This window comes from Euphorbia lathyris, chromosome 2, assembly GCF_963576675.1.
Source record: "Euphorbia lathyris chromosome 2, ddEupLath1.1, whole genome shotgun sequence".
NCBI classification, from domain to species: Eukaryota; Viridiplantae; Streptophyta; class Magnoliopsida; order Malpighiales; family Euphorbiaceae; genus Euphorbia; species Euphorbia lathyris.
This window is the reverse complement of record NC_088911.1, coordinates 36,211,320-36,283,408: the sequence shown is the minus strand read 5'-3', so window position 1 is coordinate 36,283,408 and position 72,089 is coordinate 36,211,320. Positions and strand designations below refer to the sequence as shown.

The 72,089-nt window shown below is 36.1% G+C and overlaps 2 protein-coding genes and 1 non-coding gene across 10 annotated transcripts; 1 reads left to right on the top strand and 2 right to left on the bottom strand.

Annotated features, from left to right (window-relative positions):
* The first annotated feature begins 27,282 nt into the window (after positions 1–27,282).
* On the top strand, positions 27,283–37,742 carry LOC136217782 (uncharacterized). 8 transcript variants are annotated; one of them, XR_010683540.1, is made up of 9 exons: positions 27,283–27,766; positions 28,458–28,487; positions 28,901–29,002; positions 30,845–30,952; positions 33,884–33,966; positions 34,042–34,095; positions 34,419–36,251; positions 36,806–36,860; positions 37,203–37,742. XR_010683540.1 is itself a non-coding variant. In XM_066004434.1 (6 exons), exons 1-6 carry the CDS (start codon positions 27,675–27,677, stop codon positions 37,269–37,271), a joined length of 456 nt encoding a protein of 151 aa, XP_065860506.1. In that variant the 5' UTR covers positions 27,283–27,674; the 3' UTR covers positions 37,272–37,742. The 8 variants fall into 8 exon arrangements, 3 of the variants coding, with proteins under 3 accessions (XP_065860506.1, XP_065860507.1, XP_065860505.1); XR_010683539.1 differs by having other exon boundaries at positions 33,884–34,095; XR_010683538.1 differs by having other exon boundaries at positions 33,884–34,095; positions 34,412–36,251.
* An 8,487-nt stretch (positions 37,743–46,229) lies between these two features.
* On the bottom strand, positions 46,230–50,082 carry LOC136217781 (protein argonaute 7). Its single transcript, XM_066004432.1, has 3 exons — positions 49,464–50,082; positions 48,017–49,250; positions 46,230–47,912 (listed from the first exon to the last, which is right to left on the bottom strand). The coding sequence occupies exons 1-3, from the start codon at positions 49,843–49,845 to the stop codon at positions 46,463–46,465; spliced, it is 3,066 nt and encodes a 1,021-aa protein (XP_065860504.1). The 5' UTR covers positions 49,846–50,082; the 3' UTR covers positions 46,230–46,462.
* A 14,062-nt stretch (positions 50,083–64,144) lies between these two features.
* On the bottom strand, positions 64,145–64,251 carry LOC136221066 (small nucleolar RNA R71). Its single transcript, XR_010684857.1, has one exon. It is a non-coding gene; the product is annotated as a small nucleolar RNA R71 (small nucleolar RNA).
* Positions 64,252–72,089: the final 7,838 nt, after the last annotated feature.

Below are 72,089 nucleotides of genomic sequence, written 5' to 3'. Positions count from 1 at the left end.
ACGCAGGATATGATCAGGGACCACTTTTGCTTGGGTCGGATCGACCTTCGTTTGATGCTTGGTGGGATACCGTTTTTCAGCAGTGTGTTCCACCCGTTGGTAAGCTCTTTTTATTTTGTTTGTATATTTTGTATACATATACATTTATTCATTTTGTTGTTTTCTCTTTTTTTTTTTAGATTCGAGCGGTAGCTCGGGGAAGGATAACAATCTGACTCTTCTGGTTCCGAATGCTCTTGAGACAAACGAAAAAGGCAAAGGCAAAGCAATCATGTTGGATGGGGAAGGGCAGGTACCTACCACGGCAGGCCCTTCGGTGAGACCAGGAGAGAGAATTGATTCTAACGAAGACCTGTACTTTGGTTTTGAGGATGGAGCGCTGGATCAACTGGATCAATTAGGGGCACGTTGGAACGTGACTTCCTTGATTAGAACCCTATCTCTTGATGATAGCTCAACTGAGGTGGACATAACTCCATTGCAACTTCCAGCACGAACACATCTTCCTTCTGCCTCTTCTTTAAACCGATTGATTGCTGCACCATTGTCTCAGGTGTGTATGATTTGTGAATTATGTTTGGGATGCTTGAGTCATATTGATTGATTGAAATGTCCTTTGTGAAAATGATAGGAATCAGCTCTAGTGCGCCCTCCATTAGTTCCTGTTGGCCTTAAGGCTGATAATCCTTTTGCTGGTTTGGATTTTTCGTTTTTGAAAGGACCGTCTAACACCGTAGCTAAGTCATCCCTGCCTATTGATGATTCTTTGAGTGATGCTCGTGCCAATCTTAGTAAGCTTGTCGCCTCTCCTCTTGACTCTTGGACTCCGACCCGCGTTGAAAGAGCTATGATTGATTTTGACCTCATAATGGGTGTGTGTGCTCATCCCTTCAAGACTGAGCCGTTAAAATCCACCAAGAACCACGTATTATTTTGCTATCAGTCCTATGTTACTGAGAAAAACGTGGCAGCAGGTCTCGCAGCTCGAGTTAGATCAAATATGGCAGAGTTAGAGGCCTACAACAAGAAGTTTAATGCTTTGGTTGATGCTGAAGAAGCGGATCGGCAACGGTTAGTCAAAATTGCAGCTGTAGAGGAGCGGCTTGCGACATTGGAGAAGGAGGTGGCTGAGGCTCGAGCGTTTAAGGAGGATATGGTTAGAGCTAGCTCCGGGTTTAGGGCTTGTTTCCCGCGGATGGAGGAAGAGCTGGGACGTGAGAAAGATCGATTGGCCAATCATTACGATGAAATGTTGGCATGGCACCGGCAGAGTGAGCAACACAAAGAGGCTGCCTCCAAACTTTGCGAATCTTGGGCGAAATACCTGAAACCTGACTTTTGTTTGTTTCCGTGAGGCATGTTCATGGGTTGCCCGTACTTTACCTCTTTGTTTTGATTCTTTCATTTATTTGTGTAGAACGAATGGGCATTGTTTTGTGAGTTGATTGCCATTTGAACATTTGCTAAGTCCTCTATATATTCTTTTTGGTTATGGCATATTTATTCTTTTATTGACGACCCTTTATAGTACTTGAAAAGACAATATGTGAATGCCCAGAATATTTGTAAATGCCCAGAAAAAGAGTGCTCACGCCCCGCGTATACCTGGTCATGCCCCACGTATTTGTGTCCCTGACCCTGAAGTGTATAGTCGTCGATGACTACGCGTGGCGTCTTTGGTGTTACGCCCCGCGTAGTCAAGCCTCTGGAGCGTATCTTCTATGTATGTCTTGGTACACGTCCTGCGTATTGGGTGAAGCGTCCTGCGTGTTTGGCATACGCTCCGCGTAATAGAATACACGCCTCGCGTGTTCGTGTTCCTGGGGTCTGTCTTTTACACACGTCTAGTACACGCCCCGCGTATGAGAATATACGCTCCGCGTGTTCATGCTCCTGGAGCGTTTCTTTTGTGCATGATTGGTTTACACCGCGCGTGAAGTAAGGACGCCCCGTGTATTTGTGTTCCTGATCCTGAGGCATCTTGTTGATGCGTTTCACGCGTGGCGTCTTTGGCATTACGCCTTACGCAGAGAGGTACGCCCCGTGTATTCACGAATACGCGCCGCGTGTTGTTGCTTCTGAACCTGAAATGCTTTATCGGTGTATTTCACGCGTGGCGTGTTTGGTGTCACGCCCCGCGTAGTCGAGCCTCTTCTATGTCTCGCGGGCTGGTTGCTACATCAATTGCGTCCTACATATTTTGGAAATATTTCTTCAAGTATTTACCGTTGATGTATCTCCTGTGTGGTTCTCCGCCTAAGCTCTTTAACCAATACGCGTTCCCGGGAAGCACTTTGTGGATTTGAAATGGTCCTTCCCAATTGGGCGACCACTTTCCAAACTCACGGTCTTTCGTCCCAATTGGTAGGATTAACTTCCACACTAGTTCGCCTTCTCTGAAGCTTTTCTTTTTGACTTTCCTGTTGTACACGTCTTCCACTTTCTTCTTTTGGATCATCATACGATCGAGCGCTTTTTGCCTTTCGTAGTCCAAATCTTCAAGTTCCATGGTCATGGCTTGTACGTAATTGTCTGGCTCCAAGTCATTCTGACGCATTACTCGTAATGAAGGCACAATGACTTCTAGTGGTATTACTGCATCATGACCAAATGTTAGAAAAAATGGACTGACTCCGGTCGCTCGTGTCTTAGACGTTCGTATGGCCCACAGTGTCTCTGAGAGAACTTTGTGCCATTCTCTAGGATTGTCTTCTAGCATCTTTTCCAAGATTTGGATCAAGATCTTGTTGGACGCCTCAGCTTGACCATTCGCTTGTGCATAAAATGGGGTAGAGTGAATCAACTTAATCTCGTACTCTTCTACGAACTCGTTCATATCTTCGCCCGTGAACATGGTCCCCTGATCTGTGGTGATGGATTTTGGGATTCCGAATCTATGAATCAAGTTCTCTTTGATGAACCGTATCACTTGTGTTTGGCCGACTTGTTTCATTGGTGCTGCTTCCACCCATTTGGAAAAGTAATCTGTGGCCACTATGATGAAACAATGACCTTTTGATGAAGCTGGGAATATTTTCCCTATTAGATCAATAGCCCATCCTCTAAATGGCCACGGCTTCACTACTGAGTGCAATTCTTCTGACGGGACTCGTTGGATTTGGCCATACATTTGACACTTTTGCAACCCTTCGCATATGCGATGCAATCGCGCAGGATCGTTGGCCAGAAGTATCCATGGCGATTGATAAGCCATCGCATTCTCCTTCCGGATTGGTGGGCTCCGCATATGCCTTCATGGACTTGCTTCATGACTTCCATTGCTTTTGGGAAGCCGAGACATTTGAGTAGCATTCCGTCGTAGCTCTTACGGTATAAATCACCTGCCATCAACATGTAATTTCGAGATTGAATGCTCAATGAATATTTTACTTTTTTGGATGGGTGATTGAGGTAGTCGGTAAAGGGTTTCCTCCAATCCTGGGCTAAGTTGATGTCGATGTCAAACAATTCAAACTGGACACCTTTGTCTGCCACAGATGGATGACCTTGTCTTCTAATGATGACGACCTTGTACGCCGTTTCTTTGGAGATCTTCATTCCAGAAGCGATTTGGGCTAACTCGTCAGCTTCCCAATTGTCATTTCTTGGAATATGCTCCAAACTAACCTCATCAAACATTTCCAGAAGTTGAATTGCAAACGCGAAATAAGGTAGCAAGGATAAACTTGAGCATTTATATTCTCCTGTTAGGTGTCGTATGACCAACTGTGAATCGCTGAAAATCTCGACCTCTTTCGCTCCTAGGTCTCTCAAGATCTCTAAGCCGATGATTAGAGCTTCATATTCAGCCTGGTTGTTTGTGCACTCAAAATCCAAGTTTACCGCTAATATTGTCTTAGTTCCGGATGGGGCTGTGATGATTACTCCTGCTCCGTTGGAACTGTCTGTGCTTGAACCATCGAACTTCAACTGCCATGGTTCTTTGTGCGTCAGATAAATTGGAAGTTCTGCTTCCTCGGGATATTGAAAGTTGGTTGGGTGGTCGGCCACAAAATTTGCGATTGCTTTTCCTTTTATCGAAGATTGCGGGAGATACACCAAAGTGAACTCGGCCAATGCTAGTGACCATTTTCCTATTCTTCCTGAGAGGATAGGCTGGTTTAGCATGTATTTGACCAAGTCGGTGCTAGCGATCACGTAAAATCTTGCTTTGAGTAAATAATGCCTCAACTTTGTGCAAGCGAAGTAAAGGGCCAAGCATGTCTTCTCGACTGGGCTGTATCTTGTCTCCGCCGATAGCAAGGTTCGACTTAGATAGTAGATGGCTTGTTCATGACGGTTTGCGTTGTCTTGGGCGAGCAAGCATCCAATTGACTCATCGGTCGCTGATATATAGAGCTTGAGTGGAGTATCCTCCCTTGGTGGCATCAACACAGGTGGATTACTCAAGTAGGTTTTGATCTCTTCGAATGCCGTTTGATGCTTGTCGTCCCACTTGAAGCTTTCTTCGTCTTTGAGTCTTAACAGATCTGAGAATGCTCTGGACTTTCCAGCCAAGTTTGATATGAATCGTCTCAAGTAGTTTACTTGGCCCAAGAACCGTTGCAACTCCTTCTTGTTCTTCGGAGGTTGAGCTTCTTTGATTGCTTTTGCCTTATTGTCGTCAATCTCGATCCCTCTTTGATGGACCAGAAATCCGAGGAAGTTTCCTGCTTTGACCCCGAAGGCGCACTTTAGAGGATTGAGTTTCAAATTGTATTTACGCATCCGCTCGAAACTCTTCCTCAAATGGCCGACGTGTTCTGCCTCTCGCTTGGATTTGATAACGATGTCGTCCACGTATACCTCCATAGAGGTGCCGAGTAAATCGTGAAAGATGGCATTCATTGCTCTTTGGTATGTGGCGCCAGCATTCTTTAATCCGAATGGCATGACGACCCATTCAAACGTGCCGATTGACCCTGGGCATCGAAACGCAGTTTTTGCAATGTCTTCTTCGGCGATGGGAATTTGGTTATACCCCGCATAACAATCGCAAAGAGATATTATTTCATTTTTAGACACAGCGTCTACTAGCATATCGGCGATAGGCATCACGTAGATGTCTTTTGGCGTAGCTAGATTTAGATCGCGGAAATCTGCGCATACGCGTAATTTACCGTTCTTCTTTACTACGGGTACGACGTTTGATAGCCATACCGCATACTTTGCTGGTCTGATGAATTTAGCTTTGAACAGTTTTTCTATTTCTTCCTTTACTTTGCCTTCAACCTCTTTGTTCATCCTTCTTGTTGGTTGCTTGAAGGGTTTGAACTCCGGTTTGATTGGCAACCTATGTTCCACCACATCTTTGCATAATCCGGGCATTTCGTTGTAATTCCACGCGAAACAGTCTTTGAACTCTCTTAGCAAAACGATGATAGCTTCCTTTTATGTTGGGCGTAGCAGGCTGCTGATAAATGTAACCCGTGGTTTCTCTTCTGTCCCTAGGTTCACTTCATCCAGAGGATCGACTGCCATGGAACCTTCATCTTCTAACTTCGGGTTCGCCCTTTTCAGATCTTGTAACTGGATTTCTTCTCCTTGAGGATCTAGTTCTGCTACTCCTTTGGGTACTTTGATTTCTGAGACCTTCATGTCGTTCTCCTGGTATAGTTTCTCCGTTAGTTGTTGTGCATTCAGTTTTGATATAGCGGCTGAAGCCACCGTTTCTTTTTCGGATGTTGTCTTGATCATGGAATTTCTTCAATTAGTGGTTCATCACGGAATGGCCTTCGGCGGGGCACGATTGCCGTTGGCCTTAGGATGTTCTTGATTTCTTCGCCACATGATTGCTCTTTGTACTTGGATCCTACTCGGATTGGGCCTACAGATTCCTCGTATAGTCTCGCCTCGACCACATCTGAGTAGGTTTCGAATGGTTTCTCGTTTGCCCGGATGACTTCCACCTTGTCACCCTTCCAAAACAGAAGAAGTTGGTGCAAAGACGACGGGATGCATGAGTTGGAGTGAATCCAATCTCTCCCTAACAGCGCCTGATAACTCGCGGTTGAATTTACCACGAAGAAAGCGGCCATGGCGGTATGAGAGCCCACGGTGAGTTCCAATGGTAGGACGCCGTATGTCTTTGCAATTTCTCCCGTGAAGGCTGAAACTGATACCTCTGATGAGATTATATCTTCCTCTGATTTCCCTAAGGCTAGGACCATCTTCATTGGCATGATGTTAACGGCTGATCCATTGTCGATGAGCACCCTGGAAATTGGTTTGCCATCTACATGGGCCTTGACGTATAGAGGTTTGATATGGCGAGTCATCCTCGGAGTGGGTTTGTCAAAGTAAACCCTCTTCATGCCCTCTTCGCCTGATTCCTTCGGTGTTGCGTCTTCTTGCTCCTTGTACTTGTATTTGGGGATTTCCTTCCTAATGTCGTCGCTTCTAAAGTCTGAAGGTAAGATTAAAGAGGTAGCTGCACAGTTTATCCGTATGATGAAATCTCCAACCCGGATCTGGAGGTTCTTCTCTTGGTTTCTTCCTCCTCTTTTTACATCGTTGGAGTTGACGCTGGATGACTCCTTTTGACTATTTCTCTTTTCTGCCTCTCTTTTCTGCCTCTCTTTTCCTTAATCTTCTTTTTGCATTCCTGGAGAGAGGCCTTGGGAATTTCTTGTGGCAATTTAATTGCCATTGATTTAGGGGTGACGTGCTTGAGGGTGTCACGAAACGTGGCCGTTGTTGTTGCACGTCTCTTTTCTTTGCGTTTTGTGACTGCTTTGAGCTGTTCTCCGACTTAGATGGCGTCGCTTTTGGTACCCATATTTGTCGAGTTTTTACGTCGCCCTGTTGCTTTCCCTTGCCCCCCCACACTAGTGAAGTGGCATTGACCATGTTGGCTACTGGGAATGGGTCCTCGTCGATTAGCATGCTTTCCTTCTTTTCCGGGAACTGGAGTATCCCGCGGTTGATCCTATCCTGCACGACATTTCTAAAACCAAAACATGCTTGAGTGTTGTGGCTCCAGTTGTCATGATACTTACAGTAGTCTCGTCCGCGTATTTCCTCTTTGGGTGGGATCACATGTCTAGGAGGCAATGTAATGAACTGCTCCTTTAACAGATAGTCGAAGATCTCTTCCGTCTTCGAGACGTCAAACGTATATTGGGTGGTTGGGATCCTCTTCACTACTTCCGGTGCTTTGGGATTTTTTAACAACACGGGACATGTTCGAGATCCGGTGTTCGTTAGGTCGGTGATGGCTACCTCATGCGTTTGTACCTCCCCTTGGTAGCTTCCCACAGAGTTATTCTTGCGTCAATGATCTTCCCTCATCAACTCCTTGTACTCGGAAACCTTGGCCACCAACTCGTAGTAATCGCGGAAATCTATCCCCTGAAACTTCTTCCGGTTTTCGAATTCCAACCCACGTTGGGCAATCTTCACGAACTCGACCTCGGGGATGTTGATTCGACAACGATGTCGCATCTTTTTGAATCGATTGATAAAATTTTCAACCGGCTCTCCATGCCTCTGTGTCATTCGGGACAGCTCCGCAACACAAACCTCGGGCTCTGTCCGATAAAACTGGTTGTGGAACAGTCTTTCCATTTGCTCCCACCCAAGAATGGATCCGGATGGTAAGGTGGTGTACCAAGAGAAAGCTGGTCCCGTTAGTGAACCTGGGAATAACCGCAAGCGTAACATGTTGAAGTTCGTGTCCATGCTTAAACCACTGCACTGAAAGGTGAAGCGTGCCACATGCTCCATAGTGGATTGCCCTTCTTCCCCTGAAAATAAAGTGAAATCAGGCACTCTAAAATTGTGGGGAAATGGGTATAACTGATCATAGTGTCGTGGATAGGTTTCTGGAATTCGGGTCGGTGTACTTCCCTCACGGCTGGCCCATAGATCTCTTGGACGATGTTTCTTATGCGTTGGGCCTCTCCCAAGTTGTTGGCGGTGGTGGGCTCCATGCGTGTATTCGTCGTCCGTTGTGGGTGAAAGTTGGCTTGTCTCGCATTGCCTCCCACATTACGAGCATAGCTTTCCTCGTAATGTTCGGCATGGTTGCTAGGTCCTGTATGAGACCTAAATTGTTGTTGAGGTGGCGGGACTTGAGTAGGTTCTGGGCTGATCCTGTCACCGCGCTCATTGAACCTGAGATTCTCTTCTCGAGCTGGTGGCGGGGTATACCTTTCCCCAGCTCCTGATGTCAGTGTTTTCTTCCCGCAATCTGCCGGTCCTTGAGATGTCGACCTTTGTGTGAACAACTCGGCGCACTTTTCTGGGATTTTACTAATCTCTCCGGTTAAATCAACGATCCTTTCCTCGAGAGCCGATCCCTTATTGGAATTGTTTGCCACCTCGTTGTTGGCTTGCATTGCCTTGCATATGTCCTCATGACTCTCCTTCATGGATTGTGAAAATCCGCGTAGGAATTGGTCGATTTGGTTTTCTAGTTTCGTAAAAAAGGGTGTTAGGTCGAATGAGGGTGAGCCTTGAGGTGGTTGTTGGTTTGCACCTCCGCTATTGTTCGCGGTTTCCACCACACAACCTTCAGGCATGGCGGGTTCGTTGCTCTGGTCCCGGTTCTGATTTTGACTCTCTTCGGAGTCCGATGGGATGGGATCTTTCCCCGTGTTCTTCCTAGGAGGCATTCTTCGTGAATACTTATAGGAAAAAATGATGAAATCAAATTAGATCTAATATTGAACCAAGAAAGAACAAGAAAATAATTAAATAGTTATTAATGGGATAAAAGCAAAGCATGAAAAATAAGCGATAAAAAAATGAGCGTGAAGAATATATACGTGGTATAAAAAACAAGTCTTAAAATTTTTTTTGGCAAAGCTTAAAACAAAGGTCCCACTGGGCGTGCCAAAAATTGTTAGCTTTAGCTAATAAATTTTGGTAAAGTGGAAGTGGGATAATGAAAAATAAATGTGATATAAAAAAATTACGGAAAAATAGGCACAAAAACGGGTTCTAAATTTTTGGCAAAACTTAAAACAAAGGTCCCACTGGGCGTGCCAAAAATTGTTAGCGATATTTTGCGAATATGCTAATTTCAACCTTATCACGTGTGGTTAGGGTGCGGGCGTGCCAGAGAAATTATTTCTCAAAATATTAAAGACGGTTAAGTTTATGTAATTGCGCGCCAAAACTTGAAATCTTAAACAAAGCGATTGGCGAGGGACGCAAGGATTGAAAAAGTCCCTCTTGGGTCTCTAGCGCCGTTATAGAAACTTTGCTAGATAAATTGTTTTATTTAAGCTAATGCGGGTAAATTGAAGACGAGAAAATAAAGGAATTTAAAGTGCGAAATTGACACAAGATTTAGTGAAAAATTGGTATTTTATTGATTGAATAAGCGTTTGAAACATGAAATTGGAAATGAATTACAATTGAAGAACTTCTATACTAAACATATAGCTAATTCAATTGAAATGGAATAACAAATCAAATACGAGGAATTGAAATGCAATTAAATAAAACTTGGAATTCAACAACAAACTCGGAGCCACAATAGCTATCTCGGATTGATGTTGAATTTTGGCATCGGCGTGAGGTCCTTGGAGAGCTGCAATCGGTCGGGCCCGTACGGTATGTGCTTGGTGCAATGGCAAAACGTTGGTAGGCAAATGGGGCAGATTTAAACCTTAACTTCGGGAGCTTGGTTTGAGTGCTTAAGAATGCGGAATTGGGCTTGTAAGTAGTGTAAATTGAACTTCAGAATGTCAGGAACAACTTTGTATAAGGGCTCGAAAGCTAAAACGAATTGGAAATGGACGAAATTGAGAGTTGAAAATGACTGGACGAATCTGGAAAAATCTGGGCAGAGTAACTAAAAGAATTTGAGCTGGAAAGATCAGCGTGTAACTATAGTTTCTGTGCACGGAATTGGGAAATTAAAAACACTAGATTGAAATTCAAGACGTCAGGAACAACTTTGTCGAAGGGATCGAAGGCAAAAAATGATTTAAAATGGACGGAATCGGGCTTTGAAAACGATTGGACGAATCTGGAAAATTGATTTGGAAATGAAATTCTAATTTAAAATTGAGCAGAGTAACAGCTTAGGAATGCTAAATTGAATTGAGAAACTTGAAAGAAAGACTATTGGAACTTGAATTAGAACTAAAGAAAGCTTAAAAGAGAATCGAAGCTAAGAAAAACTGAAGAACAAAAGGAAAAACTTGAAGAACTTAAAGAACTTAGGAGCTAAGAAACTAAGAACTTGAAAACTAAGAACTAGAAAAGAGAGAGCATTGAAAGGGACCTTTAGGAAGGAGATTGTGTTTGTGTTGAGTGTGTCAAATAAGGAAGGGGAGGGGGTCTATTTATAGTTTTTTAGAGTGGCATTTTGGTAAATAATGAGTGGTATTTTGGTAAATAATGAGTGGTATTTTGGTAAATAATCACCAACTAACTTAACCAAACCCACCTAACTCTAATTAACTAACTTAACCTCCTCAAACTGCCATTAACTGCCTCTGGACGAGACGACACGCCCCGCGTATGCTCTGCGACGCCCTGCGTGTTGGCGGACATAGGGCCTAGTGCGTTTCGTTGATGGTCTTCACGCGTGGCGTCTCTGGTGTCGCGTCCCGCGTGTTGGATTACGCCCCGCGTCTTGTAGATACGCCCCGTGTCTTGGGGTCTCTGATCTTGGCATGCTCCGTGAATGCCTCTTACGCACGGCGTATTGGCAAATACGTTCTGCGTGAGAGGTTACGCCCCGCGTCTTGGTGGGTACGCCCCGCGTGTTTGCGTTTTGACGTTGATTTCTCCGGACGCCTTGTTTACGCGCTGCGTACTTGAAGACACGCCCCGCGTGGTGCCGGATTTTCCACGGGTCGAAGCTTAGTTTATACGTATATTATTTCCAGAAAATATAAACTATATCTTAAAAACATAACCTAAGCTTTTATATACATAAAAATAATTATTTTATTTTTCTGGGCTAACAGTAACTAATATGTTATTCACATTAATCTCAACCATATTGCCCATTAGTTTATGACAACATGAGTTTGCTCATCCAATTATCATAATCTAATTTAAGTATTACCCCATATTCATGAAAGAATGACTTTCGATAATTCAGGTGTTACCATAAGACCCCGAGCTTGAGTTTGCTCAACAACCCAAAGGCCCCCAGTACTGCCGGCTGAATTATAATATTAGGGAGGGGCAACCGATTTTAATAACTTGCTTATTTACTTAACTTTTTAACGAGGGATTTTATTTAAGTCTCATAATCTAACCTAGTCTTGATTTGCTTTAGCATACATCAGACATACATACATTCACATACATTGGCGTTATGGACACATCATCTAAATTATTCCGTCGAGCCAGAGACGGAATAAAAGGCCAAACCTAAGGAAATACTAACTATTACATATTTCTCTTTAGGTCCTCCGTCTTCTCCATGGCGCCTTGAAATTACATATTAATTTCTATACTACTATAAGAAAACTTCAATTGAATTGAAGGGAATCAGATGAGAGGAGAAATTACAATAGATAGTAGAAAGGCAGGACGCGCAGGCCCTATTTCAAAAATACCAAAAGACTAAAAGAGGGTCCAAATATGTCCATAACTCCAAACATGCATAGACTCAATTAAATAAATTTAATTGGTTGATTACATAACCGGCTTATGTAATATTTAGGTTAATCACATTAACTCGTCAAATTAACTTTCATCCAATTTTACTTCTAATCGTTTTGTATCTTTATATTAATCCTTAGATTAATATAACCATATAAAACGTTGATTATGCACGTCCCAATTATTTTGATTTCAATTCATTTAACACTTTGATTTACATATTGGTAAAAACAAACATTTAAACGAATTTTTCCTTCGATAATCAAAACAGAAAACTATTAATTTCTGAAACATATATATACATTTAATACAAAACGATTTTAAACCATTTAAAATCAAGTGGGTATCGGGCCGGGCCCGAGAGCGGGCTGCTGCCGATTGGCAGCAGCCCTTAGGGCACGCGGGACGCCGCTGCCTTGCGGCAGCGGCGCCCCTGCGCCGCACGCGGCTGCTGCCGCGAGGCAGCAGCCGCGCGACAGCGGCCAGTCGCACCGTCAGGCGCGACTCGGGCTGCTGTCGTTATTATTATTTTTTTATTAAATATATATATATATATATATATATATATGTATATGTATATACATCAGTTCTAAAACAATTTTAAAACGATTTTCAGAAATAGGAAAAACTACAATAGATTTCCGTTTTATCATTTAGAATTAATAAAACTAATTTTATCAACCTAACTATAAAATTAATAGATTTTGTTATAATGATTATCAACCGAAATAATTAGGAACATAAGCATAATCAGTTTTAATTAACAATTAATCAAAACTCTATTTATCTTTAGAATTAATTAATCAAAACTATTTGTCAATTAATCCTAACCATAAATATTTATTCAATCCTATTGAAAACTTCTATATTTTCATATATGAAATAACGGATTTAACGATGGCTCTGATACCACTGAAGGAAATTAGGGCTAAAGTATAGCAGCGGAAATATAAAAATTTTAGCCTATTTCCTTTTAACCATAGGATCCGTTAATCGTTATTTCATATAAAGAGGGATAAGAAGGAATACCTTTCGATGAACAATCTACCGTTGTTAAAGAAGCGCCCGCAATTCTTCTCCGAGATTCCAACCACAAAGTTTAACACGGAGAGGTTAAGATGAAATCAACCCTTATGAGATGCAACCAAAATAGATTGCCTCTAATTAACCAACACAAGATCAAAGAGAAAGAGGGATGAATAAGATTAATCAATCGATGGAATGCCGTATGAATTCTTGTCCACGAACTAGGGGATGGGAATTCTTTTTCTCTCTCTAATTAGTAATTTCGAAAATCACTATAGGGGGAGGTTAGAGGCTTAGTCGAAATTCACATGGGAGGGGGTATATATAGTTGCTTGAATCTAAACCCTAGTTAGATAGGGATAGGTTACTTAATAGGAATCCAATTCGGAAAAGGATTCCTAATTATTATCTCACTATATATCTAATATATTTAGGATAATAATAAATAACCTAATTGGATAATAATAGGAGTATATTAATCCAATTAAAACTCCTAATTTAATTATCTCTTAATTAATTTAATTCATAATCCTAATCAAATTAGGATTAATGGAATAAAATCAATTCCTTATCTCTATATACAAATTTCGCCCCCCTCCATATATTTTGGCCTTACTGGGCTCAATTGGGCTTCCATCTATTAATCATATCCATCTCTCTTTTGGTTCCAAGTCTTATGTGTGATCCATTAGGTTCTTACTACTTCTGGCCGTATGCAACTATTAAATTAATTTCTTCAAGAATTATATTTAATCCTTGCATAACGGAATGATGTACTGAGTATGTTATTGGCAAGTCTGTAATCATTCCCCCAGAGTCCGTTAAGAAGACAGGTTGATTCTGTCATTAACCCTTCCGTATTAGTTACGGTATAATACGATCCTTTATCAACTACATCCTTGAACTGAATCTTATGACTATGGGTAATGTCAAGTCACATATAGCGAGACGTTCGTTTTACTTGTTCTTGGCCGAGTCAACTCAAAAAGATAGGTTAAGTGAAATCTGTATTTCTACTCTTAAGCTATCACCTTGCAAGGGTTTAGAGTCGAGTCTTCCACAAGCGATCCTTGGATGTATCTCCCATTAATCGGGAGTGATAAATGCTCAATCCAATGTATAACTACCCTGACATTACTTCCTGTGACACCCAACCTTTGCAGTTCACACCACAGAGTCATCTCTGTTAAGGATCGTGGGACCACAGGATCAAAGTCTCACATTCAGTAATTCAGGATGACCAATTAACATTCTTTTGAGTCCGAGGATTAGTTATACCTAGTAATACCAATGAGATGAACAGTTGACAAGGATGAATCTACCCATCCTGTTATCTCAAATCGGATCCCCAATCCTAATGAACAACGTTTCACCGGATCTATGTAACTGTCCAGATATCTATATATATGAAGCTTGTGAGATCAGCTTTCTGTCGGACAGAAGACATTGTTACATACAAGTCTCAACCGTGATATATCAATCCTAAACATATCACTTGACTTGGGGTGGTTTTAAGTTTATTAGTTTATTATAAAGTTTTGTCTCACTTCATGCTTGTATGAACACTTTATAATCACTTTAAACAAACTTACGGATTTCCTTTTATTAGACTTTATTCAGTGCTTAAAAGGGATTGCCTTTATATAGTTATAAAACATATATCTCATTAAAACAAATGATATAAAGAACAATTCATTTACAATAAGTTTGTATCCCACAACAATTGATTATAGGACACTAAACCCCAACATCAGGATATAAAATTGTATAAGCTGACACTGAGTAATCTTGGTGCTGAGTTGGAAGCTGACCTCAAGTATTGATTCTTAACTCACAAGTAAAACAGCTATAGTCAGCCTCTGACTAAAGCTGGGTTACATCTCTCGGCCATGCTGACCTGAACTAAGTTAAGTAATTCAAAGAATTCATTTAGTCAGCATAATTAAGCGAAAAAGTTACATTAGTTCCTAACCCCCCCCCCCTTGGAACTAATTACACGGGACCAACATGATTGGGTCTCTACTCTACTTGACTGCTAGTAGGCCGGACATTCAGTTCTCAGTATGTTATTGTGCTATATATCAATCTAACACTAAGGAATCTCATTACATAGCTGTAAAAAGAATCCTTAGATATTTGCAAGGCTCAGTGAATGCAGGTTTATGGTATCCCAATACTTATGATTTCACACTCATTGGATACACTGATGCTGACTACGGACGAGACAAGCTTGAGCGAAAAAACACCTCAAGAGGATGTCATTTCCTTGGAAGCTGTCTTGTGTCTTGGTTTAGTAAGAAACAGTCGTCAGTAGCCTTGTCAACTACTGAAGCTGAGTACATTGCTGCTGGAAGCTGTGTTGCTCAAGTCCTCTGGATCAAGCAACAACTAGAAGATTATGGTGTTCAGACTAAAACAATTGAAGTCAAATGTGACAACAAGAGTGTCATTGACCTATCAAAGAACCCAATCCAGCACAGTAGGATGAAGCATGTCAGCATAAGACATCACTTCATCAGAGACCATGTACTCAAGGGAGAGATCAAGCTGACCTACGTCCCAACGGATGAGCAGCTTGCTGATATCTTCACAAAGCCACTGGCACGTGAACAATTCAACATACTTAGAGAAGCCATTGGTATGTTTAATCCTCTTCAATAAATTCCATGTATAACATATGCTGAGTGATTAATGCATGCTGAGTTGTTTGCTATGCTGAGTGAATATATATATGCTGAGTACTTAGTAAATGTTGAGTTACTCCACATGATAAGAATCCCTTTGCACTTAACTCAAATCATCAAACGCTTAATATTCTAGATACTGAGTAAAATCATTTGCCCATTTAATGCTAGCACGCATAGTTAAGTAGATACCTAGGATGACGTAGGCATAATGATTAAGAAACCATGCGCGTGCCGAACCTGTCATTGATGTCAGAATTAAATGACGTTGATTGGTTCAAGAACCTACCGCCATTCTGACCTATTAGATCAACACGCACCGGCTATAAATAGTGGACGAATTCCCACTAACTTCTCTTTACGGTTGAAACATTCCGCACTCTATCTTCCTCTCTAAAATCCCTAATCTTCTAACTCTCTCAAAAATCCTCAAAAACATCATGTCGGACGATTCCCAAAATGTCTCCAAAGATCAATATGAGGACAACGAGTCCGATATCAATCCCTCTTCTCAATCTGAGCAAGAGCAGGAAGAAACATTTGCTTCTGAGTCTCAGCAACCGATTCATGGTCAGCATGACCAAATTATGCCAGAGGTCAGCATCTTGGGTGAAAACCCCCACACTGAGCACTCAACTCCTTCAAAGAAGAAGCCAAAGGAGAAAAAGCCAAAGGAAGTAAGGTTCTTTCCGGTCTACAAAAGTGTCAAGAACTATAAAATCTTTCATTCACGATGGTTCTCCAAGAGCTTCGTAGAAGAAGAAAAACCATTCTGTGACTGGATCTCAAAGAATGGGTGGACTACTCTCTTCTCTCTCACAGGAACCACTTACCCAGAGCTGGTAAGGGAGTTTTATGCAAACCTGATGGTTGCTGAGAACAACCAGGACCATTTGATTACCAAAGTCAAAGGCAAAGACATCATCATAACCCCCTATTACCTTGCGACCTTATTAAAGCTTAAGGCAAAAGGATCTGAACTGCGCACCACAAACGACTACAAACGGGTTCATTACAAACCTGAGTTCTGTAAACCCGCAAATTGGAAAGGAGAGATTGCCAGTACAAATATGGGTCAGCCTAAAAAACAAGCTCATTACATACTGACCAACTTTCTCTTTCCTAAGGTCAACGCCTCCTCCTCATCATCAAATTTCGAGCAGTGCTTTATTTGGCACATGCTGAACTACAAACCACTCAATATGCCCGTCTTCCTTATTGGAGCCTTCCAACGAACCTCAGGGACTCTTCGTATGGGATCTCTGATCACCAAGATACTTCAGGACCACAAGGTCAGTCCGAAAGGAGAAATTGACGCAGAAGGCACTGAAATCACTGTAGGCATTCTGTTCGGTTTAGCCCACAGTGTCCCTTTCAAACCTAAGAAAGGCAAGGATGTTGAGACTGAAGAAAACCCTGGGGAAGATATAAAAGGGAATAATGCGATTGAAGAAGCACAGACTGAACTGTCCAGAAAAGGAAAGAAAGTTCTGGTTGAAGAAGAACCAACTGAAGAAGCAACTGCTGGGAAAATCCTGAAAGGGAAAAAGGTTGTAGAAGTACCTGTTGACCAACGCAAGAAAGAAAAGAAGAGGAAAGCTGATTCAGTCAAAGATATAAATACAGCTGTGAAAAAGATCAGACTGGCAGTAAAAGAGAAGAAAGCTGCACATGCTGAGTCAACTCATCAGACTCTTGAGTCAGCTTTCAAAAAGAAGAAGAGATCTGAAGTTGAGGATGAAAGTGAGGGGACTCCTGAGCAACCCCTAAAGAGGAAGAAATCATCTGAGTTGACACCATTGGATGCTCCTGCACTCAACGTGGTTGTTACTGAGGATGCACACTTCCTGCGAGCTCAGGAGATTGACCTGGAAAAGCCAGCTTGTGGAGAGGAAGCAGAAAAAGAACAAGTTGAAACTCAGGGACAGTCTGAAGCTGATCAGATTGGTTCTACTGAGCCGAGTAATACAGCTGCTGCTGAGCAAGTAGATGAACAAGCTGCTAAGCAAGCTGATGAGCAAGCTGATAAGCAAACTGATGAGCCAGCTGCTGACGAGCAAGCTCAGTCTCCAGTGATGGCCAAGGTTTTAGAAGATTTTGTCACTAAGCTTAAAACTTCACTAGAATCAATAGCTGCTGACTCACCTCCTCAAACCTAAACTATCAAGAACAGTACTGAAAAGAGATACAAAAGAAAAGCCAAGAAGCCTTATGTCATCGACATCTTGGATGAGTCTCCACTGAGGGACCCCATTACTAATCTGACAAATCCTGACTTCAAGTTCTTCACTAAACCCTCTACTGATCAACCCAAAGAAAAACAAGCCTCTGTTTCTTGAATTAAGGAACAAGCCGACTCAGAAATTCCCAAGGGTCTAGTCTCTGCTGACACTTCTGCTCCATCCCAATCTGAGCAAGTGCTCGAGGTTCCTGCTACTCAACCCACTGAGTTAGCCAAGGAAAATCCACCTGCTAAAGACAGCTCTGAGTTGCCTCAAACTCAACCTTCAGCTCAACTCCAGACTGACACTGAGCAGGTCCAAACCATTGCTGAGCAACTACTTCCATCTTCTACTGAGCAATTGCAAATTCAGTCAGCTCCTGCTGCTGATCTCAATCCAAGTGCAGCTGCTAACCAGGATGGCACCTCTACTTCTGGGCAGCATCAAACTTCTTCACCTGCTGCTAACTAGAAAATGGCCACTGAGACTAATCCTGATGATACTTATACGTATCTGGATGCCTCTGAGTCAGGAAGAAAGATCATCCAGTCAGCTCAAAATTTGAGCTGCATCAGTCTCATGCCAATGATGCTGGGTCCACTCCTGTTGAGCCAACTCAATTCTCCTCAGTCACGCAACTTCTGACCGAACTCAAAGGTCTTAAGGAGCTGATGAGTGTAATGACTTCCTTGGTCTCTCAGTAGCCCAAGCAAGTGTTTTTGGTCAAGCTGGCTGAACTTCAACTGACAATGGTGAATCACATGAACTCCATTGAAGGGAAAATCAATGCCCTATCTACTGTGAATTCATCATCTGCAACTTCTGCTGAGGTTACTCAACATTTCACCAAGCTGACCAATGAGCTAACTGGTGCTCATGACCCTATAGCATCCACTTCTCAATGCTCTATCGAACAGATAGGTGAATCAATTCGCCTACTCAACTTGAGCAAAGAGGAAATGGACACTGACCAGCTCAAGACCAATGACATTCTCCGCTGCAGTCAGTCCACACTTGCACATGTTCGCCACATCAATGTTCAACGTCATTCGTATGATGCTGCCTTCCTCAAGATGTATCATCAATCTTATTCACGAATGACAGATTCTTTTACTTGGATTGGGAAATATCTTGAGTTCTTACTCAGTATGCTCAGCGCGCACATTAAAATCCCAGCTTCAAGTATGAACGATGGCCTATAAGTGTTTAAGGGTCTTCGAGAAAGCACGAAGAATATGCAACACTATTCCTCAATCCTAACTTGTGCTGTTCAGGAAGGAGCATTTTTTGCTCCTCCCCTACCAACTGATGCTGGCAAAACGGGGGAGAAAAATAAGCATCCGGCAGAAGGAACAGGAACTCAACTGAAGAAGAAAAATTCAGGGTCAACTTCTGCTGTCCAGCCCCAACCATCTACTCAGCAACCAGGAACCACAAAGCCTACTCAGCCCAAACAGAAAACAAACCCAATTCAATTTAACATTAGAAAGTAGATTTCTTTTGTGTTTGCTAATGCCATGCTGTGTAGTCTTGCTGAGTTTATGAATTGGTATCTTCTTATCAATCCACTGTGTCATTTACTTATGCTTATCTTCCATGATTGATTGAATTCTGATTTCTCTTAAGATAACCATTGAACAAAGTAAACTTACACTTGGAAACATTAAAAATTAATACAATCATTTGGTTTTGAGTAGACCTACTCAGCCCCAAACTAACACTACTCGGTATGCTCAATTAGATAACTGAACTTAACCTTCTGGTTGACTAAGTATTAAAACTGAGTATTGATAGAATGTTCCAAGACTGACCTTACTCCAAAGCTAGTTTTAGACTCACTTCATTAAACCTTAAAATGTTTAAAGCAGAGACTAAGTCAGTAGCTCAACCCTTACGGGGGAGTATCTCTATAAATATAAGGTCAGCTATCATGGGGGAGCTCAACGCTGAGTTCCTTACTGAATATTTTTGCCAACATCAAAATGGGGGAGTTTGTTGAATAACCTTTCCACATGATTTTGATTTGACAAAATTATTTAAGTAAAATTAAATTCTCATGATAAAAATATTCCAACGCATTAAATTTAAATGCTTTGAATTTATTTGTACTAATGTGTTTGTTTAATGTTGAGTTAATTTAATTACAAGATCAAAGACATAAATATGTAAGGCCCAAAAGCCCATAAGAGAAAGTCAAGCCCAAAGTCAACACAAGATAGACACACGGCCCAAGCAGAATCAAAACGCAGCCTCAGCAAAATGAAACGCAAGCCCAACATGAAGAAGGATCGAGAAGACTTCAAGGCAAAGGCTTCGTGATGAAGCCGCTGAGTTGTACGACAATGGAAGCAGGTCAGCAGCTGATCTATATCAACTTCCAGACAAAGTATTTCTACTTTGGGTAAAGTTTAGAAGACACAGAAGCTGTCCAGAAGACTTTGCCATAAATGTACAAACATTCTGCCAAGACTGAGAAAGCTGCGGAGCACTGCCGAAGACAGAAGATACAGAGATTTGATTGGCTAAGGACGCTAAGCACTGACTGAGTGAAAGCGATAGGAAGCCGTTTCCCTCCAACGGTTATTTTGAAATTCAAAATGACCGGTGCCTCAAGTGTCACTATAAATAGGCCTCTCAAACACTTCATTCCACACAGATCTTCAATCACGTCGAAACGCTGACCAAATCAATACTCGAAGTTCTGTGAGAAAAGCAAAGCAAATCTTACACCAATTCCAATATTGTGTAAACGTCTAGAGTGATCTTATTCATCTAAAGTGTCTTAGCTATTGTTGTTTAGGACAAACACCTATCATTTCTAGAAGTATAGAAAGGAGAAGCTGAGTACTCGGTTATAGTACTCAGCAGTAGAGATAGGAGTGAGTAGAGGAATAGAGGAAGGTACTCTTGTATACTCCGCTTCTGTTGTAAAAGGTTTTGTGCTCTACCTTTAAAGAGCTCAGTAGAGGATTCGAAAATCTCGGAAGGAATTCCGGGGACTAGATGTAGACGGAGAGGCCGAACCAGGATACATCTTCCGAGTAACATATTTCTAACCCTTAACTCCTTTATATATTGCTTGCTATAAAACTGACTAAGTAATGAACACACGTTGAGTTGAGTGAACTGAGAAGCTGAGTTCAGGAATAGACTTGAGTGCTATCTCCTGACTCAAGGACAGAAACAGACTTAGTCACTAGTTGACTAAGCTTGTATCTTAAACTACTCAGCACTGCTGTGCTTAAACAGAAAGATAAATCCCTTCTTATTAAAAAGAAGTCAGCCTTAACGGACAAAATTTTTGAATAGTTCCTAACCCCCCCTTGGAACTAATCTTGTCACGTTACACGGGACCAACAACTTACACATCCTCCCTCTTGGCACTTCTTGGAGAGATCCATCTTCTTGTACGTGTCAAGTACCACTGCATGTACTGTGACTGCGAACACAAGTTTCACCTTGATGATTGTGTTATCGTTAACCAACTATGCTTATGTTGATTCCATGCATCAAGATATTGATCATGTCGAACAAACCATACCATATCTTGATGGCCATACAGATCAATAGTATGGAACGAGTCAATAACATTAGGTTTTGCAGGAATGTGTTGCTCAAACCCAAATTGCCGCATGCATCTATCCGCGTGATGTTGTTCCATAATATGCACATATATAAGTGGCACTACAGAATGCCACACATTTTGTCCTCGCCAATACATTGCATACATAACAAGTATGAGTTCTTTGTATGGCTCCCATATCATCTGTCAAATATTAATTACATTGGGTCACTTACTAATTATGACTAACATTAATTAACTATTTGGAAAACATCCACCATAATTACCTCCTCTTCTTTCTGACTGTCCAATGCCTTTCTAATGAAATTGAGCTTATGCGTTGGATCATGGGGGTTATTAATCTCCACTGATTTCCACCTACAAATATTTTAATGGATATTAAGGTTAAAGTAATATTTTTAAGCATAGATAATAATGAAGTTGTGTATGTTTTTTTACCTCATAGCATATGGTTTTCCACCAGCAATATCAGCAACATGTCCACTGCTAGGGGCAATTGGTACAAGTCTCTCGTATGCCCAATATTGCAAAAATTGTGCACACCCACCTATTTGCTTACACGTAGGGTCTGTCGCTTTGCACATTTCTCTATACAAATTTGCTAACATTGCGGCCCCCACGCATATGTTCCTGCCACATTGAAATCTGCCAACAAAGGTAGGACCATCAACTACACCTTATTGCCACTCTTAATAGGAAACAAAAAGCCACCCCATATACGCAGTATCAATGCCCGTGTATGACACTCGATTAGGTACTCAGGTGCATCAATTGAAGGTTGTGCTGGAAACTTCTCAGTCAACCACAACATCTTCATCTCAACCCCAGTAATATCATCACCCTTTCTTGGCAGAAAACCTAATAACTGGTGGCATATCGTACACCAGTCAATTCCTATCTTTCCAAATGTGACGGGTTCACCGTCCACACGAAGTCCAATCAAGACCTCCACATCATACAATGTCATTGTTGCTTCTCCAATAGGGAGGTGAAATGTGTGTGTTTCCGACCGCCATCTTTCAACTAACGCTGTTATCGATGCGTGGTCTATATTAATAAGCCCCATATCAATAATTGTTCCAAAGCCTGCAATTTGCAACTTTTCCAAAACTCTTGGATTTATCTTTTCAAAAACTTCAGGTTTCACTGCTCTGGAAGGCTTTAGTGCTTTGTAATTGTCCTACATATTTTTCAAACACATGTGCAAAAAGTCACTTCAAGTGTTTCTAAAATTTATATTAGTGTTAGAAAATTTATCACTATTGACAAAACGATAATATTACCTCCTCCAACCAAACACATTGGGAATGGTGTATTTTCTGCTGTGTCAATAAATCATCAATTATCGGTCATGGATTTATTAATTATTGAGGTCTGTTTTGGTAGGCCATTTGTTCCACGTTATCCTACATATTATACAAGTACATAAATGTTATCTCAATATTTCTAACATCAAACATATTGCTAATATTTTTTACATTTCTAACATATAACATATTATGCATTATTCTAACATTTTAAAATATTTCTAACATTTAACATATTTCTAACGTATTAACATAATTCTAACAAGTAGATAAATATTATCTCAATATTTCTAACCTCAAACATATTACTCTTATTTCTAACATCAAACATATTACTAATATTTCTAAAATTTCTAAAATTTAATATAATTCTAGCATTTAAACAAATTCATAGAATTTCGGACATTTCTAACATTTCTACCATTTATCATAATTCTTACATTTTCTAACATATAATATAATTCTAACATTATATCATATTTCTAACATTTAAAATAATTCTAACATTTAGATAAATATTATCTCAATATTTCTAAAGGTTAATATATATATTTGCCTCTATGTTTTCTCGAAAAAACAGATTCGCCCTTAAATCAAATAAACCCACAAAACTATCCCCGGATTTTTTACAAACCTACAATTATACCCTAATCTAACAGAGCTGTCAAACAGCGTTCACATCAAACCTTCTTGTCTCTAGAAAAACTTCAAAAAAGAACAACCAATCACAAACAGAAAAAAATATACACATTCACTTTCGATTAAAAGCAAGCTAGAAGAATAGATTGGTCAAAATTCATTTTCATAAAAGCTCAATCAACCTAATAAAACGGCGTCTAAACCTCCTAATTAATCCAAAAGCAATAGCAATAGAAAACAACAAGAAACCAAATGAATTTTGATTGTCGTCATCCAATTTTTCTAGAGACAAGAAGGTTTGATGTCATCACCGTTTAGCAGCTCTGTTAGATTGGGGTATAATTGCAGGTTTGTAGAAAATTTAGGGATAGTTTTGTGGGTTTATTTGATTTAAGGGCAAATCTGTTTTTCCGTGAAAACACAGGGGCAAATATGTATATTAACCCTATTTCTAACATCAAACATATGGTTTAATATGTCAAACATTTTTAATGAAGTTATAAACATTTTCATCAAAATTAATTCAAACATATTTAACATTTATCATAAATCAAACATTTCTATTATATAACACATTTAACATAATTCTAACATATTTTCATATTTCTAACCTTTTTCAAACATTTAACATATTTATAACATCTAACATATATATCTAATATTTAACATAGTTTTTTACACATTTCTCTAACATATTTATAGTATTTTCATTTAATTATTTTAATCTCCAATATTAACATATTTAATACATATCACTTCAAATAAATAAATAATTACATACATTTTTTTTCTATAGAAGATTTCTTCTATTATGCACCACCATGGAAAACAAAATAAAGATAGTATTATTAAGTAAATATATAGAAAATAACCAATGTATTAATACTAATTACATATAAAAAAATATTTAGATAAAAAAAATTTATTTCAAACATTTCTAAAATTTAAAATAATTCAAACATTTATCATAAATCATACATTTCTATCATATAACACATTTAACATAATTTTAACATTTTATCATATTTCTAACCTATTTCAAACAGTTAACATATTTATAATATATATCTATCATTTAACATAATTTGTTTACACATTTCTCTAACATATTTGTAATTTTTTTATTTAATTATTTTAATTTTCAATATTAACATATTTAACACATATGAAATAAATAAATAATTACATACCTTTTTCCTTTAGTAGATTTCTTCTGTTATGCACCAACATGGAAAAAAAAAATTAAAGATAGTATTATTAAGTAAATATATAGGAAATAACCAATACTAATTACATATAAAAAATTACATTGCTCAAAAATACCTTTAATTTTTTGAACTCTTCAAATAGGGTGAAAAAATTAATCTTGTGAATTGTGAGAGATTAAGGGAGAAAATAAAATATTTAAGGGGGTGAGTGGAATAGAAGATAATCAAGTATTAAGAGAGGAAATCAAATATTTAAGAAGATGAAAGGGAATGAAAGAAGAAGATAGGAAGAGAAGATTGAAGAAGAAGTGGAAGAATAAGGAAAATAAATGGAAATAAGGGGTTAAGGAGATAAAATGTGGTGAATAAGGAGAGAAGGGGTGAAATCTAAAATTTAAATAGAAAGGGGGAGTGAAAGATGAGGGAAGGGAGAGAAAAGAATTAAAAAAAAATGTATATAGTTTTGGGAGCAGTGGACTTTACTTACGCCCTGTTCTTTATTACTTAATTTCAGTAACAATCAGTTAAGTTCAATTCAATTCAGTTCAGTTTAGTTCAGCATTCAGTTTCAGTATTCAGTTTCAGCATCCAGTTTCAGCATTCAGTTTCAGTATTCATTAATTTATCATTATTTATTATAATTATAATTATTTTTATATAATTTATTCTCATTATTATTTTTATTATTTATCTATAATTTATCTATAATTTATTATTATTATTATTATTATTATTTATTTATATTTTATCACTATCTATAAGTTAGATAAAAGTTAAGAAATGATAGTTTATTAAAGTATATATCGTTAAATCAAAAAAATAAAATTAAAGTATGCACTCATATTTGAAAATTAGGAATTGCCTCTATATTATGAATTATTTCTTAAATTTACCCAATTTATCAATATTAGGGATAAAATTGCACTATTTTAGACGTTAGGGGTAAAATTACTCGTGACCCAAAACGTTAGGGGTATTTTTACACCTTAACCCTTAATTATAATAAAAAGTTAAGAGTTTGTATTCATATGAAAATTCGCAATATTATCAGAACCGTACCTGACATCAAACTGGATTGATGACTAGGTCACGGGTCACTTGATCGGACCGGATGGCTCGGATTGGTCGAACCGGATGACGTAATAAATAAATAATAATATTTATATATATTAAGTATATATAATTAATTTAAAATCATTTTTATACATTATATATATCCAAAATATATTATAAACAACTTTTGGTTTGTTATTTTTTTATTAATTTGAGTCTTAAATATATAACGAATAAATTAAGTTCAGAATAACTTGAAATATATCAACGTATTCTATGTCATAAGATCTTTTTAAAAATGTATTATAAACTCAAAACGGACAAATGATGAATGAGAAATTGATGCTCAAAGTGAATGACTTGAAATGGTTTGGAAAAAGATAAAATGAAATTAAGCATTCACATCCCACATATGAAAGAAATGAGAAACTCAACTAGTTTATAAATAAATAGGCTTTACAAGCCTTTAACCAATTACTATGGAAAAGGTTCTCTCATGCGTAGGGGGTGCAATCAATTAATTGCTGGGTTAGAGGCGCACCCGCACGGCGTGGGCGACGCGAATGCTGGACCGTAATAAGCTTCCATTACTTGTCGACTTTTGTTATTAATTTTTTTTTCATAAATCAAAATTCATCCCGCCCAAAAATAGAACAGCCCAGCTGGTTCCTGGTTCGACCGGTCTGGTCTGAGCCTGATAAAATTTTAATTTCATTTGTATGTAATTTGTATTTTAATTTAAATTAGACTCATTTTTATTTAATTTTATAGGCTTTTATCGAGCCAAGATTTTATCAAGCCGAGTTTTTATTTGATATTCAATTTAGTTTTATTTTTAATAATGTATTTATTTTTTTTAATATTATCATTAGAACCATTATTATTATTATTATTAATGGGGATAAGGTGCAAAAATACCCCTGGCGTTTTGGGTCATGAGCAATTTTACCCCTAACGTCTAAAATGGTACAATTTTACCCCTAATGTTGGAAGCCAATAGCACTTTTACTCCAACGTTGATAAATTGGGTCAATTTGAGAAATAATTCATCAAAATGTCTTATCGGTCATGAATCTTGTCATCTACACTTCACACATTCGTTATTTTATCAGTAACAAATCATAAACATAGGTTGGAAAGTGAAAAAAATAAGAAAAAAATATTAAAAATATACTGTATTTTGTACGAATTAGACAAAAAAAATTCAAAAAATTCACCGAATTTATAAATATTAATCTCCAATTTTATTATTAAATTACAAAAAACATTATATCCTTTTTTAGAACAAATTGATATGCCATTGGTGCAAAATAAAGAATAAAAACGACTGTATTTTATAATAGTGTCCCAAATTGATCCAATTTATCAACGTTAGGGGTAAAATTGTTTTTGGCTACAAACATTAGGGGTAAAATTGCACCACTTTAGACGTTAGGAGTAAAATTGCTCCTAACCCAAAACGTTAGGGGTATTTTTGCACCTTATCCCTTATTATTATAAGCTTATTAATGTCCAATATTATCATTAAAATTATTTTAAAGTCTAATATCATCATTATTGTTAATTTCAGTTAAGTTCGGTAGCATTCAGTTAAATTCAGTTCAGTTTAGTTCAGTTTAATTCAGTTCAGTATTTAGTAGCAATGTCAATATGGATCATGACACGATAACACGATTCGCGTAACCCGCAAATTAAGCGGGTTAGGGTTGAGGCTTAATGGGTCAGAGCGTTAAACGGGTCGACCCGCAGAACTCGTTTAATAAACGGGTCGGGTCACGGGTTGACTCGCAAACTCGCTACAACCCGTATAATTTTAGACGAGTTAACGTGTCGGGTCAACCTGTTTCACTAACCCGCAAAACCCGACCCATATAACCCGTTTATCTATTGAAAATATCAAATTTCATTATGGGTATACTGGTAATTTTAGAGCTTGATATATATATGTATCAAATTGTTAGGTTTTCCAATATTTAGGGTGTCGATTGTCCAGCCACCAAAGACCTATTCTCTCAAAGTTTTCTCCTTCAAAAAATTTCAACCTTTTCCACCGGCGCTACCTACCTTTCTTCCGCCGCTGCCGCTACCGCTACCTTTCCGGCGCTGTTACCGTTCCGCCGCCGTTTCTGATCTCCTTACCGCCGTCCTCTCTGTGAAGAAGAGGTGTCTCTTCCGGCGCCGTTACCGTTCCGCCGCCGTTTCTGATCTCCTTACCGTCGTCTCTACTGTAGTATTCAGTTCAGTAGCATTCAGTTCAATTCAGTTTTTTTCAGCGAACAGAGCCCATGTGGATAAGACCTCACGAGGGTTTCTGTGCAAAATAAAACCGGAACTTAAACCAGCTCCACAGTGGACATTTAAGATAAAATTCGCTGAAAATGGAGAGCTATCGACCGGAAAAAATACAGAAATTCGAAGAATTTGTTGATGGGCGCTTGAAACCAGATCTTGTTCATGCTATTAGTGAACGGTATTGCTTCTTTATTCGTTTTTCATCTTGCTTTGTGCATTTTTATTACTTTGACCTCTATTTAGTTTGGAGTTCAAGATGAGGAAATTAGTGATTTCTTTATCACACTATGTAATACCTTTGTGTTTTGTGAATTGGGTCTGAAATTTAAAATGTTGAGATTCTGTTTCCTATTATCTGGTCGAGACTGATAATATTTCGTACTCCTTTTATGGATTGATTTGGCAGTCAGAAATTTGCTGCTCTAGTTGAATAATCTACTTAGAGCTCTAGCAAAGCTTGAGCTTTTAGCCTCTTAGATCAAAAGGTTTTAAGTTTGAATGGTCATGAATCTGTTTCTGCAAAGTATTAAGTTTTTTGACAAGCTTGAACTTTTATTCATGTAAGTTGTTCGTCTTCTTTGCAAGTTCCTTTTTTGAGTGTTTGTATCCAATTCCAAGTTTAACACTAGTAATATGGATTCTTGATGTAGGCTTGAAGGATGCAGCTTTTGCTGTTGCATCTCAATGTTGTAAATGCCTCTAGTTTGTCAGATAACTATTTTATGTTATTGAGTGGTGGCTAAGGTTGGACTTAGAGAGATCATATGGAATATATAACTAGGGCTCTATAGTTGACTTGTAGTGAAGGAAAGTATGTATTTAAGTAATGCTATGTGCTCATTTACTTTTTTTTACTTCACCTATTTCAGGGACAAGGTATTTGAACAGCAGAAGATTTTGTATCCTTTTAGTTCAGTTTATGTTTTTGGAGACTGCTAGGTTCTCATTTTTCTTAGAAACAAATTTTGCCTATTACTCCGGAAATATAATTACTTTGTCTTGACTTACTCATTTTGCTATGAATTTTTCTGATTGAATATTCTCATAAAAAGGATAATTCTGAATAATGGTCAAGTTTTGTGGACATGCTTATTTCTGCCAAGGTAAATAAAATTGAAGGTACTTATGTTTGTTACCGCACTTGAATGCTTCTCTATCATTTTCTCTTTTCTGTTTTTCTGATATCTTCTATTGTCACTGTTTTTTCCTTTCACTTGTTCCTCCTGTGATTTGAAATTTTAACTGAGAACTTTAGCAACCCACTTCATGGTCCTTTCTTTCATTTGAGGTTTACTTGACTCTTGATTTCTAGCTCAGATTTGCGAAAAAATATAGAGAATTTGGAGAAAAATAGTGTAACCAGTCTAAGAACATTGGTCAACCTTGGGTCTGAAGTCTACATGCAAGCTGATGTGTAAGTGCTGTTTCCTTGTAATAACTGTCTTAATTCATTACTACCTTGTCTTAATATATGTAATCTGTAGGGAAAAGAATTTGTGCATTGAAAAAAACACTTAACTTTTATGATATTCACATATATAATATGTTTAATATTGAATTTAAGCAATATGATTATTTGACTTACAAAGTAATTCTAGTCTTATAATTAGTTTTGAATCATATTCTGATTATGTTAGTGCATCCTATTATTGTTATGCTTATAACTGTACCACTATTCATATCTTATAATTCTAATTTCTTTTAGCAAGTATTTCAAGTATATGTATGATGTATCTAATTTAACGTTACAATTTTGGGTTAACTTAGGCTATTTTTGAAGTTCAACCCCTCAACTTCATTGAAGTGTAATAGAAAAGTCCAACTTTGACAGGATCTATCAACATACTTAATGTTTGCTAACATGGACAACTTTGACACACATTTGACCAATTTATGATCATTGTCAGCACTAAATAAGGTGAATACCTATTTTACCCTTAATATGAATCTTTATTTGCATATTAGGAGTGGAAATTAGTAGGGTGTATGTCACTTTATTTTATGCTGACAACGACATTGACCATAAACCAGTCAAATATGTGGTAAAAGTTGTTCAGGTCAGTCATCAAACGATTAGGTATATTAACATTTTCTGTCGAAACTTGACTTTTTATGATGCTTGAAATAAGTTAGGTTATCTTTTTGTTACAAAATAAAGGTGTTAAACTGTGAAACAAACCAAGTTAGAGGGCGACAAGTGTAATTTTCCATATAATTCTATTAACATTATGTAAATACTAAAAACATACTCCCTCCATTCTCAAATAAGTGTCGTTTTAGATAATTGTTTTTGTTCTTTTTTAAGTGTCGTTTTCGTTTTTCAATAAAATTTAGTATAGTTTTTTGGTCTGAGCATTTAAATTTTGTCTTGATTTATGTGTTTTTTAAGCTTTCAAAGTTTTTTCTCCAACCATTATAGGAGAGAGAATTTTTATTTAGTTAATCCATGTAAATTTATTAATTTAAGTGCATATTAATTGTGTTTCTTAATTTGTGTGAAAAACTCTAAAACGACACTTATTTGAGAATGGAGGGAGTACATGTTAAAATTTTTTACCACTGCTCCATAAACCTTGTTGAATTTGTAGCTTTAGACTCTTCAACTTAATGTTATGTAGAAGTTTGTATTTTGTAATTCCAAGTAGGTTGTTTGTTTTAGCCGAGTGCAAACAAATCCTACATTTAGACTAATTTTCGTCATATTTTAATATTGTTTATATGCAATATTGTTGTTATCGTAATTCTTGTTCTAACACCAGTAATTGTTCAATTTATAAATATTGTTTTCCTATTGTTATTTTATTCATAATATGTTCACATCTTACAACTCTTATTTCATTGAGCAAGTATTTCATTTATATGTATCTAACTAACTGCACAATTCTGTCAACATGATATATTACTGCATGTCGACATGTTAAAATTGTTACATTTACGACACTACTTAGTACATACACCATAAAACCAAATAATGTTACTTACAACATATGTAGATTCAATCATACATATATTAAACCAAATAATGTTACTTACAACATCAATTAAGACTGTAAACAACTATTCAATAGTTTTTCACTCTTCAACTTGCAGTTTCATCCTATTATTTAGCCTGTTTCACTCTTTATTTAGCCTGTTTCACTCTTCAACATCATATTTATAAACTACTGAACCACTAAGACATATAATTTGATGTTCACTAATACGTATGTACAATTTACATTGATGAATGATATTGTCATCTTTTTATATTATACAGTCCAGATACACAGCGCATATTTGTGGACATTGGATTAGGATTCCATGTGGAATTCACTTGGTCTGAAGCACTGAAATATATTTCACTGAGGGAAGAAAAGATAGCTAGGTATGCACTTTCTCTTTTCTTAGCTGAAGTGATTTTGTGCAAAGTCTCCATGGACAAATACTGTGCCAACTGTAACTGTCTTTAGAAGTAGCTCTTCTCAAGTTCAGATGCACATTAATTCCATGAAACCAAGTACTGTATTGTTTTGGCAACGGGATTTGTCAAAAATTTGCTACATGCGGAGTATAATTGCTGACATGTCAAATGAAATTTATTTTGCTTACACATTGGTGCCCATTGCTATAACCATCATTTGATAAGGAATGTGAAATTGTGCTTTATGAACTCTATGTGATATTGCTCCGACAAAAAAAAAAGGGTTTTAAATATGGCATGCTATTTAATCTATGTAATTAATGAAGGTATGTTGTAAACTGCTGAAGCTGCTAGAGCACACAAACTTAGACTATTAGGATAGAGTTGACTCCTTAACTTTAGGGTAGAGTTGACTCCTTGACTTTAGGGGTAATTTTAGTATACTAATTGTGTATATATGTGTGCTCATGTAAGATTAAAATGCAGAAATACCAAATGCAGAATTAACATGGTATCAGAGCCTTGGGTTCTCTGAATCTGGTTCTCTAAATCTTTTTGGTTTTCGGGTAATTTGGTTGCTGGGTAGTATTTCCCAGGAAGAATTTTTAGTTTGGTTGCTGGGTAGTATTTCCTAGGGAAGAGTTTTTAGTTTGGTTGCTGGGTAGTATTTTCCAGGGAAGAGCTTGGGTCTCTTGAGTGTATTTTTAGGACCACAGTTTATCTCATCATCCGTTTCAGTCACCTTCCCCGCATCCGACCGGCCACATTTCAAAATCCGACCGTCGTTTGCGTGCTACCTCCTCCGTGGCGCCGTTCTACCTTCCCGGCGTCAGAATCTGATTTCCGGCTATTCTGCCCTCCTCGCCTTTGCTAGGAAAGTCCTACTCTAAATCTTCTTTTCTCTTACTCTCTCAGTACGTGTATTAGGTTGTGGGATTGTTGGTGTTTTACTCAGTTTTAATTTAAGTGTACTGCTGATTACAAACCAAAAAAAAAAAAAAAGGGGAAAGAAAAAAAAAGAAAAAAAAGTAAGAAAGATAAAAGAAAAGGAAAAAAAAAATATATTCCTCATTTTAAATTAGTTTATGGCAGAAGGAGGTGAAAAGAAAACTATCACCGAACTCATATTAGGCTCTTCTAAAATTACCGATAGAAAACTACTTGGAAGTCAAAACTATACTTAGTGGCAACGCACTATACGTAGGTTTGTCAATAGTGCAGATTTAGAAGACCATTTAACTGGTAATCCCCCGCCTAAAACAAATGCAGATGTTCGTAAGAAATGGTTAATGGAGGATTATAAACTGTTTAATCAAATTCAAAACACACTCGATCCCACTGTTGATGATGTTGTGACTCACTGTGAGACGGTCAAGGAATTATGGGAATATTTGGAGTTTTTGTATGCTAACAAAAAAGATGTGTCGCATCTTCATATGTTATTATTAAGAATTTATCGTGCAGAGCAAAAGAATCGATCTCTTCTGCAATATTATACTGAGGTGAAACAGACATACGAAGAAGAGAACAATATGTTTCCCATTGTGTCTGATGTGAAACAGATGCAGGCACAGAAAGAGCGAGTTGTTGTTCAGTGTTTTCTGGCGGGCTTAGGAACTGAGTATGATGTGGCCCGTACACAGTTGTTGACTAGTGGGACACTCCCGTCTTTCGTGGAAGTCTACTCTCGTTTACTTAACGTCCGTAAGGATGGTGTCATGGCTTCTGGTCCGTTGTCCTCTAACTCAGTGGCATTGGTAAGTAATGCTAGTCAAGATCGTAGAGGTGCAGACACTACTATTTCTCGTGGCAACCATAGTTCCCCACGTACTTGTTACCATTGTGGGGGAGAAGGCCATGTCAAGAAAAATTGCTGGAGATTGCATGGTAAACCGCCCCAGTACTCGGGATGGAATATTACCAGGAGATCTGCAAATGTGGCAACTCAAGGTGGCATCGTTCCAAACCCGTCCTCTGTCACCGTTTCTGCAGATGAGTATGCTCGATTTCTACAACTATCTGCGATATATGATGCAGAACAACCATCCACCTTCTCCTCCGCGTTGGCTGATAGAGGTAATCATGCTGCATGTCTATCCACCTCCTCTCGTAGTTTGGTTATTGACTCTGTTGCTACAGACCATATGACTGGCAACACATGTATTCTTTCCTCTTTTCAACATCTTGCCAATTTTCCATCTATGTTAGCCAATGGCTCCACTGCTTCTGTAATTGGACAAGGAATAGCTCACCAACATCTACTATTTCTTTATCATCTGTTTTGTGCTTACCCAATTTTCCACTAAACTTATTATCTCTAAGTCAACTTATTAAGACTCTTAATTGTTTTGTTATTTTCTATCCCACCCATTATCTTTTTCAGGATTTTAGGACGAAGCAAATTATTGGTAGAGGGAACCTGGTGAATGGATTGTATGCTCTTGATTCAACTCATTGACATGTGCCGAGATCCATTGCTTGCACAAGCTCGTCTCTTTTACAACTTCATTGTCAATTTGGTCATCTATCGTTTCCCGTTTTGCTGAAGTTATGTCCTAGTCTTCCGCGGAATTTCACTCTGGAGTGTGAAGCTTGTCAATTTGCTAAGCATCATAGAGTTTCGTATCCTCCGCGAATCAATAAACGCATTGAGTCTTCCTTTAATTTGGTACACACCGATGTATGGGGTTCGTGTCCTGTTGTGTCCAAACTTGGTTTTCGTTATTTTGTAACCTTTGTGGATGATTATTCCCGTGTTACTTGGCTTTATCCTATGAAATATCGTTCACAATTATTTACTGTCTTTTGTGCCTTTCATGCTGAAATCCGCACATAATTTAACAAATCTATTTATATTTTGCAAAGTGACAATGCTAAAGAGTATGTATCTAGCAGCTTCCAATCATATCTTTCCCAGCATGGTACTATTCATCAGACTTCTTGCATCGTTACCCCTCAGCAAAACGGTGTTGCTAAACGTAAGAATCGTCACTTACTAGAAGTTGCTCGAGCATTGTTGTTTCATATGAAAGTTCCTAAAGCTTTTTGGACAGATGCAGTTTCAACATGTTTTCTCATCAACAGAATGCCCTCTTCAATTCTTAACGGTCAGATTCCATACTCCTTTCTTTTTCCCTTGTCTTCTTTGTTTCCTCTTGCACCTCGTATTTTTGGGTGTACATGTTTCGTTCAAGACATGCGACCACAAGTCTCCAAACTTGATCCCAAATCCATCAAGTGTATCTTTGTAGGTTATTCTCGGACTCAAAAAGGGTATCGTTGCTATTATCCTTCTTTGGATCGTTATTTGGCGTCTCTTGATGTTACATTTTTTGAAAACACTGCTTTCTATGGTCTTGTATCAACTCCTTCTGTTAATGAGTCAAGTACTTCTAACGATGATTATCTTGTTTATACTGTAAGTGAGCAGGTGGTTTCTCTTCCTTCCCGACCGGTTGTCCGTCAAGTTTGTTTTCGGCGCGTACGTCGCACAAGTGCTGCCACTCCCACTGCCCCAGTTGCCAGTATTCCCCCTCCTGTTTCGTCTCCAGATCCTTCCCCATCTTCCGATCCTAGTCTTGACCTTCCTATCGCCCTCTGCAAAGGTACCCGCCAATGCACTTATCCCATTTCTTCATTTGTATGTTATGATGCGTTATCACCTTCCTCCAAGTCTTTTGTAGCCTCTTTAGATTCTGTTGTTGTTCCTTCCTCCTTCTCGGAAGCACTGAATCATCCTGGATGGCTTAGAGCAATGCAAGAAGAAATGTATGCCATCGAACAGAATCATACTTGGGATCTTGTGTCACTCCCGTCTCAGAAACGTGCTATTGGTTGCAAATGGGTGTTCATTGTCAAATTCAACCCGAATGGTTCTGTTGCTCGGCTAAAAGCTCCCTTGCTTGGTTGCAAAAGGTTATGCTCAGACTTATGACATCGACTATTTGGAGATGTTTTCCCCTGTTGCCAAACTATCATCTGTCCGATTGTTTGTTTCCTTGGCTGCTACTTACGACGGGCTGCTTTATCAACTTGATGTCAAAAAATGCCTTTTTGAATGGTGAGTTACGTGAGGAAGTTTATATGGAGCAACCACCTGGGTTTGTTGCTCAGGGGGAGTCCGGGAAAGTTTGCAGGTTGCGTAGGTCCTTGTATTGTTTGAAGCAATTTCCTCGTGCCTGGTTTGGGAGATTCAGTGCTGTCGTACAAGAATTTGGTCTTCGTCGAAGTGCCTATGATCATTCTGTGTTCTACTCATCATCTAGTTCTGGGTGCATTTTACTAGTAGTGTATGTTGATGATATTGTTGTTACTGGGAATGATGAGACTGGTATGAAGAAACTGAAGGAATCCCTTGGTACTTGTTTTCAGACAAAGGACCTAGGACAATTGAAATATTCTTGAGGATTGAAGTTTTTCGGAGCCGTAAATGGATTTATCTCACTCAGAGAAAATACTGCCTAGACGTATTAAATGATGTTGGATTGATTGAAGCAAAGAGTTGTGATGCACCTGTGATACCAAATGGGAAGTTGAAGACTGACGATGGAGAGTTACTTCCGAATCCTGAAAAATACAGACGAATCGTTGGAAAATTGAACTATCTTACAATCACTCCTGATATTTCCTTTGCAGTAAGTGTTGTAAGCAATTTATGTGTTCTCCTAGAACTTCACATTGGGATGTTGTCAGTCACATTCTGAGATATCTAAAGGGGACCTTCGGACATGGTATACTGTATCAGAATCATGGTCATCACACTGTAGAAGGTTTAACAGAGGCAGATTATGCAAGAGATCTTATAGATAGGCGTTCTACAACGGGTTATTGTGTATTTGTCGGAGGCAACCTCGTATCCTGGAAGAGTAAAAAGCAGAATATGGTATCCAGATCCAGTGCTGAATCTGAGTACAGGGCTATGGCGCAAACTACGTGTGAACTTGTATGGCTACGACATCTTCTTAGCGAGATTGGGTTTGCTTAGACAAAACCTATGAAGTTATGGTGTGACAATGAAGCGGCGATTTATTTCGCTAACAATCTTGTATTCAACGAAAGAACAAAACACATAGAAGTTGACTGCCACTTTACTCGGAAAAAGCTAGAAGATGGCACAATCACAACTCTACATATCAGAACAGTGGGACAATTAGCAGATGTATTTACCAAAGCGCTGCCGGGTACTCGGGTTAATTATATATGTAACAAGCTGGGCATGATCAATATCTATGTCACAGCTTGAGGGGGAGTGTAACTAATGAAGGTATGTTGTAGACTGCTGAAGCTGCTACAGCACACACACACTTAGACTAGTAGGATAGAGTTGACTCTTGACTTTAGGGTATAGTTGACTCCCTGACTTTAGGGGTAATTTCAGTATACTAATTGTATATATATATGTGTGCTCATGTAAGATTAAAATGCAGAAATACCAAATACAGAATTAACAATCTAAAAGAGAGTGAGAGCAGACTTTGATACTTCGTGCATGATTATCTTTCACTGTTCTTGCAATGGTTTGGGAAATAATTAGTTGATAATGGTCATGTGATGATTTATTTTATGTAATCTGGAATTCTCTCTTTTATCATTTCATAGTCTATTGTTGGTAATCCCGTTACAGTTGAAAAGCTAATCATTACGATAACAATTTTCATTGTACGTGGATTGTGATAGTCAACAACCTTCAAATGCGGTGGCTATTTGATGCCACTGTATGTGAACTGCTCTTCCACCTTCCCTTTGTTTCTTTTCTGTATAATGATCCATTTGGTTTTTCTGCATTTAGACCTAATGAATTCGTGTTATCATTTGCAGACAAATAGAAGAATATACAAAGCAAATCGCGTCAATTAAAGCTCAGATCAAGCTGGTATATACTAACAGTGATTCCTTACTTTATCGGTTTTTTTCAATAGTCAACACAAACCTGCTTCCTTCTTGATACCTGATTTTCAGGTTTAACATGCTCATAAATCTGTCCAAGTTCTATCCTTGTATGAGTATCTTCCTATAAGTATGGTTACTCGAATTCTATCCACATTAAGATGATATGTGAAGAACTTGCATATTCTGCAGAATTCAAATATGTTCTGAAAACTCATTTGGCGATTTGTCAATGTTTGAGCTTCTTGTTTAACTATCATAAAAAAAAACATGGATCTTGTTACCTTCTAGAATTCCGAGTGACAACTTTCCTGTTGGTTGCGAACAGGTCTATGAAGGAATCAGGGAGTTGCTTCAACTTCCTGCTGAGAAACCTCTACCAGGGCACGTTTTTTAGCGCTTAGAGCATCTCCAAGAGACTCTCTGCACCCTCTTAGTGCACCCTCTTAACTAAGATATATCATCTCCAATACTCTTTATATTCATTCCTTATTTATTATTTTATCATTAAAATTATTAATTGTTGTTATATTTACTAATAGTGAAAGGAGAGAGACTCAATAATAAATTATTAATAAAAAATGAATTAAGGAGACATTAAGAGGTGGAGAGAGGCTCTTAGTGATTTGAGGAGCTACTAAGAGACTGTTGGAGTTGCTCTTACAAGTCAAATGTATGGTGTCAGCAACGGCAAAGTGTACATTTTCAAGGGGGAACTAGAGATTAAGCATTTGTTGTAAACTAAGAGGAAGGAGGTTAAAGTTTGGATAGCCTTAAGATATATGGTTGTATCTTTTGTTTTTTAGTTTAAACGGTTTTGTGAAGTCCCTTAATTATCATGATTTTGGCTATTGAAGTTTTTAATCAATCATTTTGGTATCTAATCATTTAAATTCACATGGCGTTCCTATTATGAGTGCGCCTTAAACTTGTTAAAAGTTCAATTGAGGTATTTTCTGAATATATCCATTATTACTATGATATATCGGTGCTATTTTGGGCGTATTGAGAGGATTTTTAGTGTTTTGAGCTCAACTTCAAACCAGAATTTCTTCATAGCATGGTTTGCCTAAAAAATAAATAGAAAGGAAATGTGACTAAATGACATGGATGGGCTTGGTTCGAGCTTAACATCATGTTTGAGCCCGTGTTCGGTTCATTAAGAAAATGATCTTACAATGTAGTTTTTTTTTATATTAACCCTATTATACTAATAATATTAAAAAAAATTAAACAAGTTAGCTCATGAGTCTGTTCATGAATATTATAACCAAGTTTGTTTATGAATCTATAACCGAGTTTGTTCATGAGCTTTTAAGCTGAGTTTTTTTGAGCTAAAACTCTATTTGTTTATAAATCAAGTGGAACGCAGTCGAGCTTTTATCGAGATTGAATGCAGTTGAGTTTTTAGTGAGATGTACGTTCGAATGGAAAAAACGTTAGGAGGAAAAGAGCATAGTATCGTAATTGTTTTTATTTGATATGAAAGCCAGAAGAAGGACTACTGTAAATTCAGGTTGTCCCAGTTATAGCGATGGCTCCAAATTTACGCAAAATGCATGGTACTGGACTGGACTGCCTGGATAAATAACAGAAATATCTCTCTGATAATATCTTTAATTTGCAGAATCTTGATTCCACCTGAAATATCTTGTGTTATTAACACCCAAATTTACAATTCTTAATAATATTTATTTAAATAAGAAAGGTAGTACAAAATAGGTAGAAGTCACCTGATGTAACATGAAGATTAGACAAGACAGCACAAGGGGAACAAGACTGAATATCTCTCACATCAACCAACCCCATATAAATCCAAATATTGGTCTGAACCAAGTGGTCCATTTCTGACCAATTTAGTTCCTTCCTGTGGGTTTTGGTGGTCTACACACTAGCTATCTAGTGTAGCTCTACATTATACATTATGGAGACGGAGAGGCTCCTGACCGTTGGATTAAATCATGATGTTTGAGGTGATGGGACAATTAATTAATGCAACAAAATAAGAGTAGCATAGTTTTTGTTTGATAGGTTGTTTGTAGGATAGCCTGTACTGTAGCTGTGAGATGTAACGGCTCATTAATACTGTTCCTTTCACGACACAAGGGAATCCTGTTTTCATCACAAACATACATTTACTATCGGAATAACTAATACTTATTTTACCCATTTTGGATAATTTGTAAAGTACCATTTATTTTTAATTACTATAATTTATAATTTTTTATTGAATGACAATTTATTTATAAACTTTACAAAACATAAATGAAAACAGAAAACAGTGTTTATAAATTAGTTAAACACAAGATTTTTTTTTATTTTTTTCTCTTTATATTATTTTAAATAAATGAAAGAATTTTTTTTCCGAAAGGAATAAGAATAGAAATTTGGGAATAGAAAATTATCTTCCCATTAATTCTAATTGTAAGTAAAAAAGAACGTGCCGAATGTCTTGGTCCAGTGGTTAAAAATCTACCTGTAATTAAAGAAATTATGGATATATCGTTATGAGGGCTGGCCTAGGGTCCAAAGCTGGAGATGATCCAAAAAAATTTATTTAGCTTTTTATATGTATATATGAAATTTAATTTTTTTTAATATAAATAGTGATAAAATTATATAGATGAGTCTATTTCTTTCTGAAACCCCAATAATAATAAAAAATTAAAAGACCTATTTTATTATGTATAAATTTTTTATTATTCAAGAGGTTTTATGACTAATTTTACTTAGGGTCTCTAAATTGTCAGGATATACCTAATTGTTATTTATATATAAAAAATAAAATAAAATAAAATATGTTTTGACGTAGACACTTTTTCAAAACTAAGTTTATAGAGTTTATATGTAAATTTTCCAATTTAATTTACCAAATTCATTAAAATAAAGAAGGAGGGTGTAATTTTCTATAAATGTAAAATCAGACGTCAGGCGATGGTATATTTCTAATGCTAATCGAACTGACTGACAGTTGTAAGCCAGCTACCAATCCTTAAATCAGTTGTGCCGTTTTGTCCTTACAAATTTGGCCAATTAAGGGTTAATGTAGGGATAAATTATACTCATTGCCATCAAACTTTAATCTTAATCTTATTTTTACGGTGCAATTAAACTTCAAAATATAATATAAAATTATTGAATTTTACTTTTTCTATTATTACGATAATTTAATTTAATTTTTTTAATATTATAATCATTGAATTTCAATCAACATTTAAATGATTATGATTTAGGTGTTGATGATATTCTAATCATTTTAAAAGTTTTGACATATTAAACCTCGAATAGTTGTATTTTGTTAGAAGGGATTTGAAAAAACGTTTTGATTCAAACCTCTAATTTAAAAAAGCTAATTTTATAAGTTTTTTTTAATTAACTTTTTTTTTATAAGATAGAGTAGCCTAAGGGCTATAAGGGCATATCCTGGAGAAGGAGACACCCAAGACATCTTGGAGGAGGATTTCATGAATTACATTAGGGGTTGATCAAGGATATGCAATCCCAATGAGAGATCAGAGGCAAGGTTAGTCAAGCGGTCCGCACTTCTATTTCCTTCACGGTACGTGTGGGATATTACCACCATCCAATCTCGGTTCAGCAGCTCCTTAATGACGTCAATCAAGTTACAAAACTCATTTGGACTGAGATCCTCTCCCTCCATAAGGCTGATCGCAGTTTGGCTATCAGATTCCACCTCCACAAATCTTAGACCCTTAGACCAAGTAAGCGAGAGAAGTTCATAAATTCCCCAAAGCTCGGCCTTAGTAATTGAATAAGATCCAATATTTTTGGCAGAGCCTGTGATCCATCTGCCATTGTGGTCTCGGATCAAACCACCCGCAGAAACACGGAGAGAGTGACCTTTAAAGGCCCCATCCACATTAAGTTTGAGCCATTGGTGTCTCGGTCTTTTCCATGAGATTAGTTGTTCAGCCTTGGAAAGGTACTGGTTCTGGGCGCACCCCAACATACAATTATTAGTTTGTTTGACCTCTTTGCAAAAGGCTTTTATATAGTTTTTTTAATTAATTTATTGCTCTATCTTTTTTAAAATACATTATTTTTATCCATAACTATTATCTTTTAGCCAAACATATTGTTTTGTTCTTTTATTAAAATATACTAATAATATTATAAACATATTTATCTAGTTACATAATGATAATTAATAAATCTAAATTTACTATTATATTTTTGAAAATGATATAGATTAAAATTAATAATTAAATTAATAAATAATATTTGAAACTTAAAAAAATGTAAAAATATTAGATATTTATTTTAGTAAATTATTAAAATATAAATTAATTATTATGTATTAGAAGGTGTATTATATAATACTCAAGATACAAAATAGCAATCTAGGTTTAAATTTTTTGATCTAATATTTTAGGATCATAAGTGAAGATTTCACTTTTAGTAAAAACTTAACAATAATTTTATTGTTTAAATATATTTTTATATATTATAAAAACTTAAGTTATAGTATATGTATATGATATTTTTTAGAAGATAATTAAGAATATGAATTATAAAAAAATAAAATAATACTCATAAAATACTAATGTCATTATTATTATTTTATACAAACAGTTATTAGCGGTTAGTTAAAATTTTCCAAACATTTTTACATAAATAGCTAGTGAAATCAGTTAAATAAAAAGGTAATCAGCTAACAGTTAATAATTACATTCTACTTGCCAAACATTATCAAAATGTAGCTTTATGGTAAATATCATTTTAAACAACTTTAATTCTTAAACATTTCCATTTTGAGGCATATGAAGTTTTTATAAAAATCAGTTAATCCCTTAATTTCAAAATTAGCACTATAGACTACTTACACCATCTCCAATCCAACATCAAATTGATGTTGGGAAGGAGATTTGGCGATGGTTGGCTCTCTAACCATCATCGAACCGCATTCTCATTTTGATGAATATGATTTTTCTCCTACAAATTCGATGCAACATCAAATAGTATTTCATTACTATCTTTTCTTTTTTTTTATTTACTTTTATATATATATTTAGTTATTGTATATTTTTGTTATATAATATCATTATTTGAATGAAATGTTGCGTATAAAGAGAGGAAATGAGAAAATGGATTGAAGCAAAAACATTGTAGTAACATCAAAACCAGGGGTGGAGCCAGTCCAGGGCTCAGGGGGCTCCGGACCCTCGGCCGCTGACTCCACCCTTGAGTAGTACGGTTTTGGTAGTTGACAGTCCCCCTATTTTAAATTCATATTGGTGTATTTGTAGTGTTATTACAATATATTAAGATAGTTGAGTTGGTTAAGATGTGTGTTTTATAGAAGATTGAGGCTAAATTTTTTTTGCCCTGCCCTAACGGGCTTAATTTAGAAAAATTTCACAGACATCGCCTGTAAGGCTAAAATTAGCTCCCGAATATAAAATTCTGACCCCGCCACTGATCAAAACGAAACGAAGATAAAAAAATGAAAGAAAATATGGTTTAATACAACAAATTTGATAAAAATAGGTTAGAGATGGTGTTATTCAATTTTTTTAATAAAAAATTTGCGCAGAATGCGTTTACATTAAGAAGAAAGAAAAATCTTCATGTGATTTGAACCCATGATCTCCGTGATTATAGGTAAGTTCTCAACCACTAAGAGCTTCACCCACCACGGAGATGGTGTTATTCGTAATTTAAGCATTGCGTTAAGAGTTTCAATATTTTGAATTGCATAAAAAACAAAGAAATATATCCTCTCAAATGAAAGAAAACAATGAGTAAGAAAGTAGACAAATGATCACATATAGTGTTAAAAGTTTTTAAAGAGTTAGACCACATATAAATTGTCTCACCATTCTCATGCATAATAAAGCATAAAAGACAAATTAAATATTACTTGTTTGCGACGGTTCATAAAGGAAGAAACAAACAAAGAAAGCTAAAGAAAAAGAACTACAAAGAATAACATAATTCTTTGATTTGTTAGTGATATTAATCTGAAAAAAATATAACTAAACAACAATATGAACAAAGTGAAAGTTTGGTAAAAAAATATCTCTGGTATTTTATTATTTTTCCAAAATAAAAATAATTTAATTCGTTATTTTTTCATCAATCTTTCGCATGAATAAAATTGGAAGTGAAAAGAATTCGACGAGATGATAACTCTTTATAATCGATATTTCATAGGATAGGTAGGTAACGATGACAAGGTATGAAAATTTGTTCTATCTAGGATACCGTCTAAGCTTGTCAGGCAATGACATTGTCCTCTTGGTGATATCCTGCAAAACAAAGAAAAGAACCTGGTCGGAGCCTCAACGAGGATACTCTAACGATCAAGTTAGTTTTGGGCTAAGAAAGATAAAGAGTTCTAAGAATTGTCTAAGTAAAAAGTACTTTTTGGAGGGAAGTTGGGCCCCTTTATATAGGATTGGTAATTCATAGTCTAAATAGGAAGATACTGACTCTTTATCCAACTAGAAAAAGATTTCGAGAACCTCAAGATTCTTAGTTAGTGTGCACCTCAAGAGCTGGTTCGAAGATACTTAAGCGTATGTTATAGGTGGAGATAAGATTCTATGAGACTGATTGGTCATTCAACATCAAACACAGTCCTATTGTATTTACTAAGACTCGAGATGTTCATAGTAATGCAGTCGATGAGTTTATCTTTCAATTTTTAAAGTTTTTAGGAAAAAAAGGGATTTGTTTCTTCGATTGACAGATGGGCATGTAGTAGTTCCAATCCTTACCTAATTGGGGGAGTTCAACACTGAGTTCCTTATTGAATATTTTTGCCAACATCAAAATGGGGGAGTTTGTTGAAACACATTTCCACATGATTTTGATTTGACAAAATTATTTAAGTGAAAATCTCTATGATAAAAATATTCCAACACATTAAATTTAATTGCTTTGATTTATTGGTACTAATGTGTTTGTTCAATGTTGAGTAAGTTGATTCATAAGAATAGGAACTAAAAATCTATAAGAGAAAGTCAAGACAAAGTCAGCTGATGAAAGCCACACAGCCGAAGCTGAGTAAAATGCAACTCAGCATTGAAAAGAAAAGTCTTCTCTAAAAGATTGAAGGCAAAGCCGCCGAGTCAAGCAATATGATCGGCAGGTCAGCAACAATGATCGATCAACTTGGAAGACAAAGTCTGCACATTTCTGAAACATTCAGAAGCCACAGAAATCTGTCGGGAAGACTTTTCCAGAAGAAGCATGAACTATCTGATGTCAACAGACAGGCAAACCTGGCATCTAACTTAGACAGAAGATATGATTGGCTTGCAGCACTGAGTGCTGACCAAGTGATGATGAAAGATGATCGTTTCCCCACAACGGCTATGTTGGGATGCAAATAATTGATGCCTCAGACATCACTATAAAAAGGCCACTTCAATACTTGAATCATCAAGACAGACAAGTAGATCTTCATCAAGTCAACTATTGATAAAATACAAAACAGAAGCTCTGTCTGAAAAGAAAAAGCAAGCTCGTACACCAACTTCTATTGTTGTATAAAAGTATAGAGTGATTTATTCATCTAAAGTGTTCTTTATTGTATTAAGAACAATTTCTTATCATTTGTAAAAGGTTAGAAAAGAGAGGCTGAGTACTCGGTTATAGTACTCAGTGGTAGAGAGAGGCTGAGTACTCGGTTATAGTAGTTAGTGACAGAGATAGGATTGAGTAGAGGAATAGAGGAAGATACTCTTGCATATTCAGTTGCTATTGTAAACGGTTTGTGCTCTACCTTTAAAGAGCTCAGTAGAGGATTCAAAAAGCTTGGAAGGATTTCCGGGGACAGGACGTAGGCGGAGAGGCCGAACCAAGATAAGTCTGCTGAGTAACTTCTAACCCTTTATCTCTTTATACATATATTGCTTGCTAAATACTACTCAGCAAAACAATAACTTGTATATGCTGAGTTGAGTAATCTGACTGATGAGTTGAGTAATCGGAGTGCTGAGTTGGAAATTGACACAAGTGTTGCTTCCTAACTCACGACAGAAATAGCTCTAGTCAGCAGTTGACTAAGACTGTCTCAATTCTACTCAGCTGTGCTGACCTAACGACTGAGTTAAAGTCTTAAACCTAAAATAAGTCAGCATTAACATAAAAAGTTTATAATAGTTCCTAACCCCCCATTAGAACTAATACTGTCACGTTACATGGGACCAACAGACGTGTGTCTTATGACTCATCAAGGTACATTCTGAGATTGACAAAGATTATTCTTGATAGCCACTATAAATATAAAAGATACATGACCTAGACAAGGTATGTGAATGCATAACTAGTATCAATAATCTGGATATCTTTGAGTCTCTTTCAACATTTATTAACTTAAACATTGGAGCGGGTTCACCGAACATGAGTATATCTCTATCTTGCTAATATTTTTAGCCGAGACCAGGAAGAAAATAAGAATATCTACTTTCAAATTGTTTTAAGAATAAAATTAGTTTTGCTTTGAAATTACAAGCTTTATTGTTAAACAAAAAAGGTTAGTCTGAGAAAGGGCACGTTGAATCCTGACAGGTTCAGTTGTCTGATAGGCAGTGCAGTTCCTTAAAAAGCTGTCATACTCTGATTTCCATTTTATATTATATAAATAAAAGGAGTTATGAACAGACAAAAGGGGAAGTCGAAAGTCAGACTGTGAGATGAGTATCTGTATCCCCTTTTCCCTCTTTATCTTCTTCTCCTTCTTTTCTCATTTATATTCCTTTCCTTTCCTACTCACCCCAGCTCTCTATTTATTTATAATTAATTACTCCATCTCCTGCCCTTCTTACTTTTGGTCCTACAATTATATACTAATATATACAATCTGCTATGCTTTCTCCTTCCTTAATTATATATTTCTTTTTCTCCTGTCAAACCTCTGCCATTCTTTATGCTGCTGTTTCTGCATTCATGGGAATTTGTTTTTTTATCTTCCATTTTTACTATAATATGCATCACAGCTTTTCTACTTTCTCTATCTCTCCCCATCTCTCTTTCTTTTTACTATTTTTTTAGCCCCTGCCCCCTCCTCACTTAACCTTTCCAAATAAATTCTCACAAGACATGATAAAAAATAAAAAAATCAGCTACATTCTTGAATATAGTTATGAACAATCAATTGGTCAAGCAAATTGGAGAATGAAAAGTTAAATTACATGTCACCTTAAGAAAATTTAAGAGTTCACCAAATTACTGTAAGCAATTCCGAGACGAATAGATTACTTTAAACAAGTTCAGAAGACAATGAGTCCAATTAAGACAATTCTAAAATTTAGGGACTAATCAGATTATTTAGCGAAAAATAGGGCCCCTAATGTATTAAGCCATGTTTTTAGGGAAGGGACAATACATTGACAAAGGAAATGAAAATACTGTTGTTTTCTTGTTAACTAAGAGGAATAATGTTCACAATATTTTCCTGCATCTATGTTGAGGAAATATGTAATGTATCTATATATATGTATGCATTGCATATATAGCAACAGTTAATACCTGTAGTTCCTAATTTAGCTATTGCATCAAATATTGGAACTGCAAGGAACAAAGGACTTGTAATTCAAGAATTACATTATGCATGAAAAATCAGCAGTAAAACATGAGATTCTTTACATTCTCACTCAGTTTAGGTAGAGGTGTAGCCTTCGGCGGGCCGGCTCTTGAGATTGCAGCACCATTTCTGGCAGAAGCCACGGATTCAGACCGCTCAAGGTAAAGCCTGCCTCTGTATGCAGCCAAGTGAGCATAGTAAGCAGGCGGTACCAAAGATACTGGCTTTGTGCACCTTACAAAGGTGTAGCACAGATTGTATACCAATTTCTGCAACTCATCAGAAGTGAATTGGTTTTCATCCCACAATATATGGTAATGTGTTGGTCTACTTGTTCCTTTCATCCCCCAGTGGCTGCACAGATAGAAATCAAATTCCTTTGGATGAGTAATCACAGTATCCACAACAGTTCCTGGAGGTATGTTTTCGTCGTTAAACTGGTTTACATCGGTACTTTCGCGAGGAAATAGCCGTGTGTGATGCCTTTTTTGAACTACTGCAAAAGTTATGAGAGGTTTGTAATCAGGAATTGTAGAACAAGCTTCTCTAATTGCTTGCAACTCCTCTTTAAGCACCTTATAGAACTGTGTTTCGCTTACTCCATCTCGAAAGAATATTATCCTCTTGGGAAGTTTGGTTGTTTCGCGGTGAAAGTCATCGAGCAATTCCTTCACCATTGCGCCAAGATCCTGGATGATTTCTTGTCTATGAGTTTGAGACCTCATTCGGGATGCATACTTGTTTGCTGCTGGCCAATTCATGCTACCAACAACAGCAGCAACAGATGGACTAAAGTCATCCAATGGATGAGGATGAGTTACATCAGCTCCCATAAAGATCACAGGGTCATCGGAGTGAAGAAGGCGCGGAATCTGAGAGGGCAACGAGTTGTATAAAGCAACGGTGCATCCTCCAACTTTGGCATTGATCTTGAGTGCTAAATTGGCTAGAAATTGTGAGCTCAACTTGCTAAGATTTGGAAACAAGCAGCATTGTGTTACAACACCAACACTTGTTTCTGCTATTCGCTTTAAATCCGCATACCCTTTATGTCTCTTCTCCATTACACATATGAGCAGCTGGAGGTTGTTTGAGGCAGCTTTATGGATTTTCTTGAGTTTTGACTCGAGAAGGGAGACATTGTTAAGCACTTGAGTTGGCTCATATTGAGGACTAATTATAGTGTTTTTGTTAAGATAGATACCAAGTTGGTCACATCTTTGACATAACTGATTTATGAACTTAGGAATGTTAGACTTCTGATCAAGGGTGCCTCCAAAACTCATCAATGCCCACCTTTCTATCCTACTTCCTTCAAAGACATGACTATCCATAAAGTTCCATTGCCGGTCATGCCGAGAAGGAATAAGATCTCTTACAAGACCACCATGACCAAGTCTCAGTTTTGGAGGTTGTAGGATTCTCCCCTTTAATTTTGTCATTTCTCTCGAAACATGGAGTTCAAATTCGTTTCCCTGGTTTCCACTGTCACATAGAGGATTCAAACTATTAGAAACAGTTAAAATCAACAAATCAAAGCATTGTATTGTAGTACATATTAAAAGATCATGTTACAAGAGATCAATCACCTTGTCGGTCCATTCGGTCCTCGCATCACTTCATCTATAATAGCCTTTCTTTCTTTTGGCCTTTGGCAGCCCATCTTAAGTATCCTTGCTGTCTGATCATCTGAAAGCTTTCCAAGAAACTTCTGGCCTTCACAAATCATACAAAGCTCCATTGGGAGATAACATGGCTTACTTCTACTAATCTGCAAGCAAGGCAAGTTTCTAAATTTTATATCATAATTGTAGTGATCCTTGAAGTAACTAAGCAGCCTCAGGTTCTTCCCATCCCTATCAGCAAACCAAAGAGTTTCAGTAGGTTGTTCAGTTAAGCCGTAAACGCGGTATCTCTGAACAGTTTCTCTATGGCAAACAAAGATCCTGATATTCTTCAAAGCCTTCTCCACTTCCTTCCTTTCTTCACCAACTAAACTCCTTGTTTTGTTCAAAGGAAGGTCTCTAAGAAACTCGAGGCGCTTTTGAAGGTAAGGAATCACTCCAATACTTTCATGGAAAGCAGTCACAGAGAAATCAACATTAAGAGCAAGTCCTTGTTGAGTTGGTCTTAGACTCTGGAAAAAACCTCTCAACCCCATAGCTCCTCCTCCAATTTCCTTAGAACCTCCCATTGAATTCGAATAGAATGATCTCGCAACAGGTATGCATTTCTCCACAGGGTTCTCTCTCAAAACAACATCCAAGGCATGAAGATAAGCCTGAGGAAGTGGAATCCAATCATCACCTTCCTTGCTCAAGTACTTGCTCAACTCCTTCCCATCTAACTTCGATACAAGCTTTATGTTAATTCGAAACAGTTTGAGCCTTTGATCCTTGTCCTGAAATTCTTTTGCTTCTCCAAAAGGCAACGAGGGTTTGGTAGTTGGTATTGGAAGACTAATATAGAATTCAAGCCTATCATTCTGGAATTCAACATGGCTGTAAAGATTCTTTCTTCCATCATAGGCTGGAAGAGCACCAGACAACACAGCTGAATTATCAATTACCAATTTTTGTTTAATCATCCTTGCAACTTCCTTGGAAGGATTGGGGGAAATTTCCACATTGTAATGGAAAATCTGTTGCTTAGAATTGAATTGGACAAGATAATGATTAGCAAGGAGAGTAATAACTGATCCTTCTACACCACCAGAATCTGGTCTTCTAGAAACAACTAGTGCTTGAGTGGTGGAACCTATAGTCCTCCTTCCATCATTTCCTTTCAAAGGTGGAATCTTTTTTCTTTGCAGCTCCTCTGCAGCTGGTTTCATATGAAGAAACAGGCAAGTAATTAGTCTATTGGCTATCAACTAAAAATGGTTAAAAGACTAGAAACTATCAATCTTTTGACTTTATATGGATTAGAATAGCAATTAGATACTCAATAGAAAACAAATATCATCTTCAATAGGAACCATCCAAAAGCAAGAACATAATAGAACCAAATGAAGACAAACTCAAAAAGGAAAAATACCTGATGAAACGGTGAGACCATGGGTATCAGAGGAGGTAGGAGAAGGAGAAGTGTTATTGAGCTTAAAAGAAGATTTGTGGAAGTGGGTTTTAGAAGTAAAGGCATGGTGGTTATGAGGGAAAGGAAGTTGAAAAGGTAATGGAGGAGGAAGAGGAAGAAGAGGAAGAGGAAGAGGAAGAAGAGCAGGGTAATAAGAGGGGTAAGAGTATTGAAAGAGATGATGCTGATACTGATATTGATACTGAAAGTGGTGCTTATGGTTATGATGAGGATTAGACCTTCCTCTGCCTCTGCTGCCTCTGCCTCTGGATAAAGTTGAGGTCTTGGAGGTGCATTTGGTATTAGCATTGGAATCTTCTTGTGTTGTCTCTTCTTCCATCATCGCCACTAGTTAGTTAGTTAGAGTGTTAGTGAAACAGGGTTTTTTTTGTTGATGAGCATTGAGGTGAGGAGGGACAAAAAGGAAAGAGTTGTTCTTGTTTCTGATATCAAAGAGAAAGAAAACTCTAGTTATTGCAGACAAAACGGAACAACGAAAGAGAAAGAAAGAATGGATTTTTATTTTCAAAAAGGAAAAAATAAATGGTTTTTTTTGGGTCTTAGTTGTGTCTGTAGAGAGAGAGTGTGTGTTAAATGTTGGTGAAATTCAAAGAAGAGAAATGATATGGCTTTAAAGAAAAGTTGGAAAGGCCCACTTTATGAAATTAGCAAAGTGTTTATTGTCTGCTGCTTGGAGTTATTGCAATCTCAGTCAAGTTTCAAGCATATGTTAATGTTACTACTTTATTATTTGGAATAATTACCAAAATAGTCTTCATGTTTTTTATACATGCAAAGCATTACAATTTGAGTTTCAATTGTAAAATAGTGCAATTAAGGGGATGTTTGGTAGCTACTTTTTATGTTTATATTTGTATTTTTACTTTAAAAAAGGAAAGTTTTAGGTGTTTAGTAACTACTTTTCATGTTCCTATTTGCTTTTCACTCCTGAAAAGTAGCATTTTACAAAAGTAAAGAATCCTTATTTTTGGTAACCGCAAACAGCAAACCGTAACAACAAACATCAAAAGCAAACAATAGGTAAAACAAACGGATCCTAAAAGCCTAACTGACATAAATTGACACATCAAATATTTCGCACGTACTCTCTTCTTAAGGTGTGTCATGCCACGTAGATTTAAGTGGAAGCTTGACGTGACATTTAAGTGTAAAAAAATCTTATGATTACTGTTTTAGAAATAGGTAATTGTGTTTTTTAAATCAGTGTGTATGGTTATTGTTAACAGAATTGAGGAATTTACACTCACAACGATAAATAGCTGACGTGGTACAATGTCATTATTATCCAAAAAAGGTTCTATCTCCTCTTTTCTCTCTTCTTCGTCCTCTTCCTTCCTCTAGATTCTTCTTCTTCTTTTGGAATTTACAGAATTCTAAAAATTCTAGAATGGATTCTCGAAGTTTCAGAATGATGGGAAATCTAAAATCGTTCTGAAATTTCTAGTAGACATTTCATAATCATTCTAAATTTCAATAGTTCTAGAATTTTCAGAACGCTCGTGAAAATTCCATAGTCAATTTTGGAATTTCCAGAATGAATAAAAGAAAGTGAGAAAAGATGAGAGAGAAAAAAAATTGACGAAAAAATGCTCTTGTGTCACGTAAGCTATTTAACAGTGTGAGAGGAAATTTTGGGCAACAATTACATGCACCGAATCTAAAAAAACTATACCTCTACTTTAAAATAAGGGTAAATTTTGAATAAACCCCAGTGGTTTTACTAATTTTCAGATAAATGACTTTGGTTTACTTTTTGTCAAAACGAGGATTGAGGTTTTCAACTTTAGCAAAATAAGAACTTTTTCGATTGATACTATTAAAATCACCATTGACGACTTCAAAAATGACATATTTTAAGAACTACTAATATTCTAAACAACTTTAATTCTTCAACTTTTTTATTTTGAGATTATTTAGATGATGTTTGGTAAAGAAAGAGAAAGTTAATGTTTAGAGAGAGAAAGATTTAAAAAAGATGATTTTCGAAAATCGAAAATGTAGTTCCATAAAAAAAATATGAGATTGAACAACTTTAATTCTTGAAAATTTTCATTTTCAGGTCGTTAAAGATGGTTTTAATAGCATTAATCCAAGTGCGAAACCTCAATCATTCTTTTGACAAAAAGTAAACTATAGTCCTTTATCTGAAAATTAGTGAAACTATACGGGTTTTATTTGAAATTTACCCTTAAAATAATTATCGTATTTTGAAAATAAAAAGTTTCATATTATTTATTGGTTTTAGTTTCTAATTAATGAGTTTAATATTAATTGTAATTTTTTTATAATAATATAAAAATAAAAATTATTAATAAAAAGAAATAAATTTAATATAAAGCAACTATTTTTTTTAAACCGAAAGCAATTATTTTTTTAATACGTATGATTTGGTTAAATATAATAATTATTTTAAAATGGTCGGAGTAATTAAATGTTTATTTATAAAATAATGTAACTATAAAAGTCACCGTGTAACCATATATATTTTATTGAATAATTATAAGTTTATAGTAGTATTAATTACTACAGTGTGCAGGGATTATTGAATGCATATTAAATAACCACATATGGATATCCTTTTCCTAGGACCATTGACTAGTACCTATCAAACACACAAGGGAAAGGGAGGGCTTCTTTAGTCTTTCTTGAGATTTATACATATTTATATTTTATTCTTAGATGATAGTGATTGGACTTTATTGTCTCCATTGGTCAAACTTTTTATTTAATTTTTGCATTATCTCATTAATCATTACCCTCCATTTATATAAATTCAGTCCTAATCATAAATAAGCAAAACGCGACAAAAACATATTGAGATGAGCTCAGATATTTTATTTATTTAAAAACACAAACAACACAAGATAATGATGATAATATATTATATAGTTGGTTAATTCATCTAATCTATGATTATCATCTAGCTACCGGCCTACCATTTTATGAATTATATATGTAGTAATTCATCTTCTTAATTATTTTGTCCAAACCTTAGCTCAACCTATGTTATGATTAAGAATCTTCTATTCCCTAACTCTATACGTTTTCTAACCATACTATATAAGAGCATCATTAATATCCGGTCTTCCATATCACTCGGAGGACTCCAAATTCACATTTGGACACATATAGTGTGACCCCATGTAATAATTAAAATAGTGGAACCTCTTATAATATATGTGAGTCCGTATTATACGTGTCAAAATATGTATGAGAGGTCTTCCATTTGACGCGGAGAACCGGATGTTTCTAATAATTTATCTACCAATAAATTTTTAATACACTTTCTAAAAATAATATAAATAATTGATTTTTAGTGATTTAAAAGTGATTATAATATATATTCTCCAGCAATACTCCTTGTTCACTTATTATTTATTATTTTATTAATGATTTTTAGTGATTTAAAAGTGAATTTAAACGGTACTAAGAGGTGGATAGAGACTCTATATTAACAGAGAGGATGAAAAAGCTCTTAGTGATTTAAGGAGCCACTAACAACTTGTTTGGATGGAAGTATTTTAAAGTAAGTGAGGGTAGCTAATCTTGTTTGTTTTGAGGTATAATTGAATGTAATAGTAAGTGAGGGTAGGTGAAGTGAAATTTGGCTGATTTTCTTTACACCCCAAATTGGAGAGTAGGGAGGTGATAAAATTTTTTTTTTCCAAAATTACCCTCTATATTTTATTTTAAAATAAGAAATTGTTTGGATATAAAAGTAATTTTGTATATAACTTACCTTACCTTACTTTACCTTACCATCAAACCAAACACAATTACATTATTAAACCATCACTTACCTTACATTCTATCCAAACACAACAAATTATTTCATTCACTTCACTTCACTTCACTTACCTTACCATACCTTACTTTATTTTAAAATACCCTCATCCAAACAAGGCCTAAGAGGCTATTAGAGCTGATTTTTAACTATTCCTCATCAAATTTTAACTTAAGAGCTAAACTAAGAAACTTTTGGAGATGCTCCAAGACTTATAAAAAATTTTGTTATTTAATTTGATCCAAATTTTCTTTTTTGATATTAAAAATATAGGTTAAATCTCTCTAAAAAAAGGTTTAAAGCACTATTTGACCCCTGATTTATCCAAAATTTTATTATTTCGCCCATGATCTATTATTTGTTCACATTTGACCCCTAATCTATCCCAAATTGGTGAACTTTCGCCCAATTTGGATTCAAACTTAACCAATTAATATTCCATTGATAAGTAACGATATTTTGACACTTGAACTTAATAGATTTTAGTTTAGGATTCGTTTTTTGTTTTTTTTAATCTAATTAATTATTTCCACATAATGTAGAAAAAAACTTTAATAAATATCACGTTTCAAGTTTAAGTGTCAAAATATCGTTACTTATCAATGAGATAACGATTCCGTTAAATATTCATATAAATTGGGTGAAATTTCACCAAATAGGATATGTCAATGACCAAATGTGATCAAATAATAGGCCATAGACTAAATGACATAATTTTGGATAAATCAGAGGCCAAATAATGCTTTAAACCTAAAAAAAACTATAAAATAGAATTAAATTTGATCAAAATGTTAAAAGAAAGGACTTCACACTTCTGGAATTTTTTTTTTTTTTTTTGTAACTTTCGAAAAGACTTTCTCCTCATCATGAACTCACACATTTTTTAACATTAAAAGGAAATACTAACCATTAGGAATGACAATGGATAGGTTACATACGAGTAATGTCCATCACATACCTCTATCGGTTTATTTTTTGAATTATTAATCTCGTCCATTTTTCTTAACAAGTATACTTTTGAATCCCAATACTCATCACATTTGATTTACGAGTACCTGTGGATACTCTGCCCCGTTAAAAATCAACACATAAAATAAATATATTACAAATTTAACAAAACAGAACTTTAACAAACCATCCATGCATTTAACAAATATTCTAAATTATTCAAATTATCAATACATTAAAACACACTGAAAATAAATAATTGGATATTCTTCATTTTGATATGTGACAGTACAACAGGTAACTAGAGGGAGAATCTCATACCTATTAGGGGTAAAAAAATTTGGATTCATACCCATCAGGTCCGTCTTGAGCATGGGCAGGAGGGGCGCCTGCCCAGGGTCCAAGGATGAGAAGAACTCCGATTATAGTAATGTATTAATACATATTAAATTATACTTGATTAAATTCAAAAAAATTATAGTTGATTAAAAACGTTGGCTTTAGATTCTTTCCAAATTAGTTTTTCCAAATAAAAAACGTTGGCATCAGTTATTAAACAGTCTTTCTAAATTCTCTAATTTATCTCGGATTCTTTCCAAATTTTCTAATAAAAATTTTGGGCATCAATTCTCTAATTATCTCAAAGTATTTCTATAATTATCTTTCCCACCTATCAATCCCAACAAAAATTTATAATTTATCTCTCCCTTTTTTAATCACACTCCAATCCCAAAGAATATTAAACAGTAATATTATTCTACATCCTCAGTTCATTTTCTCAATTCATCAGCTATATAATCAATTTTGTTTTCTAATCACCTCACTGTGAAACTTTCAATTACTAATAACCTTTTTTGTTGTCTTTGAGAAACTCTATCAGATTCTGATTTACTCGGTCTTCAAAAGCAAATTGGAAAAAACGTATCAAAATCTTCCGATTTCAAGAACTTAGACGCTAAACCTCGTTAAATGATGTGATTTTCATATTTGTTTTTTTTTTGTATTAGAACTATCATAATTTATTAAATTTAAGAAATTTACTTCTAGAAATGCTCATGGACATCATTTTGTATAAGAAATTGGGTACTTAAAGCAATATAAAATGTTTTTATTAGATATTTTGTTAAATGTAACAAGAAAAGTGTTATTCTTAAGTAACATTCTTTTATACAATTTACTTTTCTACTTATTTTTTTTTATCTCCACTTATTTATTAGGGCCCCATGTAATTCGCCCCCGGGCCTCTAAAATCTCAGGATCGGCCCTGATACCCATCTCAAACCCTTTTGTACAGATTTTTTATAATCTCATTAAAGTCGGGTAATACCAAATTTTACGGATACCTTTTGCCATCCATACTAACCATCTTTCCCATCTATTTTTCAAAGGCTCCATAGAAGAGTATTCGAAACCCTTTCTGAATCATTTTAGTATACATGACATCTTCCTTTACGATCCTTGAAAGTTCCCAACTTTTGTCTACCTAGGAACTAGTAAGTATTCTCTTCTATTGTCTTCCTTTGCGATTCCACTATTACCGCCACCATGCCAGCAACTGTCACGCAGTCGATGATTGCTGCGCGGCCACCACTGCCGCCATCGTACTCTAGCCTGCGGCCACCACAAACACATTCAATCATTCCATTCTCCAATCTGAACAGTCAATTAATAATCAAACTGTCTACAAATAATTTCATTTTATGGAAAGCACAAGTCATCACCATGCTTCGTGGCTACGACCTTGATAATAATGTGAATCCTTCATATACTGCTCCATCACAATATATTTCAAACAATTCTGTCTCCACTTAACCGTTTCTGGGGCCAAAAGGATCATCAAGTTTTCAGTGTTCTACTTGTTTCTGTATTTGAAAATTTACTTTCTCAAATTTCGAAACAACTGCTTTTAACAAAAAAAAAAAAAAATCAACTAATATCTATTACATATCAGCAATAGCAAACAATAAATAATAAACAAAAAACATATGAACCAACGAATCCTTAATCTATCAACTTTTTTTTCCCGAGTAATTTAATCTATCAACTTTGATTTGGCAATATTTAGCAATGTGCTTTAGTTACTAATTGCTAATGAAATTCTATCTCTCGTTAATAGAATTTATCAACAAGGCCTAGCCCATCTAGTCTCCAAACATGAGGCCACACAAGGAACATCAACATAAAATGTTTTGGGTTAAATACATGAATATCATAATTAAGTAAAAAATTACAACTAAGTCATATCACCAAACTTAATTCTTAATATATCATTATTCTCTATATAATATGATTTTACACCATAATTTAAGAAATCTAGACTCCAATTCATAAATCATAAACTCTAAAAAATATATTTTAGACTTCTAATTTATAAATTCTAATCCTTAAAATATATTAAAAGTACTAATTTTATTAGTTTGACATAATTCAAAATTATGACACATAATTATAAATAGTTTTTAAAATATGAATTTCCAAGTAATTTTCCCAAATATTTTCTGTAAAAATGAAAAATATATAAACTTATAAATATTCAGTCTTCCCTTTTGTTAACATGATGATGAATGCTACTACTGGTGGGACTATAAAAGAAACTCTATTTGATCATAGTCAACAATATATTTTGCTTTTTTGGGCCCAACATAAATATTATTTTATTCCATTTCTTTTTATTATTTTATATAATTAAATGAAAAATGACACTTTTTAAAATAAACCAAACTTCAATTTAAAAAACTATATTGAAATAAAACCTCTAAAAGAAATAAAATCATGAATGACATGAAATCTTGATTGGCACTACCAAAAATAAAAAGGAATTCATTGGAGATAGATTATCAATAATTGTCAGATTTCTTTTGTATACATAATGTTTCAAGAATATTTTTCACTATATTTCTTATACATTCCGCAAATATTCATTATTTTTTTTTTTATAGTTGATAAAAGATCTAATCTGTTGTATCCCGGAAAACGATAGTCAATAGCAATTAAATCTGTTTTAAAATAATTGTTAATACAAACCTCAGAATACACCATCTAATTTTCAATTCATCAGTTTAGATTACCAATATTTTATTTGTATTACGTAATTTCAGTATAATAATAATGTTATAACCGCATTCTTGTTTCGTTTGTCTTTTTAAACTAATATTTCCTACAATAATTTCTCATTATTAATGGATGCCAACATGGCTTTTTTTGTGTGTATATATATTGCACATTAATCCATTGATAATATTAGGAGTTTCTTTTTTAAAAAGAAAAAATTGTGGATATATAAGTAATATTCTTGAAATCCATGAAGTGGAAGTAGATCTGTTCAGAGCCCGAGTACCCATCCGGTCCGTTCAGGTCCATATCTCTTGGACCGGATTTGGACAATGAAAATTGATCTTAGGTCCAGTCCGGTCCAGGCACGTTAAAATCCGTCTATTTTTTGGACGGGCTTATGATTAATAAAAATAACACGGGCCGGCCCAACCCGGTCCACCTGTTAATATTAATTAATAAATTTATATATTAAATATTTATTTTTTATAGTTAACAATTATATATAGATAGAGGTGTGTTTATATGGTTTCGGTTTGTGATTTGATTTTAAAGTCCAAATCCGCCTAAATTAATAATGGGCTGGACTGGATTTGTACTGAACATTTTTTATCTTAAAAGCCCAATAGGTCCGAGCCCGGCCCAGCCTGTCCTCTAAGTGGAGGACCCACTCCATAAGTTAAAGCATATAAACATCCACTTATTTAAAACTGAAAAGGAAGAAAGTATATATGTGGTGGAGTCCATTCCAACTGTATATTGCACAAATATCTGAATTCTGCCACAATAATATTTATGTTTCTAACTTTTGTCCTTTAGATCTTATATATAATAAACTTATAATGATTGATATTGGATTCTTGAATTTACCATATATATGCCCATCACTTTTAATTGATTCTATCAATCTAACAAAACAATAATGTATATTTAATAATAATAAAATGCAAAATAGTATTCAATCAAAGTTTGTAAAAAAAAACCTAATTCATCTCTATAGATCGATTTAAAATTGTTGGAATTAATTGGATATGGATCCAATTAGGCCCGTCCGAAATGGAACGGGCCTAAACCCAATAAGAATTAGGGTTAGACGATCTATTTATTCAGTATAAATAGAAACCCTAATCTATCATAACTCTAAGAGAATTAAAAGAGAATAAGGAATTAGGTTTTAGAGATACAGTATCTCAAAAACACAGAAAAGAGAATTTTTCTCTCATGCTTCCTCCTTTTGGCCGCCGCCCCCCTCTCTCTCTTTGGGATTCGTCGTCACTTTAGTTCGTGAACCAATTGTCTTCCTCTCCCAATTCTATTGGCATGGTTGAAGGCTTGACCGGTGATACTAGATCGGGTGATTGATCCGAAATTCTTCCGCTGCAAATCAAGAACGGGATCTACGCTACAAGAGGTAACCCGTAAACCCGTTTACTTATTCGGATAAATATATATGTTGCGAATATATGCTTATCCCAACATTGGTATCAGAGCCATTGGATCTAGTATTCCGTCTTTACCGAGAATCCGTTTGCGTTTGAATCTTTTTTGAAAGATTAAAAATAATTCATTGTTATTATTTTTTATGATTATACACTGGAATTGATTGATTGCATGATTAAATTGAATTAGGGTTCGATTTAAATGTTTTTTACTCAATTAAACCCGTTTTAGGTTTCTGTTACCTTCTGATTTTTCGTTCCGCTCGTCAAATCGAAAAACCGACCACACCATCGAGTCCAGAGACCCCGAAAACCCTAGGTTCCATATATTTTTCATCGCCGGAATTGGCCGGGAAGGCGGCGCGTGGCCTTCACGCGCCACCTAGGGGGGAGAAAACGCGTGTCTCCCCCCAGCCCGCCACGCGGCAGGCGCTGGTGCCAGCTGGACCAACCAGCATGCGCCACGTGGCAGCGGCCCTCCACACGCGCCAGGCGCGTGTGGGCGCGTGGGGCCTCTTCCCGTGACCAATTTTTTTTTTCCGATTTTTACAGAAACGCTTTTCTGAATTTTTCTGATTTTTTGAGAGATTTTGACGGAGGTCATGATCAAATTATATTATTCTCCGGCCTTCTTGAAATCCTAAAGTCCTCTCCAAGACTCCATAGGCTATATTTGCATAGCTTTAACAGTTCTGGCTTGAATTATGAACATTCCGTGTTATTGTTCTTAAATGAGCTAGATGAGCTGAATGTCACCTTACCTGTAAGTGACGATAGACTGAGACTGAGGTCCGGGAGACAACTTAGGTTTGTCCAATACAGGAGGGTTTTCGGGGAGATGCCTGAAATGTTAAGGAGATCTGTGATTCGTTCATTTCCTCACCCGTTCCGTGTAGGAGAAATTCCCTACATGGAAGAGATGGAAGATTTTTATGTTGGTTAAATGAACCATTTTTGTTTTTGGTGTGGTTATGGATTTAATTTTTGGAACAAATTTTTTCTTTGGGGTTTATTATTCCAGTGTTATAATTTTTGTTAGGATTTCTATTAGAATTTTTGTTTTCTAATGGATTTCTAATAAAAAAAATTTCAAATATGTTTGGATAATTTTTCATTTATGGTGTGATTATTCAAATATGTTTGGATAACAATTGGGATCTTAATTTAATTATTATTCGATTTTGATTGGATAATTTTTGGTATGTTGGATTGGAATTGACGGGCTTGAATAATTTTATATGAGCATTTAATTGCGATTTATTAAATCAGTGATTAGTTATTATTGATTTAATGATTATCTTCGACCTTAGTAGTTAAGATTAGTCAACATTAAGATCGAAATAATAAATCAAAAGTCATCTTAATTCCTTACAACAACCATATTTTTGTAATAAGTTGCAAAATCGTTACTTGTGAGTAACAAAATTCTATAAGCATTAATGTATCTAATTAGTTGGATCTAATACTAAAGTGTAAAGGGTAATTTGAGCCACTTCGGTCTCATTTTCGAATCGAAATTTAGAATGAAAATTTGATTGATTAGATATAAGTTGTCTAGAGAATTAATGTGTGTATTGAACCTTTAATAACTTCTTACTAAGTCGTGCAATACCATTTGAGATCAGTCATCAATGGCAGCAGCTAGAAAGTCTATAGTTGCTGAACTCAACAAAGACCTGAAATTAAATGGGGATAACTATGAGGTTTGGTCAATAAAAATAAACTATGTGCTTGAAGAGCAAGATGTGCTTGCTCACTTGGATACGGTTATGGCCGAACCTGAGGATGGTGCATCCCACTGCCCGTATCATCATGATGAGTTCCATGGATGATGAGTTCACTAGGCAATTCTGTAAGATTGAGTCAGCTAAGGGCCTATGGGATGCCTTGAAGGAGAAATTCGGAGGTGTGTATCTGACTAGGCTCCGCTCATTGACAATTAAGTTTGACACTTACAAGAAGAGGCCTGATCATACAATGAAAAAGCATTTAAGAGAGATGTCCAACATGATCAGTGAGCTAAATGAAGCAGGTCATCAGTTGACCAATGAGAAGAAAGTGCAAGCTGTTATCCGCTCTTTGCCAAACAGTTGGGAGCACATGAAGGTGCACCTAACCCACACCGAAGCAATTCAAACCTTCGATGCTGTTTGTCGCCACCTTGAGCTAGTGGAGGATCGTCTGGCATCGATTAAGATCAATGCTGAAGCCCATTATGTGGGAGCCCACTCAAGTGGGAGGCGTTCCAATCCTCCAAGGCAAAAGCGTAAGCGCTTCTATGGCCAGGGCAAAGAGCAAGCCAAAGAGCCTATGAATACAGAAAATAGAAAGGGAAAGAGAACAAAGAACAGAAAGAAACCAAAGCTTTCACGTGTGAAATGTTTCAACTGCCAAGAAAAAGGACACTATGCAAATGATTGCAAAGTTCCTAAGGTACACTACACTAACTCATGGTGTGAGTGAAATAAATGTATCTAGCACTGTTCTTATAGCTGAACATGATCCTTTGTGGGTTGTTGATTCAGGTGCAACGGACCATGTGACGAAGGAAAAAGAGACCTTTGTCGAGTTCCGATGAATTCCAGTCGGTTCAAGATGGATCTATGCGGGAGACAACTCGAGAGTTACAGTCGAAGGGATTGGCACATGTAGATTGAGTCTACGTGGCGGTCAAACTCTCCTCCTACAAGATGTTCTCTATGCTCCGAATATTCGGAGAAACCTTATTTCTGTGAACTCTTTGTTAAGAATTGGATTTGCCTTTCTTTTTGCTAATAACAGTTTGCATTTAAGTTTGGATAATGAATTCTATGGTTCAGGATATGTACTGAATGGTTTGACTATTTTGGATGTTGAATTACATGACTCCAATAATTTTTCTGTTACTACTTCTTCTTCTGTGGATAAAGATGTTAGTTTATGGCATGCTAGGTTAAATCACATTGGCCAAGATCGCATGAATCGTTTAGCCAAAGAGGGCTTACTAGGTAGTTTAAGAAAAGTTGAATTACCTCTATGCGAACCATGTCTTAAAGGAAAAATGCATAGAAAACCATTCGGGAAGGGTACTAGGGCAGAATTTCCTCTGCAATTAATTCATTCTGATGTCTGTGGTCCAATGAATGTGAGGGCTAGGTGTTAAGCCCAAAATATACCTAAAATATCATTAACATTTACATCATTTTTATTACGAATTTGTGTTATTTATATCTGTTTAGATTACTTTTACTTTCGAATATCTTTCTTTCTTGCAAGGTACTTGAATATTTGGTAAAATCCAAATAGGAACGAAAAAGGATCAAAAACAGAAGAAAAACCCTTCAAAAGGAGTCAAAGACGACGTAAATCGAAAGCGCCAAGTCGAGGACACGAACGAAAGCAAGAAGTAAGAAAACCTGCCGGGCCGCGACAGTGGATCCCAGACCCGCGGCCGCGACACGCGCGGTACAACCAATTCTCCCCTTCGTCCGTCGCTCAGCTCAGTGCTACGTCATTCACGGCCGCGGATTACTATCCTCGGTAAGTGCAGAAATTCACCAAGAGCATTTAACACATGCTGAAAATCCAAGAAACGCGTTCGTTCAAGTGGATAAAGACGTCCTTTCACAACGGACACGACTCTTAACCAACGGATACATCACTTCAAACACAACCCTTCAACATCTATAAATAAAGAGTTGATGTTGAGAAAAAGTGTAATGAATTGCTATAATATAGATATAGAAATCAGAGCGTAGAACTTATGTCGAAGTTCTAAGTAAAAACATTTCGAGAGTTAGAAATTAGATTCTGTACAAAACAAGATGAGGTACACATATTGTTTATAGTTTAATTACAACTCAGTAGCGTTTAGACATTGTTCCAGTTTTAGTTTGCATCATGGTAGTGGCCGACCGAATCCCTATTACGAAGTTACAGCGAGAAGATTGAGTAAAGTGTTCGCCCCCGAGCCTGACAACCTCCTAGGAAACCCAAGGAAGCGGAACCGATCAAGCCCTTCACTTGCACGCCCTCGAAGAACTCGATGCTCCTTATTCTCTGTAAACTTGTATCAATTTACATTTCATCTAATAAAGTCCGTTCTATTCGACAAATCGTTATGCAGCACTTATGGTAACCAATCCAATATAAGTGAGGCTGGTGTTTTCATTAATATGCACTTGAATTCAAAATCATTACAAGGAAACTTTGTTGAACACTTAGGCAAATTATCATCTCGAAAGAGTGTTAATTTGAGTAAGGGCAACTATCCCGAAAGGGTTTTGTCGCGTTCAAAGCCAATTAATTAGAGGTTCCGTCATTTATTTCATCATCATAATAATACAAAGTTTAAGTTGTTTTCTTTGCTTAATGCAAATGAACAAATTCATTCCTTTTTCTAATAAGTTCTAAATGTTCCTGTTTTGTAAAATTCATCCTTAAAATCAGAAGATCTTTCTAACAATCGATTTATTCTAAATATATAATCTTATTCCAGCATTTTCAAATACTCAAAGTTTTCAAATTCAATCAAATAAATTTCCTAAATTCAATTAATCCAATTTTCACTTTTTATTTTTACATTTTATAAATCTAACAAGTTCGAAATTAAAGATTCAAAAATAAGTTTTTCGTTAAAAAACGTATCTTTGTGGGATCGATATTTTTATTACTACAAGCGAAACCGTGCACTTGCGGAAATCGCTCAACAAGTTTTTGGCGCCGTTGCCGGGGATACGCCAAAATTTTTGACAAAATTTTCATTTTTCGCATTTTATTTTCGAATCTAGGTTTATACATTATTTTTATACAACTTTTATATTTTATTTATTTTCAGTTTTATAACATATTTGCTTTTAATTTTGTTTTGAAGGTAGTTTGGCTCGTGTTACAATTTCAAGTTGATGCGCAGTTCACGAAATTCGGGCACGCCACCAGATCCTTTTGATCCAGAAATTGAAAGAACACTTAAGAAAAACAAGAAAAACAACAAAAACAAAGACAAAACACCCTTAAAAACTAAAGTAGTCCAGCCAGAAATTATGGCCGATCCACCGACACTTATGGATTATGCTAGGCCAGGAATGGCCGTTGTAACTAATAGCATAGTTAGACCCCGTATAAACGCAAATCAATTTGAAATTAAGCCTGCTTTGCTTAATATGTTGCAAAACAACGTAACGTTTTACGGATTGCCTAACGAAAACCCTAATGCACATTTGACAAATTTCTTAGAAATTTGTGACACTTTTAAAATTACTGATGTAACAGCAGAAGCAATCAAACTTCGCCTCTTTCCTTTCACTTTGAAGGATAAGGCAAAAATTTGGTTAACTTCTATGCCTGCTGCAACATTTGAAACTTGGGACCAATTAGCCCAAGCATTTTTACAAAAATATTTTCCCTTAGCAAAAACCGCAAGAGTCATCAAAGAGTTGACATCTTTCACACAAAATGATAATGAAACTCTTTATGAAGCTTGGGAACGTTTTAAAGAACTTCAATGTTTATGCCCACACCACCAATTGCCAGATGCACTTTTAATGCAGACATTCTATAATGGATTAAATCCTACGACTAGAGGTTCATTAGATGCTATGTCTGGAGGGTTATTTATGAAGAAGACGTCCGCCCAAGCAAGAGAACTTTTGGAGGAAATGGCAATCAACAGCAGTATGTGGCCCGCAGAGCGTGGACATATACCAACGGCGAAACCATCATCCTCATGTACATCATCGGTTAAAGGTATAATGAATCTTGATCCTGTAGCAATGTTACAAGCCCAATTTTCTACCTTATCGCACAAAATTGATAAATTTATGGCACCATGTGATCCTAATGATCCGATCCAGAGAGACATTGACTACGAAGGTATGAACGAGATAGAACAGGTAAATTTTGTCCAAGGACAAAACCAAACTACTAATCCTTATTCTAATACTTATAATCCTGGATGGAGAAATCATCATAACTTTAACTGGAAAGATGGTAATAATAATAATAATGCAAATGCTAATCAATATCGTATAAACAATTATCAAAATCAAACAAGAGATACGATTAGCACTTTATCTTCAAAAATCGATAAATTTATAGATGCTATGAATGGAAAGGTAAGTAATCAAGACGATGGTTTTAAATGGATCGAAAATAAATTCGATCAGCTTATCAAAAACCAATCATCTAGCATCCATAATTTGGAGGTTCAAATTGGACAACTTGCTAAATCAATTCCATCCCGCAAAGAGGGAAGTCTTCCCAGCCAAACGGAAGAAAATCTGAAAGAGCATGTTAAGGCTATCACTCTTCGTTCGGGGAAAAACTACTTAGGTCCGGAAATGCCCGGAATTTCAACTTTACCTGGAAATGATTTACCAAAATCCAAAGAAGATACATTAAAACAAAAAGATACACCAATTGACTCTAATCCGAAACCCTTTGTACCAAAGCCACCTTTTCCACACAGGGTCCGAAATAAGGACCATGATAAACAACTGTTATCATTTTTAGATAAACTTAAAAATTTACATATAAATTTAACATTCATGGATGCAATTACGCAAATTCCTAACTATGGAAAATTCTTGAAAGATTTAATTTCAAAAAAGATTAGTTGGGAAGGAATTTCATCCATTTCACTTTCTGAAGAATGTAGTTCGATAGTATCAAGCAAATTACCTACTAAACTCAAAGATCCCGGATGCTTTACCATTCAGTGTACTTTGGGAAATATGGAATTCCCAAGTTGTCTTTGTGATTTAGGAGCTAGTATAAACTTGATGCCATTGTCTATTTTTGAGAAATTAGGATTAGAAGAAGACATCAAGCGTACCAATATGGTTTTGCAATTAGCGGATCAATCCACTAAAAGACCATATGGTATAATTGAAGACGTTTTGGTAAAAGTTGACAAATTTATTTTTCCTACTGATTTTGTTATCTTAGATTTTGCTTATGATGCTAATTGTCCGCTAATCTTTGGTAGACCATTCATGAACACGGGACGTGCTCTAGTTGATGTGTCAGAAGGAAAAGTAGTTTTACGAATAGGTGACGATAAGATCGAGTTCGATATGAATCAAGCGATGAAATATCCTATGGAGGATTTCGCTTGTATGAAGCTTGATTTAATTGAAGAATGTGTTAATGACATTGTTCAAAGAGAAGAAATAATAGAACCTGTAATGGGCGAAGAATTAGAAGATAAGGACCCAGAGCCTTTGATTCGAGAAGATGGACCAGTTCCGCCTTCAGTAATAGTTCCACCTAAATTAGAACTTAAAGAGCTACCAAACCATCTGAGATACACTTTCCTAGGCGGAAGTGACACTCTACCTATAATCATCTTTAACAAATTAACAGAAAATCAAGAAGAAAAATTGAAAGAAGTTGTTAGAAATAGAATAGGAAGTATGGGATGGCAGATTTCAGATTTAAAAGGGATTAATCCTAGTATTGTAATGCATAGGATTCACTTAGAAGAAGATAAGCCACCTAAAGCGGATAGACAAAGACGTTTAAATCCGAACATGAAAGAAGTAGTCAAAAATGAGATTACTAAACTTTTAGACAATGGAATCATTTATCCTATTTCGGATAGTGAATGGGTTAGTCCAATCCATTGTGTACCCAAAAAGGGAGGTATAACTCTAGTAAGGAATGATGAATGTGAATTAATACCTACGCGAACCACCACCGGTTGGAGGGTTTGTATAGATTATATGAACCTAAATAAGGCAACTAGGAAAGATCATTTTCCTTTACCTTTCATCGATCAAATGATCGAAAGGATAGCCGGTCATGCATTTTATTGTTTTCTCGATGGTTATTCCGGATTCTTTCAAATATATATTTACCCGGATGACCAAGATAAAACAACCTTCACATGTCCTTATGGAACATTTGCATATAGAAGAATGCCTTTTGGTTTATGTAATGCACCAGCAACTTTTCAACGTTGCATGACTGCAATTTTTAATGATTTCATCGAAGATATCATGGAAGTATTTATGGATGATTTTTCAGTTTATGGAGATTCTTTTGATGCATGTTTAAAAAACTTAGATAGAGTTCTTTCTAGATGCGAAGAAACGAATTTGGTATTAAATTGGGAAAAATGTAATTTCATGGTCGACGAAGGAATTGTTTTAGGTCATAAAATATCTGAAAAGGGATTAGAAGTGGACAGAGCAAAAACTTCAGTAATAGAAAAATTACCCCCACCAACAACTGTCAAGGGAGTAAGATCTTTTCTAGGACATGCAGGTTTTTACAGAAGATTTATAAAAAACTTTTCTGTGATTTCCAAACCACTTACTAATTTACTTATGAAGGATTCAACCTTCGACTTTAATGAAGATTGTATTAAAGCTTTTGAAACATTGAAAATGGCCTTAGTCAGTGCGCCCATAATTGCTAAACCCGATTGGGATTTGCCTTTTGAAATCATGTGTGATGCAAGTGACCTAGCAGTAGGATGTGTTTTAGGTCAAAGAAAGGATAAAAAATTACATGTTATTTATTATGCAAGTCATACATTGTCCGGTGCACAGTTAAATTACACAACAACAGAAAAAGAGATGTTAGCCGTAGTATTTGCATGTGATAAGTTTAGGTCATACTTATTAGGATCTAAAGTTATTATTTATACAGATCATGCAGCTTTACGTTATCTGTTTGCTAAGAAAGATGCAAAACCGCGTCTGATTAGATGGGTTTTGTTGTTACAAGAATTTGATATAGAAATTAAAGACAAAAAAGGGGTAGAAAACCTTGTCGCCGATCATCTATCAAGACTAGAAGATGAAAACGGTCCTATAGGTGAAACTGTCGGTATACGAGATGATTTCCCCGATGAACATCTCTATCATGTAGAAAGTATCATGTCACCATGGTATGCAGATTTTGCTAATTATCTTGCAACCGATATCGTTCCGGAAGGATTATCTCCCCAACAGAGGAAGAAATTTTTCTTCGATACTAAACAATATTATTGGGAAGATCCCTTTCTATTTAAATCATATGGTGACGGGATAATTAGGAGATGTGTTGGAGAAAATGAATATGAATCTATAATAACAGAATGTCATTCCAACTCGTATGGAGGACATAATGGAGTTAATAAAACGGTAGCTAAAATATTAGAATGTGGTTTCTTTTGGCCTACAATGTTTAAGGACGTTGGTTCATTTATTACTCGTTGTGATAAATGCCAAAGAACGGGAAATTTAGGAAGGAAAGATGAGATGCCCCTCAAAAACGTGTTGGAAGTTGAAATCTTCGACATGTGGGGAATTGATTTCATGGGACCTTTTCCGCCTTCCAATGGTAAAACTTACATATTAGTAGCCGTTGATTATGTTTCAAAGTGGGTTGAAGCAATTGCAACCCCTACGAATGATTCTAAAGTAGTTATTACTTTTCTTGACGATATATTTTGTAGATTCGGTTTTCCTAGGTACGTTGTTAGTGATGGCGGTACCCATTTCATAAATCGGAATTTCGATATGCTTATGAAAAAATATGGAGTACGCCACCGCGTGTCAACGCCATACCATCCTCAGTCGAATGGTCAGGCAGAGATCTCAAATAGAGAACTCAAATGGATTCTAGAGAAAACTGTTTCGTCATCAAGAAAAGATTGGTCACAAAAACTCAATAATGCGCTATGGGCATACCGTACTGCATTTAAATCACCAATAGGAATGACTCCGTACCGTTTAGTGTATGGAAAAGCATGTCATTTACCAGTTGAATTAGAACATAAAGCCTATTGGGCTATTAGAAAACTTAATTTTGATTTACAACAAGCAGGAAAGAAACGTTTGCTCGATTTAAATGAGTTAGATGAGTTACGTCATCTAGCGTATGAAAATGCGAGGATTTATAAAGAAAAAGTGAAAAAATGGCACGATGCCAAGATTAAAGTCAAACACTTTAATGTTGGAGATAAGGTGCTGTTATTCAATTCACGGCTTCGTATATTTCCGGGAAAACTTAAGTCTAGATGGGACGGACCGTATTTAGTCGTCAAAACGTTCGACTATGGTTCTTTGGAACTTGAGGAAACTAATGGTAAGCGTTTCAAAGTTAACGGTAATCGATGTAAAATCTATTACGAAAATATTTCCGAAATAGGAACTAGTTTCGTAACAAGATTTCCTGACATTTAAATCATTTCATTTTTCTTTTATTATTTTTATTTTTATTTTTATTTTTATTTTGTTTTGTTTTAGATTATATCATTTTATTAGAATTTTAGATATATAAAAAATATATTCAAGTCATGATTTTAATTAATTTTTAGGAATTTCATAAAAATTAGAAAATTCAGTGATTCTCAGTTGAGAATTTCAGATTCTCAGTTGAGAATTCACATATATGAAATTCTTAATGAGGTAGAAATATTTCTGGACTTATAGAGAATTTCAAATTCTCAGTTGAGAATTTAGGCATGGCTAGAAGTCAGGAAAATTTCTGGACTTGTAGAGGATTTCAGATTCTCAGTTGAGAATTCTGATTGAAAATTGAAGGGAAAAATTTCTGAACTTACCGAGGATGAGGATTCTCGGTAGAGGATCAGGAGTTTAGAGTTTTGACAACTGATTTTCGCAGGAAAATCAGCGTGTCGCGGCCGCGGGTCAGCATCCTCGGTCGCGACACGGGGGAAATTTTGCCCAGATTGAACCTTTTCTCAGCAGTTGTAACTATTCAGAATGAAACACTAAGTTTTTCTCATTTCTAAAAGGTTTGTTTCATGCCTTTTCACTTCGAAACAACACCTCTTTTCGTCCTAGGATCTTATATATAGGTACTAGAGGTCGAGTTTTCTATCACTTTCTTTTTCATCTCTATCAGAACTATCTCTGATTTTCTTACCATTCATAAAATCCAAACACTAAGTTCAGAACTTTTCTTCCTTACTCTTTCCAAAAATCATGGCTTCCTCAAACACTTCATCTAAGAAAGTTATTACTTCACGCAATAAACATGTGGATATATCAGAGCGTTATGGATGTAACTTTCCTATCTTCAATCACGATGAGGGAAGGCGCTTCCTGAAACTTCGATACACTTTCTTTGTCGGAATGCTGTACATGGACGATTTTCTTAATGATCAATTAGGAATTAAGGAAGATATGAGTCGTTACATGGAGCGACTAGGATGGACCAGATTTGTCGATATGAAGTTTCCTATAATTGGAGACTGGGTGTTAGAGTTTTTCTGCACTGTGCGTTTTGTTAACAAGCGTCGTGTGCGTCTCAGTTTTCGTCGGGATGGCAAAACTTTCACTTTTGGATATCCTGAATTGCATGCTTGGTTTGGTTTTCCTTTGAAAGATGCTACCAAACGCCATCATGGAAGAGATATGATGTCCACTGATATTTGGCGAATGCTCACCGGTATCTGGCCTTTCCACCCAAAACTTGCCTATAATAAGTCTTTCAATTCCAACTCTATACTATATTTGCATAAGTTTCTGAGTCACAGCCTGTTCGGTCGCACGTTCAGTAGTTTCGTCCAAGAATCTGATCTTTATGTCCTTGGTGATATATTTCAAGGCAATGTGGTTGATTCTTCAAAAATTCTGATGGAGGGTCTTGTTGCCGCATCTAGATCCAAGGCTAAGAAGGTTGGGTTCGGGAATATTATATGTGGAATAATTCTAGGGACCAAGGGAGGTATTTCTGTTCCTTGGAGTGATGCTGAATCTTTCCCAATGCTAGACTATGCATTTTTAGAATTTGAAGGTCTAGTGAAGCGAGTTTTTTGATCAGGACCAAATTTTCTTTCTGCACAAGAATGACAAGCCTTCGTGCAGTTGAAAATTGATCGATTTAGGGCTAAGAAAATCCCGATTAAAAGGGACGAATTTTTAGCATAGTTTGTGTTTTATATTGTTTGTAAATTTCTTTTTGCACTATATTTCGATTTTGGTTATATGGTTGCATTTTAATTTCATGAATTTAGACCATTGAATCAATTAAATGCAAACTTAATCTATTCATGACTAATTAAATGTTAATAATTGCATTTCAAGTTCCTTAAATAAGATTCATTTAACTTCAATTAATAAATGCACATTAATGCTTCATTTAATTTTAATTCCAAACCTTTCATATTCATAATTTTAACATTCATTAATTAATGCAATTTTTATTTTAATTTTCCATTACTAAGGATAAACCTTTGGTTTTCCTTATCATTTAATGATTTTCATTTATGTTTTTAGTACAGATGACATTTTTAAGTTCAGGATATAATTTATCAAGAAAATGCACGAAATGAAGTAAATAAGCTGAATTTGGGTAGCTACGAGGTGATCCGCGACCGCGGATGCGCTTCCACGGTAACATCAGAAAAATTCCAGAAAATTTCAGACACAAGATTCGATGCCCGGTAACTTCAGATTTTTCTTCTCAAATTTCAGAGGATATGTTGGTTGAAAAACGCGATCCGCGACCGCGGATATACATCCACGACCGCGACACGCGTAATTCAGGCACTCCAGGTCCGGTTTTCGACCTATTTTTCCATTCTTCCTATACCTTTTCCTTTTCTATTTAACCTATACCTATTCTTCTTCCTATTCATCCTCTATTTACACCTTTTCCTATTCAACCTCTAACTATATTAATTACTCTTCCTATTTCAACTATACCTATTCCAATTCCTATTTCTACTCTAACTATTTACCTTGTTATTCAAACCCTATATATACCTATTACCTACACAAACCTTACATCACCTTCAATTTACCCAATCCCCTACTCTTACTCTTCCCAATACCTTACTTTTACTTTTCCCAATTTCATCATTACCCTTTTCAATCACCTACACCTTTCAATTTCAAGAATTCACAACCATTCTACTTCATCTTCAACCTCAAGCTTTTCTCTCTTTTCATCTTTTTCTCTAAAACCCTAACATTCATAACACATAAACACCACAACCATGCCTAGAGCAAAGCGTGTTGGACACAAGCCAGCTGTAACTGAGGCTAATCGCCTTAGGGTTAGTTGTGGGGCTTATTTCGACATTCATTCTGAAGAAGAAGTTGGACGTTTCAAGCACTTTTCACACGCTAATCGTAAGTTCGTGGATATGCAGTTTCTTGACTTTGATTCGGTAAGAAAGTTGAACTTCTCTACACAAATTACTGCTTTTATTGAAACTTTGGGATGGGAAACTTTTGCTTCTATGCGTTTTCCACAAATTCAAGAGTATGTGGTTGAGTTTTTGGTTACTTTAACAATGAACAAGAAGAGGACTGAAATTTCTTTTCGGAATAAGGGTATTACCTATACAGTTGATTATGAGGCTATGGGTAACATGTTTGGTTTCCCTACTAGTGACTTTTATGA

Bases quoted from the DNA above. Each gene is read 5' to 3' on its own strand.
- LOC136217781 (XM_066004432.1), bottom strand. From the start codon at position 49,845: ATGATGGAAGAAGAGACAACACAAGAAGATTCCAATGCTAATACCAAA. The intron at 49,251-49,463 runs GTATTTTTCCTT...ATATGAAACCAG, and splicing joins TGGTCTCACCGTTTCATCAG to CTGCAGAGGAGCTGCAAAGA. The intron at 47,913-48,016 runs GTGATTGATCTC...TCTATGTGACAG, and splicing joins GGACCGAATGGACCGACAAG to TGGAAACCAGGGAAACGAAT.
- LOC136217782 (XM_066004433.1), top strand. From the start codon at position 32,278: ATGGAGGATTATAAACTGTTTAATCAAATTCAAAACACACTCGATCCC.